The following is a 72,089-nucleotide window of genomic DNA, read 5'->3' as shown; positions in this document are numbered from 1 at the left end:
TTCCCCCAAGGCCCAGAGTAATACTAATGGTTCTTGTATGCCTTTTTTGTGATTGTAATGTCATTTCAGTCTTTTCTGACTCTTCATAATTGCTTCGTTTTGGGGTTTTCTTGGCAGAGATCCTGGAGTGGTTTGTTGTTTCCTTCTGCAGGGAATTTTACAGATGAGGAAACTGAGGCAAGCAGGATTAAGTGACCTACCCAAGTCTCCCATCTAGAAAGTGTCTGAGACTAGATTAGAACCCAGGAAGACGAGGCTTCCTGACTCCAGGTGCTTGCTCTGAGCACCATGCCACCACCTAGCTGCCTCCCTCTAAGACTCTCAGTTATGATGGAGGGCAGACTCTTTTTAGTGGTCTTTACTGGTACTTCCTTATTAAATTAAGATATGGGCTATCCCAAGACTTTTATGTGGAATTATGTCAGGAAGGGATTCTTTCATTTTCATCTTTATATCTCCAGTATCTGGCATAGTACTGGTGATATATTAGTTGCTTAATAAATATTCAATGCTTAATTTTTTCATTTTAAAACCCTTACTTGTAATGGTTCCAAGGCAGTAAGGGCTAGGCAATGGGAGTTCACTAACTTGCCCAGGGTCACACAGCTAGGAAGTGTCTGAGGTCAAATTTGAACCCAGGACCTCCTGTCATCAGACCTGGCTCTTTAGCTCGTTGCCCCCTAAAGCTTAAACTTATCTTTGTATAATTTTTGCCCTTTGCTCTTGCTTTGGCTATTTAGGTCCCAAAAGGAAAAAAAACCTATTTCATTTCCCACATCTTGGTCCTTGTCCCTGTTAAGTATCTCTGGTTTGGACAATGGAGTCCTGCTTTCCAGGCCACTCTCTTTTGCATACATTTCACTTTATCAATTCAACCAGCATCTACTGAGCCCTGCGCCCTGTGCCAGGCACTAGTGAGATAAAGGCAAAAATGAAGGGTCCTTGCCCTCTGGGAGCCTCTGCACTATTGGAGAAAATGACAGAGATCCAGATAATGCTGCCAGCCTTGCACATCCAGGAGGCAAGGAGGTGCACAATGGATAGGAAGGACACACAGATTTATTAAGCAGCTGCTCTTTGCAAGGTACTGTGCTAAGTGCTTTACAAAAAACTCTGGGATAGGTAGGGGCTATTATCATCCCTAATTTATAGATGAGGAAACTGAGATAGATGGTGGTTGAATGATTTGCCTTCTATCACACAGTAAATGTCTGAGGCTGGATTTGAACTTGTCTTTCTTAAAAAAAAGAATGTTTTTTAAAAATGTTTTAAAAAATTTAAGAAATTTAAAAAAATGTTTTTTTTTTCTAAAACCCCTCACCTTCCATCTTAGAATCAATACTGTGTATTGAACTCAAGTCTTTCTGACAGTGCTCTTATCTGCTGTGCCACCTAGCTGCCTCAGATAGAACAATGGACTTGGAGTTAGGAAGACCCGAGTTCAAATCCTGCTTCAGACACTTGAATGTGAAAGGAAGAATGCAATGCAGAAAGTAATTTAAGTCTGAGTCTCCTTTCCCCCAGGATTGAGATGGCATAGTAAAACGTGTGCCCCTTAGGAGCTGGGTGGGGAATGCATTGCTATTCTTACTGGGTCTTAGAAATAAATATCATCTCATATGAGCTAATTGATGTTTGTTAAGTGCAACTGGGATGCTAATTGCTGGTGGCTGAAAAATGGGGGAAACTTCCTGGAATGGAAGGCTTGAGCTGAGAACATTAGAGAAAGAACCCCTCACTCCCCTTAGGAATACCCTAAGGACTCTCTAACATGGAGATGGAGCCAGCTTACTCTGTTCTAGATACTAGAGATACAAAGACAGAAAGAAAATGGTTCCTGTCCCCAAGGCGCTAATATTTAATTAAATATCTATGAAATAAATTCAAGGCAAAAATTTCAGGGGTCGGAAGGCAGCAGCCATTGGTAGAGTCTGGGGCCAAGGGTTTGAGGAGGGGACAGGAAAGGCTTCATATAGATGTGTGTGTGGTGAGCAGAGTTTGGCGTCAACATGGAATTCTAGGATGCCAAGGTGACATTGGGGACATTGAATGTAAAGATCCTATGTGGGAGGACCAGTGAAAATTCCTTAAAATGTGGAAAGGGAAGGTGGTTTGGGGCCATGTTGTGAGGGCTCAAGAGAGAAGTTTATACTTGATTCTAGAGCCAATTGGGGGATTTTGGAATTCATTGAGTAGAGGAGTGATAAGGTTAGACTTCGACTTTAGGGAAATCCCTTTGGCAGCTGTGTGGAGAGTGGATAAGAGAGGGAAGCGTTCAAGGCAGGAGAGCTTCCAAATAGGAGGCTATCTTACATTGTGATTCACCTCATAAAATTTTCTATCTAGTTTTCCTATTTTAATGATAAGGTAGTTAAAGCATCAATAAAGTTGCAATAATAAAATAGTTACTGAATTGCAGTAATAAAACAATATACAATAAAACAGTGATAACACTGATAGCAAAATGATAAAATTCAGGAGTAGAGTGTTTGATTATAACTCATCTGCCTATAAAACAAAATATAAAGAGCAGAATCAGTTGTAACATTAAAAAATGCACAGAAAAGAACAGAAATTTCAGAAGGAAGTACAGATCAACAAGCCAGTTTTGAAGGCAATATGCATAATTTATTATATACATATAGAAAGTGCTGCAAATAGCCCCAAATCAGCCAGACATCAAATACGTGTAGTGATGGCAGAGTGTCCCTTTCTGGGTATGAAAGACAAGAACCAACAACAAAGAAGGGAATTTTAGTTTGGGAAATGGTGCATTTGCTGGGGATAAGAAGATAAAGGATATGACCAACTCTGTGTGTAGAGGAGGAAGGGTAGAGGAGGAGATCACAGGTAATAAGTTAGCTGATGTGGGACTTTAGGGTGTTTGTCATTGTTCAGTCATTTCAGTTGTGTCTGCCTCTTTGGGGTTTTCTTGGCAAAGATACTGACATAATTTGCCATTTCCTTCTTCAGCTCATTTTGCAGATGGGGAAACTGAGGCAAATGGGGTTAAGTGACTTGCTCAGGTTCACACAGGATAGCCCCCTATCCACTATGCCACTTAGATGCCCCTAGGGTATTTGATGGAGTATTAATAAGCATAATGGATAACATGTCAGCCACTGAATTCACTGTGGAAAGTAGGAGAGACATCCTGGAAGTCAGTAGACACCAGATATCAGAAGTTTGATTTGGTAATAGATATGGGCTGAGTGGATCTCAAAGGAAAAAAGGTTACTGAGTGATGGTGATTGAAGGAGAGTCTGGAAGTGGTAATGGGGAGCAAGGACTATTCTAACTCCCCTCACCTCAACGAATGAGTCAGTAGGAATGAGTGAGAGTGTAGCCACTTCTGGAAAGGGAGGTTGAGTAGGTTATGTCATCAGGAGGGAGCCAGGTCTCAGGGAGAGCTGGAAGAATTGGGAAGGAAAGAACAGAAGATGATCACAGATTTATTGCTTATGAAATTGGTATTCTACAAAGGACAGTGAAAGTGGTGGATAGTATGGAGATTTGGTATGGAACACGGTGTGTGTGTGTGTGTGTGTGTGCAGAGGAATTTGAAGCTATTAATGCTATACTAAATTGCTAAAGGAGCTAGACAAAAAAAATAAAAAAATGCTTTTGGAGGAATGAAAAATCTAGGATCTCGAGGGACATTGGGAAAACACTTTAGGAAGGAATGAAGGAGAATAATAGCATTATCAGGTTCCCAACTAAATTTTGAAGCAATAATCACTAAATTAATTTGGATTTACTTTGCAAATTATTTTGTCCTTTCTTTTCTCTCTCTCTTTCTATATCTTTCTTAGTAGAACATACTCCTTAAAGGAAGGAGTTGTTTTGTTTATGCCTCTGCTTTCACAGGTACTTCATTTAATGTCTTGCTCATATTATGTGCTTAATAAATACTCTTTGAATTGAGTTGTGAATTGATTCAAACTTTCTGGAAAGCAATTTGGAGTCATGTGAGAAAAGTCATTAAAATGTTTATACCCTTGGACTGAGGGAGCACATTGCTGGGTATGTGCCTCCAAGAAAGCCAGAGGGCAAGTTCCCACATACACCAAGATATTTATAGCAGTACTTGGTGATGGCAGAAAAGATAACTGGCAATATTGTGGGTGCCCACACATTAAAGAATGCATTTCTGGACAATTTGCTTTATGTGAATATTATGAATATTATTGTACTGTAAGAGATAAAGAATTTAGAGAATTGGAAGATATAGTTAGCGAAATAGCACGAAGTAGGACAATGATTAAAAATGCAAACAAAAGCAAAGAACTGATATGATAGATCTTGGTCATAGAGAGCTGATGAAACACCTTTCCCTGGTCTCTGTAGAAAGATGGTAGCCTACATGGGGTATGGAATGTAGTATGTACTGTCAAATGGAGTCGCTGTCTTGGTTCTTTGAAGGTTCAATGGGCAGTGAGGTGGGGTCGGGGAGGAAGTTAGAGGGGAAGATTGTCCCCTCCTGGCTACAGCTTTCTTCACTTTAATATCATGCCTCATATTGAAATTCCTTCAGTGCCTTGGGTCTCCTGGCCTATTTATTAATAGCCTTCTCATCTTGGAATGTCCATTTTCTCTAGTTACCTTCTTAACTGGGAATATCCCTTCACCTTGTCCTTTCCCATTGGTGAGTTCCTCCTACACCCCTCATTTTGGGGAGGGGGCCAGGACAGCCAAACTTCATTCCTTTCTAGCTATGCTTCTGATTCTCTGGACTTCAATGGTATGCCCCCATGTAGTTATCTTCATTTCCCTTCCACCTTCTATTTCAGCTCCCTTTTCCCCCATTAGAATATATGCTCCTTGAGGGCAGAAATTATTACTTCCTTTTGCTCATATTTCTATCACCAGGCTTAGCAAGATGTCTGCATTAGTAAGTACTGCCTCCTCTTGGGGAAAAAAGTGATAATAAAACTTAAAAAAAAAATTGTGTGACTCCTTATTTATTTCCATTGAACTTGTGTGATTACTCTTGCTATATTCCACTCATGAAGCTTTATCCACAAAGTCTTGTACCCATAAGATTTTATGTCTCTCATTCATACTTAATCCACAAAGTCTTGTACCCATAAGATTTTTATCTTTCATTCATACTCTAAATACTGGGGCATAGACACAAGGAAAAAAAATTAACTTCTGCTTCCTTTCCATGTTTCTGAGTGTCTATTCTCTCTATTAGAGTGTATTTTCTCTCTTGTCCCGTTCTCTGTAATATCTGCTCAGTTCCACCAATTCAGTTCGAAGCCATCTTCTATTCTGATCTGAAAAATCTCAATTTTACCATTTTAATTTTAATAATTTGCTTATTGCTCTTGTATTCTTAGTCAGCTGGGACAAAAAGTATGATAGTTATTAAAAGCAATATTACTATTTCCAGACATATTCAAATATGAGATGGACTCTGTCATTTTTAATCACTTGATGACTTGGAAGTGCTGGACACACTTCCATTTTGGACAATTTTGAGGAGGTGAAAGCCATGCCTGTGTCCTTGGGTAGGAAAGCAGGGGCTGGCTAGGTAATTCACCCCCTACCTTGAAATGGATTCTGGAAAGACAGTTTCTAGGCATGGCTGCAGGTGGCACAGTGACAGTGGTTGCAGCTCCCAATACATCCCTGGGAGGAAATGATTTTGCTGTGGAAGGCTATAAGTCTTTCACAGATTTATAGATGCATTCTTTTGGAGAATCGGAAATGTGGCAAATCTATCTGCTGCTAAGTTCTATTTAACAGCACTACCTAATACTTGGGCCAATGAAATGTCAATTCTCCTCTAATGAAAACAACTCTGTTATGCTGTTGGCACTCTGATGAAATACTCAAAGCACTTAGCTTACTTTTCCTGAAAAACTTGCTTATTGCTCTTGCTTATCTAATACCAAGAGTTACAAATGTTTTCTTTTCCCTTGTATTGTAGTCTTAAATGGTAGCAATCACCCAAGAAGATGAAAAAGGGTTTATTTTTTAAATTTATTTAAAGAATCACAAGTACAATGTGTAAGGGAAATCATTCGATATTACATATTGAATGTTGCATTTGGAGTTATGACAACAAATGATGGTTGATGACAGGTTTATTTAGGCATTTGCTTGCCAATGTAAGAGCAAACTGTTGTGTTTTATGGGAAAGTTTTTGTGAATACAGAATTGTAGTTAGGTAAACTTCACCTCTCCCCATTCACTAGAATAGTTTTATGTAGCATGTTACTTTGAGACACCCCATTCCAAAGGAATAAAATATTTTATTGAAATGAAAATTAATTAATGTAATTTTAAAGCCAAAACATGTTTAGTTTTGAAATCTTCTTAAAAAAAAAACAACACACCACTGAGAAAAATAGCAAAGAGAGGAGAAAAGACAAGTGGGAATGGCAGAATTAGCAAGGGAACATTAGTATAGTTTACATGTAAATTGCTCAGAACTGGGATATGAAATAAAAGGACACATTCCTAGTGCTTACTAATCACAGCATGATATACTAGCAAATTACATATTTATGATTAAAATAGTATATTAGCATAATTAAAAAATTGAATTAAATTAGCTTTTAAAAAACAATGTCCTCATACTCTCTAAGTACAGCTTTTTGGCATTCACATGACACTTAAGGCAATTTTGTATACAGACTCTAGAGCCAAGTCTAGTTTAGTGAATTTGGCAGGGATATGAAGACAAGGATCTAGGTTCAAATCCCAGTTCTACCTCCTTTCTCTGTCACCTTGTGCAAGTTGTGAAATCTCTCTAGACCTCAGATTCCTTTTCTATACAATTAGGGGTTGCAAAAGATAACCCCTGAGGTTGCTTCCAACTGGAAATCTATGTTCTTTTGAAGTTTACCTAGAAAAGATATGAGAGCTTCATCAAATGGCCTTTATTATAATTTTCTTTACATTATATGGCATATGTTACTTAGCAATGCAATTGTCTTTGGATTTCTCCTGATTAAAAATGTTATTGAGTGGGTAGCTGGGTAGCTCAGTGGAGTGAGAGTCAGGCCTAGAGACGGGAGGTCCTAGGTTCAAATCTGGCCTCAGGCCCTTCCTAGCTGTGTTACCCTGGGTAAGTCACTTGACTCCCATTGCCTACCCTTACCACTCTTCTGCCTTGGAACCAATACACAGTATTGACTCCAAGATGGAAGGTAAGGGTTTAAAAAAATGTTATTGAAGGGAAAAGCTTTTATTATTCCAGGATCTAATGAATTAAGTGCTTATGCTAACCCTTCCCTTTTCATTTTAATTAAAATCATGGATACAATTAAACTTTCTATACAATCGATTTTGATAAATACAGAATAATTTTTAAAAATTATCCATTTTTGGCTTTAGCAAGGACTTCTGTACCATGTGTGGGTATATGCACTCATGTGCATGTGTTGATGTTCCAGGGCTCTGCTTTTCCTAAACTCTCATAAAAAACTTCTTGTATTAGCTGGCTAATGACAATTTTAGTACAAATATCTAAGTTCTTGACTTGCAGAAAGTTAAATTCCTATTCTTCCTGCCTCACCCCATCCCATTCACTGGAATAGACTTATGTAGCTTATTATTTTAAACCATTTAACCCATCCCAAGGGAATAAAAGACTTAATTGAAATGGGAAGCAATGAATGCAACTTTAAAGCTGAAACATGGATCATTTTGAAATCTGCAACCATTAAGAAAAAAGCAACATAGAAGAGAAAGTAAAATTAAAAGAAGAAAGCACCCCTTCTTGATTTAATTAGAAAAACTAGTAAACTGGTTAAAGTTTTGAAGGTTCTACAATGTTCTACACTTTTAATTCTATAATTGTAATTTTGTTTGGCTTGTGTATGAATGTGTGGTTGAAGAAGTAGTGAAGGGAAAAATTAAATGTATTTGTACTTTAATTCAATTCTTCATGTCTCAAACTATTTAACTCCCAGATTTTCACATTTTAGTCGAACAAATGAAAAAATATGTGAATTTGAATATTAGCCTTGTGTGGGGGCCATACTGGTGTTCTCTGTATTGTTCTAGTTTTAGTGTTTTGTGCTACCCAAAACTATCTAAAAGATTCTGCCTAAATTAATCCTTTAGTTAATGAAAGCATTACATTTATACATATGTGTGTATATGTACACACATATACATCTTAACTTCATAATTTTGTCTTTTCAGGAGGAATCAAACTTATTGAATTGGTTCTTGTTAAGGTTATTCCTTTATAAAATCTTAGCAAATAATATGAAAACAAGTATGTATAAAAACATGATTAATAATTTTGTTAATTATTTTCATGTCAAAAGAAATTAACTCCAAATTTTTGATCATATACATAATTCAGTTTATTTGACATAAATGTTGGGCATCTTCCAGCATTTAGATTAATATTTAAAAAAAAAGACAAAAACACAGCTTTTTTATACTTTAGTGAATAAAAATTTCTTGAAACTTTTATTCTTACAATAGTAAAGATTTACTATGGTATCTTTTCCCTATTAATAGGACTAGAAGACCTCAAACACTATTAACTATTAGTTAAATTTTAACAGTCCTAAACATAAAGTAGTTGTGGTTGAGAATTTTTTTCTCAATGGGCAAACGTACCTCTTGAACTACTGCATTTGCCTTCCTCCATGATGAGGTTGCTTTCCAGATAGTGTTAACATTTTAATGTAGAAGAAAGTCATCTTGACCCCAAATATTTAAAGGCAATAATAAATCAGTGGTGTAGAGGTATAATAATTTTTCTGTAAACAAATAAGATTTGTCAAATTTGTCTTACATATGCAAAGCAGGTACAAAGACAGATATCATTTTTAAGTATCTCCCCAGATAGTATTTTAATGTTAAAAACAAATTTGTGGTTTTGTTTTTTCCCTCTTTGGATGAAAGGAAGGCATGTGAAATATTAATGTCCAAATGCATTTTCATCTTTTGGATGTCCATTCTGTAAATCTGGCAAGGTGAAAATCTGGCAAGGAAAAATGAATCTTTTCACAATTAGTAAGTTTCCACTTAGATTCTAGAAAGAGCTTTTATAGTTGGACTCAGTCTACTATGTTAAATATATGTATATACAACTTATGTGTGTGTACGTATATGTGTCTCATTTAACACCTTGCTTTCAAGATGCTCTCTTAAATGACTCACACTCTCCTAAATCTCTTAAACTACAAAGAAGGGAAGGAGGGAAGGAGGAAGGGAAAGAAGGAAGGACAGACATATTATTTCAGGCCAACAGCTTTTATACATACAATGGTTTGGCCCACATGGTCATCTGAACTGAGTAACATCAATTCAAATAGCCAATATCAATGCTTTTTCAGAATCCTATTGACTGATTATTTTGGTACCATGTAAAACAGACTGTACGCTGTGTAGACATGACAAATTTCCACGCAAGCCTTAATACTCAATGCCTCGTGTTGTTAAACATTGTGACATATAAAATGTCCACTCTATCAACTTCAGTTTGAGCATTCTGCTTAGGGGAAAGAAAAGAACCAGATTGTCAGTTCAGAAAATAAAGCATCAGACATTTCAACAGCTGCTTTTAAAATGAGATTTTTCCCTGAGCTTTTTGAGGAAGATTAGATGAAGAGCACCCCAAATTGATTACAAACCAAAATTTAGTCATCCAAATCGTACTGCTTTAGCATGAGACTGCCCAAAACAAAATATAGGAATTTCTATCTCTCGACTTAAAAATTATGCCTCCTAAACAATAAAAAAAAAAATCCCCTAAACCCTCTAAGGGTTCTGTCAGAAAGAGCTGAATTATTAAGAAAACCCCAATTACAATCCTCTACACATACCACCCAGAACGACACCCTCTTGTACCTAGTAGAGATACTCTATTATTTATTTAAAAAAAAAGTTTTGGCTGAGATTTAAAAAAAAAAGTACGCCTCCCAACTTGATAGTTATGTTTAAATGTAAAAAATGTTTAACTTAAACAAAATCAATTATTAGGATGAGAAACTATTTTTAAAAGTTTTCATACCTTTCTACTAAAATCTAGCTATTCATAAGAAAGGTCTCATTCTCACAGGTGGCACTTCTTTTTGGGGGATGGAAAAAAATGGGATAGAAGACAGACAGGAGGGTTGGGCAGAAAGGGGTAGAGTAAGAAATTATACTTTGTGTAACTAAAGCAAGTGGTAGAGAAAAACTTGGTATTTAAAAATTAAAAAAAAATTGGTAGTCTCTCATGATGCAATTTTGGGCTGGAGTAAGGAAACTGGTTTGATATAGCGAATAACAAAATATGTGGCTAACTCTCTTATTTTGTAAGCATTATCCTAATGGTGAGAAGGAACAAAAGTAATCAGAAAACTCTGGTCGGCTTGCTTTTTATTAAAGAGTAGTGGTGATGGTTTCAGAGGTGCAAATGTCCTGTCTGGATATAACAAAGCTACTGAGAATAAATGTTAGGCCATTGATCTGTAATGGTTAAGCCAGTTTTGTTCTAGTCCCCTGGCAAATACTCTATTTGTTTCTACCTGCATTCCTCCTCTGTGGCATGCCATGTGCTGCCAGCTTCCCTCAAGGGAAATCCTGTGCTTCTGTGAATGATGCCTCATGAAAACTGCTCCATCGTCTTTATCACAGTTGCCTGTTTCTTTACATACTGAAAAAATTTTTCTTGTGTTTTCTATGATGGTTCAATTGGAATATAGTCTACCCAGTGCGGAGTCCAGTGCTGAATGTATTTTAGGCACTCGACGGTCGTCAAGAAGTATTTATTCAGGGGGCAGCTGGGTGACTCAGTGGATTGAGAGCCAGGTCTAGAGACAGGAGGTCCTGGGTTCAAATCTGGCCTCAGACACTTCCTAGCTATGTGACCCTGGGCAAGTCACTTAATCCCCATTGCCTAGCCCTTACCACTCTTCTGCCTTGGAGCCAATACAAAGTATTGACTCCAAGACGGAAGGTAAGGGTTTAAAAAAAAAAAGGAAGTATTTTTTCATTCTAAGATTGTTTGGTTTTAAAAGTTAGATTCTTTGCATATATTTAGGACATAAAGTAAACTTTGATTAGTCCATTTGTATATCAGATCACTATACAAGGAAGGTTATATTTAGAAAGTTATTATTGTACGTTTCTCTGTCAACTTGATTAGAAGAAACATAGCTTATGATTTTTAAATAAAATATAATTTTATAGGTTTTACCTGTTAGCTTAAGAGAAATTTTGCCAAAAGGTTAAGTTTTAAACAGAGATGACAGAGTAGAAATGAGATGAAATCTGAAAGGAAATAATCAAGATCTATTCTTTTACCTGGGATTAAGAAACCAAACCAGAACACTAAAAAATGTTCTTTCTCCAAATTGTTTGTTTTACCAAACTGCAATTGTTGACTGAAACTCCATTCATGATGAATCTGATAGTCAGTATGATTTGAAAAGAAAGGAATGTGAGGGTTAAAAGTAAAACATTGCCTCATTAGGCACCTACTTTGTTAAAAGGTGCTGCGTTACATGCAAGGACCTACAGAACAGCAGCCGTTCCTGCCTTTCCTCAAGCATCTTAGAATCCAGCGTAGGGAACGTGGCGCATTCTCTGACATATACAAAAGGTAGAATGTGATGAGGGCCAGTTGTGAAAACAGTGGTGTCATACTCACGTAGAGACTGGGGACACTAACCTGTATCTAAGGATCTCTGTGAGCTTTATGTTGAGTTTTATAATGCAATTTTATGTATCTTTATTGGAGTTTTCTCTGTCAAATATTTCTCAATAACATTAATTTGGTTCAGGCCACAGTGGGAGTTGTGAGACCCTTCTGCTATAAAAGAAAATATAATCTGGCCAGATAGATAATTTTCAAAATTTGATACTTTGTAGGGTCTATCTTTACGTTCTACTTTATAAGGCATTTAATGGGGGCAGCTAGGTGGTTCAGTGGATAGAGCCAGGCCTAGAGACAGGCAGCCCAGAGTTCAAATTAAAAAAAAAAAAAAAAAAAAAGGGAAGTTATGCCACTGAATTTTTTAACCTGAGACAAGTCACTGTTATTGAGTTTCAAGTTTTATTGAATCACAGCATTTCTGAGACCTAGCTCTAAACCTGTACCAGAAAAAAAATAATATTGTTTAATTTCCAAAATGATGAGCTTGGTTAGATCTGGGGTTGCTGACCTGAAATCTGTGAACTTGTTTCTAAATATATATATGAATAACTATTTCAATATAATTGGCTTTCCTTGTAATTCTATATATTTTACTTTGTGCATTTAAACACACTATTCTGAGAAGGGATCCATAGGTTTCATAGACAACCCAAAGGGGCCATGACAACAAAATGGTGAAGAACCAGTGGCCTAGCTATTCATAGGAAATGAAATCTTTTCTAGGGCTACAGTTCCATGACTCTAATATTCTTCTGTCAAGGGAAGGAAAACTGGATGTCTTAACACATGAAAACCTAGGATTATCTAATAAATAAGATCATAAATGTGAAAACATTTCTAAAAGGCACTTTGAAAAGAAATGAGCCTGTGATTTCATCACTGTGGTGAGGAAAATCCACAAGGCAGCCCAGCAGCACTTTTCCTAAAACTTTGAGGGTTACCCGAGCACTGAGAGGTTAAGTGGGCCTCAGGTCCCCCAGATGTGGGATGTGTCAGAGGGGATTCTTAGGTCTTCTTGAATCTGAGGCCAGTTCTACATTCACAAGGCCATGTGGCCTTTTTGATAAGTATAAAGCATTAAAATGCAAGGATAACACATTCACGAAAGCAAAGAGGGAAGTACATTGTGAACAATTAAGATGTTGAAAGTAGAATTTTATTTCATCCTAAAATTAAACACCAGTTCGCTTTAGCTTTCTTGTCATAATATAAGGCCTAGTAACCTAGTCATAGTAAGTCACTAGTAAGCCAAGCCATAACTAAAAGTCTGTTGGATTTCTGGAACTCAAATTTGATTTAAAAACAAAAACAACTGCCTATCCCTTCCTTAGGTAGTAGGAACCTGTTTTGCTGCTGGCATGCTTTTTCTCATTTCAAGGTCTAACAAGTATTTAGCCAATTTGTTTGGTCTACTTCTATCTTGTTAAGATATGGCTGGCATAGCAGGGAAGTTTTACAAATGAGTAAGTGAACTCTAAGGTCACACCAGCAGTATGAAGGGGTAGCTTCCAGGTCCCTAAAAGATGAGATGGCTTATTCAAAAGGCTCTGAAGGCTCCTGAACAATAAGGTGGAATTAGTGAGGATGGGTATGCTGATTTTCCATTTTTCCTCTGGATTAGGTATGCGATATCTTATTAAAAAATTCTTGTTAGTAAATAAGTATATATAATTCTTATGACAACAATGATTATAATGCTAGGAAATAGTGAGGCAAGTGCTAAAAAAGACATTTTTCAATGCTGGCCTACTTAGCTAAAAATAAAGAAAAACACAAAATATATTAAATGACAAAAATTTTAAACTCAAAAGTTCAGATAAAGTGCTTCTCTAACCACGTTTTCTAAAGCCTAATAAGTCTATAATTTCAATATATACCAATAGAGAAATGTTACAAAATTTAAATCTCTGCAAACTACAAGTGGCTTATAAAAAAAATGCCCAGTTTGCAGCATTTGTTCTATCCACTGCACACCTGACATGAATGAATTTGCTTAAATGAGGTTTATGACAGTAGTAATGAAGTGATTTCTTTCCTCTTCCCCATTCTTTCTCCTGCCCACCCGATTTTTGTGAAGTGAAGATTTTGTTGTGTGTATAATATGACAAATAAACATTGAAACTTTTTAATCTGCTAAGATTGAGGCCCCACAATTTAAGGATTGTGCTAATAATCAATGGTATCATCACAATTGAAAAGAAGTCAACTGTGGCCTCATTTATAAATGGTTGCACCATATAATAAGGAGATCAACCACTTTTGTGGCATGTAGAAATCAGTCTTTGTTACTTATAGTATACTAATTCATTAAGTACTTTAGAAACCCAAACATGATAACCAAGCATGTGGTTCTTCGCTTAAAAAAAAAATCTTTCTATGCTCAAAGATCACACTTTTACCATTCTTAGAGTGACTGACCATCTTAATGAGGCCAGTAAATTTCTAAGTCAGTATGACCATGCCAACTTCTTAAATGCCCTCTGTCTTCTTATCAACACAACAGAAATGAAAGGTTTCATTTAAAGAATTCTAGACAAGTTTTTCTTTTTAAAATGCAAACATCCTGAAGCAGCACAAATTCAACTATTCAGACAGGATGCAAAAGTGTTCATGTAGTGCTTGATGTAGAATCTCAGTTATTCCAGAAGAGAAATAGCCCATTAAGTAAAGTATGCTTTAGTCCAGGAGGTCAAATAACTACCTTCAACAAGTGATGTTTTTATCTGAAGTCACAGATAAAAGTATACTTAGCTTTACTTTGCAGGAAAACAGTCACCAATTAAGTCTTAAAGGAAATTAGTATTCCTCACTGAGGCACGTAGCCACCTCGTCTTACAGTCTGTGGTAAATAGCTTTTAGGCATGCTTTCATCGGCTGCTGCCTCCAGCCCAGTTGTTTCAGATCTCTGAATATGTCCCTCGGTATCTGGACCAAAATGATCTGCTACATTAATTTCTTCAAAATCTTTGATTTGTCCAAACCGAGAGGACTGTGATCTCTGATCTGAAATCTGTTGCTGGTTAAGTCTACCAAAATCCTCCTCATTCACTGAAGAAACTTGCTTTGATCTTTCAAAATGTGATAGATCTGGTCCAACATCATCTTGATTACAGTTTTGTTTGAAATATTGCTGCCTGGGTGATGCGCCATCACCACTACCTCCGTTCTCTACTATCTGTAAGTCTTCTTGTCGTTCTTCTGAGTCTAATAAAGGCTGGGTGGACTCGGACCTGGAGAAGACCTGGACTGATGGAACCTGGTGCCTATAGCCACTGTGGACTACAGTGGAATACTGTACAGTGCTTGAAGTGTTTTGTCCAGATTCACTTTCATCATTACTAGAAATGCTTGGCCTAGAAGATGACATGCATGAAGAACCTCCAATACCACTGCTGTGCCCTTCAGTAATTATTTTTTCCTTCTTGAAGAGATCTAATGACTTTAGATCTTCTGGAGAAGGCTTTTTGACATTTGCTTCTATTTCTACAACACTGACATCAGTGTCAGTGAAATTGCCTTCTGGATACATCTGATCTTTGGGATGCAAATTGTGCTGAAAAAGAGAGAGAACAGTCTATCATTTATGATGTACATTCATGCTATTTTATCCAAAGAAAATAATAAAACATGTATCCTATGAAGGGTCATGAAAGTAGGTTCAATTCACAAATGTAAGAGTTCATTTGAAAATTTTCCAGCTTTCATAGGGTAGGTAGAAAATTCACTAAATGCAAAGCAATCTAGATGAGTCTATAGACAGTGAATTCACTCTGGTTCAAGAGTATGAATCATTTTAAACTCTCTTATGTCAGGGATTATTCTGTTAATGTCTCTGAACTCCCTAGAACTTATCATAGTGTCTTAAAAATGAGTACTTAATAAATGTAGATGCAGTTGAACAGGTCCTCAAAACATTGCCTGAACCATTTCTACTAATGTTCTTTGCAGTTATATTTCATAAACCAGAAGACTTGGGAATCAGATTCTACAAATATTAGAAAATGACTGTGAGATTCTATCTTGATAGAAACCAAGGAATCTGTAGATAGCAAAACCAAACTTTTACTTGGATAGAAACCTTTGGGTACATAGTATAGATTATGTATGTACCCAAGACCCAAGACACATATGCATATGCCCATATGTTTGTACATACATTTTAATCTGTTAAATGTTAACAAGATTAGGTATGACTAGAATATTTATTCAAGAAAGGTTTACTGCAAAACTAGCTAGTCATCAATAAAATGGGAATTTATCATTAAAAAACAACCCCAAAACTTACATGTATCAAATTGTTCTAACTGTTGGAAAAGTCCTTTTCTTGCTTAGCAACAAGATAAAAATATGCTATGATGGTAGCATCAATTTGAAGCCTGTGGGAATTTTTTTAGTTTTTAAAATCAAACTTTTTGCTTTTATTCAACCAAATTTCTCTTAAGCTCAATTCAACTTTTTTTAGGTTTAGGCTTTATGAATATGTGTACTCCTTTAAAACTCATGACAATTTGTATCTTACCCTAGGTGGTGTGTGAGGTGACCACTGAGCAATATGACTCTTTGAAGGATCTGGAACATTAGGCCAAATATGTTTCTTGATTCTAGAAAAGGAAAGAAAATGGTACACTTAAAGAAAAGTGTATTAATTTAAAAAAAAGTTTAACATTTCCAAAGCAGGACTCTAATAACAAGTTGAAAACAAACCCCCACAATTCTTCCCACTGCAACAATTAGGGAAATATTACTAAATAAATATTAAGAGACTTAGTTCATCCACAAGGTGACAACTAAGGGCAAAGGTAGGCATAAAAACCAATATGTCACTTCTAAATGCACTAAAATTAATTTGTTAGGTAATTAGCAATTTAAAAAATCTTTGCAGGCCACTAGGTAGTAGTGAATTTTAAAAACAGTTTATTTATCTTTTCACAAAACATACTATAAAGTAAATTATAATTCACTTCTAGGATTTTCAGACTTGGATATTTTAAATAACTTTTTTTGGAACCAAAAACATAAAGAACTGTGCTTTAAAAAGCAAGTATTATTATACTACTAGATATATCTAGTTCAGAAAGAAAACTTTCACAGCTTAAGAACCTATTTCTGTGTTTATCTTTGTGAATTAATTTTAAACAAGTTAACTTCTAAATATATGAACAAAATGAACAATGAAGGTACTTACAGGTCTAGTTTGTTAAAACAGAGCAATACGCCCAGAAGAGTAATCAATAAGAATGCTAAGCAAACAGGAACAACTATAGCTTCAATTTCTCCTTGAGCTAAGAAAAAAAAAAAGTTACAAGAAATGTAATACTAGAAAGGATAAAAATATCTGTGGTTATGGTTAGGTATATATGTGTCTGTATGTATACCTACGTATGTGTCTCTTCCACAAAAATCCTAGCATGATGCTGTATTGCTAGTCAATGATCATTTAAGTGTTCAGATGCTGTGCTAAGTGCTGGGGAGTCAAAGAAAGATAGAAGACAGCTGATGACCTCAAGAAGCTCCCAATCTAATGGGATAATATTATGAAGTAGAGGCAAGTTTTTTTGGAAGTTTTGGAAGGCTGTACTAGCAGAGTACAAATTTTGGCAAGGGTTTAAGTGTACTTTTGGCAACAGAATCAGGCCCACTATGGACCTGCCTAGTCACATAGAGAACAATACTTTGCTAGAACATTAGCCAGTAGGCAATGACTATTTTGGCCCTGGTGATATCCATAATGAAACAACAAAAAAATAAGAGAAAATGGTCCTTAGTCCCTTGTAGGCCCTTCTTATAGTGCAGTGGTAGAGTGACAGAAAAGGAAAAGAGGAAATTAAGATCCCCAGTTTTTAAAACATCTATAAACTTTAATTTGGCCAAGGTGAGAATCACAGAAAGAACAGAATCCCACTCATGTGGGCATCACCATAAAAATCAGAAGGCATGAAAAAAGCTGTAGCTAAATGGGAGGACAGCTCCAAGACTTTCCTCAGAGAAGCAAATAAAGGAGATGGTGGAATGTGTTCAATTATACACTTAAATGTCATTTTATAGAACATTTATTTCCCTTGAAGTGTTCCTAAGTGTCAACAAACCAAAAACCCATGAAACAATTTGAATGGTAGTTTGTGAGCCAGTACTTGTAAAAGATGAGGAAGGAGAAAAAAATCCCAGAAAGAACCTGATGATGAAAAATGTCAGCAAGTGCAGTGCAGCATTAGGAAATGAAAGAGGCTAAAGACTTATCAAAGGAGCTGTGAAGTCAGAAGGAAAGTGAGTTTAGATCTTGCTTTCCAACATTTACTGTTTGTCAAGTCACATTGCCTAGATTTTAATTTTCTCTGAAAAAAATGGAGACAATGCCTATAGCTTACTTCATAGAGCTGACTTATGATCAAATGTATCTATGATATTTTGTAAACCTTGGAACACATAAATGTCAGCTATTGTAACGATGATACATCAGTATGTCAATGACCCATGATTTCTCAGTATAACTCCCTCTGCCAATAATACACCATCACCTGCTTGTAACTTACAGGAATAACCATAGGAACTCTAGGAATAACTAACAGGAAATAACCTTAGGCTCAAATTCTGGTATGCACAGTGTATAATTAGCTTCATGGTGTGTTTTCTGCAAATATTTATAAGCACAACAAGAGAACTAAATGTCTTGTAAAATGATATTTTCTGGGTCCTTTGGATCTATCAAATAACCAATTCTGCATATTCCTTTATCTAACTCTTTTGATAAGAGTCTATTAGCTATTGTTCTATCTGGATATAACTTTTATCTTCTGATTGCACTTAAAAGTTAGACTGTCAAGATTGATATAATTTAGTTCCTTCAACAGTATGGTAACTTGCTGGAACTCTGGAAAAGACCTCACATTTAGAATAGCAACATTTAAGTTAAAGTTTAAAGAGAGTCCAAAAACTTAGCCCTCTAAGTTCATTTTTTCTCTACTCTGACACCATCATTTATACTATCAGGGGCTGTACAGTAAGGTCCTTCATAACCTGGGCCCTTCCTACATTAATTTAGTCCTCCCTCCCAACCCCCCTCCCCAACTCCCCAGCCTTGTACTTTGTGGTCCAGTGGCACTTGCCTTCCTGCTGTTCTTCTATAAGAAACTATTGACCAACTCTGTGCATTTTCACCAGTTGTTCCCAAGCCTAGAATTCCTTCCCTCCTCATTTCTGCCTCTTGGCTTCCTTTAAGTCCAAGCTAGAATTCCCCCCTCTTTAAGAAGCATTACTCAATTCTTCTTTATGCTAATGCCTTTGTTCTGTTTATTATCTCTAATTTATGCTGTATATATCTTATTTGTACATAGTTGCTTGTAAGTTGTCTTCTTCATTAGGTTGAGCTTCTGGAGAACAGGGACTGTCTTTGCCCTTCTTTAAATCCCCAGTGCTTAAGTGAGGTGCCAGGTACAGAACAGGCACTTAATGCCTGTTGACAGATTGGCTAATTGCTTCGATTGGTCCCTTTCAAATGACCTTTAACTACTTTGTAATTATTTTATTAATATACATAATGTCCTTGTCTCATTTGCTAGAACATGAATTCCTTATGAGTATTGTTTCATTTATTGATTTGTCATCCTAGTGCTAGTGTTGACGCACAGTATATATTTAATACTCAATTGATTTTTTTACTAAGTAAAGCTGAAGGGTATGCTGTAGAGAGAATTCTTTTTAAGGTATGCTCTAAACTAGATGACTTTTGAAATTCTTTTAAACACAGAAATTCTGGGACTCATGTTTAAAAGCAGAAAAATATACTTTGGCCCAAATAGAGAATGGCAAAGCAAAATATTGTTTTCTGGCAAGAGTTAACTTTAACTGAATAGAGCCTTCTGAATAATCCTTTGCGTAAGGAAAAGTTATAAGCACCTATGAGTTATGCAACTCTCTTCTGCTATATATCCTACATGCAATATCAACACATGTTTCTATAATTTCTACAAAGTTATAAAGTGCTTTATATCTTATTTGATGCTCCCAATAAAACTGTGATACCCTATTTTATTGATAGGGAAACTGAAACTCAGAGATTTTAAGTGAACTGCTCACAGCTAGTAAGAACTAGAATTAGAACCTTTTCATTCTGCCTTTCTATAGATACCTCGTAGATACAGTCATATTCTAATAACTAATTTTCATGTCTGATAATGAATGTCAATCTTCTCTTATCAAAAATTTTAAATGTAAAATATACTTATCATATAGATGTCTATTTTATGTCACTAGTGTTAATGATTTTATATGTACTTAATAAAGTAACAAATATTTAGGTATCCATTATACATACTGTATTGTACCATACATGTTTAGAAAAATCTTGTCCAAAATATCACTGCAATAAATAAGGCTTCAACATGTTGTTACAGGCTCCAAGGTCATAACCCTGATCTCTCCACTGACACAATTCAAAATTCTTTTATACCTAAGCAAACAAATTGTCATGGAAAAAAAATCACCTAGAAGCTAATCTGCTAGTGATGTAACTTTCTAAACATAGCTAAGTTGGCCTTTGGGCCATATGCAATGTTTTGCTGGGGATACTACTAGAATTTGTGCACTACTGGCATAGCCCTCAGGAACCTAAGATCCTCCATGACTGAGCATCAAAGAAGGACTTGAGTGGAGGCCAAACATAGTAGATTACATGTGCTAGATATGATTTTGCTTGTGAAAAGGAACAAATTTAAAAGGATATTTATAAATTCTATTATAGGGGTAAAGGATGATACAGTCAATTATCTCTTCCAGTGTTACACTACATTTAATTCCTTCCTATAGTTAAATCTATATACAGCTATGAACATCGAATTTCCATCTATCCAGAGATATGCTTTCAGCAATCAGCAGGGAATCCATTTTTATCTTAAAAAAAAAAAAATTCAATTAATTATCTCTCACCAAACTTTGAAGTAGTAAAAGTGAATTCTGGCCCATCCTTGCCTCCTTCATCTGTATATGCTGCCATCCGCACCATGTATAAGGTGTCACTATTCAAGGGAGAAAGTGTATATTCTCTGTGGGATGAGTTCACATGTACAGCTGGAAAAAATAAATACAAATACTTAGCCACTAAAACTATTTTTCCCACCCAATCCAATGCCAAATCAAGATTTTTATTACAAGAGAATAATTAATTTTCATAATCTTATTCTATTATTGAAAAATGTTAATTTTCCTTGTTATGACCATGAAAATGATCAAAAAGCACATTTTACATTTGAAGACTATGCTTCCACACTAAATGTCACTATGAATAAATGAGACTTAGATGAACATTTTAAAAAGCTAGACAATCCTATATCTTAAGAGCAGATGTTTTTAGTTTCTTTACCTGTTTCATTTCCACTGCTAGTTCTGTAAAATATAGTATAGTTTCTGATGAATCCATTCTGATCATCGACAGAAAGGTGGTCCCACACTAAGACTGCTTCATTTTTTCCCACTTTCTTTGTTCGAACAGAAGGTCCTTTGGAAGGTGCTATCATAGAAAATACTCAATAGCTTAATTACAAAAGTCATCAGGATTCTTGGCACAAGAAATTGGCAAAAATATCATTATTTAAACGTGACAAAACATTCCAAAATCATTCTCTAAAATATTCAGATAAAGTGGTTTTGAACTTACGAGCTTGTTTGAGATATGCCTGTACAGACTGGGGACTTCCTGGACCATCATCATACACTGGGATAACGGTTATCAAATAACATTTGCTCTCCATTAATTTTCCTGAAATAAAAAGTGACAAATTAAACTTGGCTTTCTACAATTAGAGAATTCAATTAATTATGATGCCTGGTTGTGAATCATGCATTTTATGTTCATTTGACAGCAATTTTCTAAGTATCGCTTTTCTTCATAATTCACACTGAATTGAAAGCCTATCAAAATTGCCTCTAAATTTGAAAGTTGACTTTTGCTCACCAGTTCAGAAACTTACTCAAACCAATTTAATGAATTACTTTTGAATAATAACAGACTTTAACTAAAAGTCTGAATTTACCAGACTATACTGAAAAATACTTAAAAACTGACCTAAAACCGTGCTGAGTCTTTAAGTTTGACAATTAATTTCACACATTGGTGACTTAAAGCAGATGCTTAAATGGCAAGGTTTTCTGCCACCTTGGGTTGTAACCAAATGAGATTTTTCCTGAAAAGGTGGCAGAGAAAAGGCTTTGCTAACCTCTGGCATTACCCTGGGGAATAGATTAAGCCACTCTGTTCTCTCACATAAGTGGCTCTCTGGGGAAAAAGAGAGAATCACTGTAATTTTTCTGGGAACATATGACCCTGAATAAAAATATAAACAAAACATTTAATTTGAAAATCTTAAGTTTAACAAGATTATTGGTTTGTGCAGAAGAAAAATAATGGCAATAGCAAATTGTTTTTCAGCAATTTAATGGCCATTTCAGCAATAAAATAAATTGTCTCTATTTCATAATAATATATAATGTTGCTTCTCATGTGCTGTAGATTACCCATCTGTAAAATGAGGGGAAGTTTGGCAACATGACCTCTCTGGTCTTTCCTAGCTATAAATCGATTCCCTTTATGTATTTGATAAGAAAACATGAGGCTTTTGATGTAAATCTAAAAGGCCACATCAATCATTTTTCTATCAAGAGATAATTTTTTGATTTTTTTTTCTGGGTTCATGGATGTATTCTGGGAGGTGTTATTATACTCAACTAGAAAAGTCAATATAAGATGAATATTTTTTGTTTTACTTTTATAAGTTATATTATTCTTAAAAGTTACTAAGAATCGCCAAGTACACACACATTTGAAATTCTCTCTGATCTTATTTTTATACAGTGCTTTTAATCTTTTCAAAATGCTTCTTCCCACTTATAAGGGGTTTTAAGTTACACTGACATCTAATCCTGGCTCTGCCATTAATTAGCCACACTGACCCTGGGCAAATCACTTCTCTGATTCCTTGTCTATAAAAGAAGACTGGCTCTATTAGTTCTTTCCAATCTGTGAGTTGTATGGCAAAGGGGACAATGAATACAGAATTAAGCAAACATCTTATGGGTTACTCTTCTTTAAAAATGTATGTAGATCTGTTGTGATGAGTAGAATTCAAACTCATTTAAAAATACTGAAGACTGTTATGTTTTTTCTTAATAAATAAATAATAGTGTAATTACTACCATAATATAAATGTTTATGACATTTTTGACATTTAAAAGGGATCTAAGAACTAGATAAGTTATATAAAATCTTTCCTAGCTTCAAGAAATTATTCATTTTCAAGGAGGAGTGGCAGGTACTACCACGCTTTTACAAGAGAGAATACTCAGAAGAGTGATTTGCTTGAAGTAAGTGGTAAGTGAGGACTAAAATCAAAGTCTCCCAACTCCTTACCCTGGGCTAACTTCTAACTTGGTATCCTAACTGGGTACCCAAGTTTTTCTGATAATGGGACATTCACCTTACCCTAGCCACAGACATTCATGCACACACACACCCCCTTCCCCCTCCCCTGTGGCTGAATGAATCTAAGTAATTATATGAGTTTCAATTCAGAATTAATCAATCCAACCCTACTAGCATGACATCTGGTAGCAATCAGTAATGGTAATGACAAGTACTATCTAACCTCTTAGATTTGTTCCTTTGTGTTTGCTGATTAGTAAACTCAACCCCCACCATATGGAGAATGCCATTTCCTAGAAATCTGAGCACTAGAATATCTTGATGCTACTTTGCCTATTAAACACACAGGGTTATGTAATAAAATGACCTGACCATAGTATATAAAACGAAGTTAAACAAAAACGATACTTCTTCCTAGCCTGAGTTACCTTTCAAGTAAGTCTGTTGCACGGCACTGGTTTCTTGCTGCCAATCAGGAATACATGGCAAATTATCAGAAAATATACACCACTCCAATATGTATTTATTTACAGGTTCTTTTGGGGGTGTCCACTCTACCCAAAGTGCATTATCTTTAGGAAATGCTTTAAGATTTGTTACAGGGTGAGCTGCTAAAGAAAGAAACAAGTATTTGAAGAAAACATTAATTGTTGGCTTTAAAGAACACAATAGTCATTTGAGTTTTCAAAAACTTCATATCAACTAAAGCCATTCATTGTTTTTGCAACCTTCATTTTTATATCAGCATAGTAACTTTTTTTTTGTAAAATGGAAGTTTACTTTATTCATATGGAAAACTTTATTTCTTGTTATGACCAAAATCTTTGGTTTACCGTATTTATACTAACAACAAATTGACCTTATTTGTAATGGTACAAAATTACTAATTTCTGACATATTTACATTTCTAAAAATCTCTAAAGAATCTGAAGTAATGGTTAAAAAGATGTTGCAAGAGTATAAAGCAGTAAAGTGAAGGATTTATATGACCCATTTCATTGTTTAAAGCAGTCATTATAAATATTTTTTAAAATGTGGTCAGAAAACTGAGGGATCACTTATGTGATTAGGTACAGAATGTTTTAGGACAATAGGGTTGCTATCCCATATCATGAAAAGGATGGATTAGTGATCCTTGACACCATGAAGATGGCCTTTAAGGCCATTCTCTTATTCCTGGAACCTGAGAAAAAGGTACATTTCTGGTTCTGAAGCTCAATTTTTTTCTTAATTCCTGACCAGTCTATGGATTAGGCATGGAAGAATCTCTGAGTACACAGAATTGACTGAGGGGCTATCTGAACTAAAATTTATTTGGATGAAAAAATACAATCCCATAATTGAATTTGGGTATGTAGCATATGTTTGAAGAAACAGTGTGACAAAACATTTTAACTACTATTATGAATAGAGTCAAAAAATGCATGGGCAAAATTTGTGGGAGTTCTAAAATGCCTTTTATATGTATTAACATACATCTTAGAAAGAAAAAAGATACTTTGGCATTAGAATGATTTTGAGATGTGTTTGAACCATTAAGATACCTTAATCAGGTAGCTGAAAAGAGAAGCTTAAGCTTAATTTCAATTAACTTTGTGCCAACTAATTAATTTCATCATCAATGAGATCTACATCTGGGCATCTAAAAAAAGTAATACAGTCTTTAAAAGCAAATGACATACTTCCTAGCTGTGTGATCCTGAGCAATCACTTAACTCCATCTACCTAACCCTTACCATTCTTCTGCTTTAGAACCAATACTTAGTATTAATTCTAAGACAGAAGGTAAGGTTTTTTTTTTTAAAAAAAAGGGAGATTATACACTTATCAACATAGTGCCTAGGCTCTTTCAGATATACGAACCTTTAAAGTCATGGCCAGGAATAGTTAAAGTGGATGGATCAGAGCTTCCAACTATATTACGAGCTCTCAGACTTACAACATAAGGGTCATTTGTGACATTCACAGTCAATTTTGTATCATTGGTGTATATTGGCAAATGTGATCTTTTGCCTCCCTTTAGAGTTACTTCATAATCCAAGATTCTTCCATTGGCTTGAGATCGAGTCAAAGGCTGTAAAGAAAGCAGTTTCAATTTATTTCATTAAACTTAGACAAAATGAATATTTTTTCTTTGCTTCCATTTATTCTATAATCATATCAAGTCTCTGATTGCTTTGTTGTGATATCTTACCTTAACACAAAGAATTGGATGCATTGAGTGATATCACACACATTAATTAGCTCATTTGACCTTAAAGACTAACTTGTAAGATAAGTAAAAGCAGGCCTAATAAATCCCATTCTGAAGATAAGGAAACCAAGGCTCAGAATGGGCAAGTAATTTCCCTAAGGTCACACAATTTGCAAATGGAAGATGTAGAACCTATATCTATCTGGGTCTTCTGATAACTAATCCGGGACTTGCTTCTTTATGTCATACTACACAGAACAAGATACTCAAGCAGAACTCTGAAGACCTAAAAGAACAGAAGCAGAACCCAAGCTAGAATGGTGGGCACAATGGCTGGGAAAGAAGTTATTTAAAACATATTTACCATTGGTTATATAAGTGTGTTCCACCACCACCACAATAATATTAATAATAATAATAGACTATTCCAAGGTGCTTTAAAGTTTGCAAAGCACGTCCCTTATATTCTATCATTTGATCCTTACAGCAATCTTGTGAAGTAAGTGCTCTTATTATTCCCCTTTTTACAGTTGAAGAAATTGAGGCTAAGAGGTAACATCCCTTGCCTGAAGTTGCACAGCTAATAAGTATTTCAGGCAGAGCTTGAACTTAGGTTTGCCTGACTTCAAATTTAGTGTGCTGTCTACTATACCAATTAGTTGCCTGCCTCAGACATTGAATCTGAGTTTAATAAATTTATAAAATTATATGTGTAATACAAATCATAGGATCACAGAAATAGTGCTGTTAAGGGCTCCAGGATATTGTCTAGTTTTGTACCTTCATCTCATATGAATAAATCAAGGCTCAGAATGATGAAGGGACTCACTTTAGCTCACACTGATACAACAGCTAGGAATTAAATCCCCAAAAAGGCAATTGTTTTTTCCCTTCCTCTCTTGTATAAACATATGTATATATTACACAATACATAGATACACATGCTTTCTCCACCCCTAACCCTGATATGGCCAAGTGGAGGACAGGTTCTATTTGTCTGTAACCTAATGATACTATGAACTGGGAGTGTTTAACCTAGAGAGGAAAAAACTTAGGAAAACCTTTTACTGTCCTCATGTCTTTGAATGGATGTCACATGAAAGAGGGATCAGTCTTGGTTCAGTTGGCCTGATAGTGTAGAAGCTGTGGATCTAAGTTGAAGAGGCAAGTTTTGGCTGGCAGAAAATTCCTTTAGAAAAAAGCTGTCCAAAAATGGAAAGGATTGCTTTGGTAGATGAAATCTTGAAGAAGAAGCTGGATGATTATCTGTTAGGGATGTAGAGAGGCAGCATGCCATAGTAGATAGAATGTTGAACTTGGGGACCTGGTTTCAAATTCTTTCTCAGATACTTGGGAGTGATTCTTGTTCAATCAGAAAAATTTTGGCTAAGAAAGGTAAAAAAATTTCTAACAGAAACATTACACATCAAACAAAATAATCTAAATAGAATTATTTACCTTCCATTTCAGAAGAATAAGTCTGTATCCATGACTTTGAGAAGGATTGATCTCATACCAGAAACTTGATGCATTTGTTGGTTCTAAAAAAAAGTGGGGGGAAAATTTTCTTGAAGAAAAAGATGCAAGAATAACCTCCTAGAATCTTTTTTGATTTGTTCGCCCTCTATGATTGTATCCATTTCAATCTCATATAATGCTTGGTCTTTCCAATCCCAGTATCTTTTCCCTGACTGTTCTGCAGACAGATATTTCAATGCTTTGAGATGATCAGAGATCTTGAATCCTGGGTAAAAATGTGGGGTCGGGAACAAATTCTAGCCTAGGTATATTCTTCGCAACATCTGTGCATTTTAATACCCTTACTTATCAGTAGATCAAAATTTCTACACATTTTCATAGATTGTCTTTAGGACTGCAAAACTACTGAAGCCAAAAAAATTTGGCAACAAATTCTTTGTTAACTTCACCCTTCCTTTCTATTTATTCTTATATCACCTTTAAATGTAATGATAAAAGTAAAAATGGAACAAATAAAAATTGAGTACTGAAATATTACTAAATAATATTTTTGGAAGAATGTAAAAAGAAAAAGAATTGTTTCCTCTTTTGAAAATTGACATGATTAAACATAATAACCTTTGAATCCCATAGGATTGAGATTTAAAAAACAAGAAGCTTCTAAAATACTAATCCACAGTTGCTATTGCAACTTTACAAGTCATTCAGCTCTTAATTCCTTGCTATTTGACTTCTAATGCTACTAAATGTAGTGCTAGGAGGGAACATATAAAAAAAACAAGCCAATATCTCTGCTAGGGAGACTGCAAGGCACTAAATATACAAAGATACATATAACAAATCTTGTTCTTAGGGTGCTTACAATTGAAAGAGAGTGAAGGGGGTGACATGCAAATAAATACATTTTGAATGGGAAGATGCAATGAGAAAGTTGAGGAAGAAGTTATAAATTTCATCTGGGAGTCTTGAGGAAGGCTTAATGGAGACACCTGAGTTGGTTCTTATCGGATAGAACAGAATGAGATAGACTTCCAAGATTTTGGATATGGGTGTGGAGAGTGAATTCACTATACTCAGGGCAGAGGTGAGACATGTTTACAAATGACTATAATGGAAGTGAGAATACAAAAGAGGAGAGCTACTATTTCAGGTCATGAAGTTAGGGGAACAGACAAATTAAAAAGGACATAGAATAGCATTATCAAACAGTAGCAGTAGAAGATGGATGTTGTGAGAGAAAGAGTGCTTGTTCTGAAGAAGCAGATAAAGTTTTCATATTACATAAATGTGAGAGAATATCAAGTTAGAGAATTTAGAAAATGCTACACAGAGGGGGGGATATCAGTAGCTAAAGGAATAATGTACTAAATGGAACTGGGGGGTTAGCATAACTGAATAGAGAACCAACATAGTAAAACTATAAATGAAACAATATTTGCATGGGGCCATGTTAGGGGAACAAAAAAAGCATATTCCTTGAAATGAAGAATGGTCTGAGGAACATAGGTGAGGACCAGATAACAATCATACCAAAGTTACTAACCTGGTTGCTGAGATATAATAATGAAACTAGAAACAAATATGTGGGAAAGAGTAAAGAACCAATATTCAATTACATTCATGTTTAGCCATCCCTAACATTTAAGGGATGCCTACTTTATTTCTAGTTCCTTAAATACCAAAAAGAACAGCTATAAATAATTTGGTGTTTATTGGAGCTTTTTTTTCATCACTGCTCTCCTTTTGGGTATATGCCTAGCAGAGTAATCACTGGGTCAGAGGAATGGTTTTCATCACTATTTTTACTTTCTGTAATGACTGGTCCAATTCATAGCTCCACCAACAGTATATTAGTGTAATTATTTTTTCATAACTCTTCTACAGGGCAGCTAGATGGCACAGTGGATAGACATCCAGGCCTGGAAACAGAAGGTCCTGAGTTCAATCTGGCGTCAGACACTTCCTAACTGTGTGATTCTGGGCTAGTCACTTAACCCCATTTGCCTAGCCCTTGTGCCCTTCTGGCTTAGAGTTGTTAACTAAGACAGAAGGGCTTAAAAATAAATAATTCCTCCAACATTGCCTACCTTCCCAAATTTTGTCAACTTTGACAATTTGATGATTGTGAGACAGAACCTTCTGGCTATGTTAAGTTTCCCTCATTTTTAGTGACTTGGAATATTCTTTCATATGTTTGTTGATAAATTACAATTCAAATTTTGGGAATTGCTTGTTCATATATTTTTACCTATTATCTCCTGAAGAATGGCTTTTGCTCCTATTTACTTATTATTGTCTATATTTTTGATTTCAGGCTATTGTTAGATATATGTGGTACAAAGATCCCCGCCCCCCCATCTTTTCTTATATTAATTATATTAATTTTATTAATGCTAAATTTTTTCAATTTCATGCCATCAAAACTACTTATATTTTATAATTACCTTTACCTATTGTTTGGTAAAGAATCTACTCCTTAGCCATTGCCTATTAAAGTTACTTGATCTGGTTCTCTTCTAAGAAATTTTTCTAATGTATGATCTTGAGCAATACATCCATTTTGAATTTATTTTGGTATATAGCAAACCTAAATTTGGCCAGTCTTCTTTTCAGTTTTCCTCAGCAATTTTTGTTAAATACGTAGTTTTTTCCTAGGTGATTTTTGTTTTTTAGTTTGTTGTACACCAATGGCTACATTAACCTCAGGTGCTCTTTTTGCTTTAATTCCTAACCCTCCCCCCCCAAATTATTCTTCTTGATAGTTTAGAGCTGTGTTGGCGAAGGCCTAGCATGTCTATGCCGGTGAGCCCAAGGGGGTTGCTCTGTTATCCCTCTCCACCACACTTGAGGACATTTTTTTCATGGCCTGCCCCTTTGTCCAGCAGACCAATGCAAGTACTTCCTCCCTCCACTCTGGGGTAATGCAGGAGGGTTCACAGGCGGCTTGAAGGCACAGTTTGGGCACGTGATCTCTAAAAGGTTTTCCAACACTGGTCTAGATTCTTTGTTCCTCTAAATGAATTTTGTTATTATTTTATATAGCTATATAAAGTAATCCATCAATAGTTTGGCACTCTATCCTGGTTAAGTTGTCCTTTCTTTAAGGAGCAATTTGCAACTGTATTTATACAGGTACCCAATGTACTATGGTGGACTGACTCTTGGATATTTTATATATTTGATAATAATTTTGAATGGGGCTTCTTTTCTATTATTCTCTTCTGAATTGTCATTATTAAACAGAAATTCTATTGATTTGTAAACTACTGTCCCTACAAGCTACTGTGTGAGAATTCTCCTTTTCTTCTCTCTTAAAACTCCCTGAAAAAATTGTGCACACTTTGATACTTTTACTTTCTCTCTTCTCAGTCTTTTCTGAGCCTGCTGCTATCTGACTTCTAACATCAGCACTCAACTAAAACTTCTCTATTCCCAGTGAACTGTTATTTCTTAATTGCAAATCTGATGGCTCTTTCTCAATCCTAATCCTTCTTGACTCTTTTGTAGTGGCTGATACCACTGATAGACTTATTTTCCTAGATATTTTCTCCTCTCTAGGTTTTTGTGATACTGTCCTCTGGTGATTTTCCTCCTAGCTGTCTAACTCCTCATTCTCAAGTTCCCTTCCTTTTCTTTTCTGAGTTGAGCTGAATCAGCATCTGTTGCTTTCTATAAAGGTGAGGGGGTGGGAGACAAGGAGAGGACAGGAACTGTGTTTCAAGGTGAGTTTTTGTCACCTTAAAAGTTCCTAACCTAGGGCTGGGCAGTACTTCTTTAGCCAGCATTCCCCTCGGGTTGGATAGGCACACAGTGTTTACCCCATGTAGCAGGGAGAGAGGCAGGCCCAGGGCAGGCTATGCTAGCAGAGGATCTTATAATGGACCCCAGGCCTACAAGCCACCTAGTGTTTCTTCTTTGGGAGTGTGGAGTATGCAAAATGAAGGCTATGAGGATCTCAGTTCTCTGATATTAATACATGAGGATTTTACCCTGCCAATGTTTTGTCTTGTAGATACAACTGTAACTGTTTTACATCTAGTGTATAATATCTTTTTGGGAGACCTCTGGAAATTACTGACTTGCTTTCTTTCTTGATCACATGATCAGAAGTCCAAAGTGGGCCTCTTATGAGGATCCTAAATTCAACATTTAAAAAATGAAGCTAATAATTTATATCAAGAATTCAAGATGCCAAGTTTGTGTAAATGACTTTTACTCACTAGCTTCATAAGTGACTCCACTTGCTTCTGCACTCCAATTACTCCAGAATCCTTTACCCTCTTTGTTCATACAACGAATTGAAAATACATATTCTGTAAAAGGTTTAAGGTCCTGAACAGTAAATGAATTCCGGGTGGTAGCTGTGTCTTCAGGAGGAATCTAAAAAGAACAGAACCACAAATATTTTAATAATAGATTTTTAAAATTTATATTACACAAATCAGAGTATTGCAGCAAGACTAATAGAAAATAAATCACCTCAAAATTATGGAAAATTCATAATAAATAAAGCAGAAAATTAGGAAAAAAATTTATAGACAATTTCTCTGATAGAAGTAATATCTAAAATATATAGAGGACTTTGTCAAATTTATAAGAATATGAACTATTTCCCAACTGATAGTCAAAAGATATGAACAAATAGTTTTTGAAGAAATCAAAGCCATAGTCATATAAAAGAGTGCTTTAAATCATCACTGATTAGAAAAATGCAAATCAAAACAACTGTGATATCATCTCACATCTATGAGATTGGTTAAAATGAGAAAATGGCAAAATTACAAATATTGGAAAGGATGTAAGGACATTTCCTTACATCCTGTTGGTGGAACTGTGAACTGAACTAACCATTTTGAGAGCAATCTGGAATTATGCCCAAAGACTTACAAATCTGTATACACTAAAGCTCAGATTAGGTGATATGTCCAAGATAGCACAATGGTGGAGCCAAGAAATGAACCTTGGTGTTCTAATCCTAGTGCTCTCATCCCCCTCCCCCCCCCAATATTCCCATATCATACAACCTTCAAACAACCTCTTAACCAAAAGGTAAATATTCTTGTACTATTTTGAAACTCTAATCTAATAAAATGTTGTGGCTTTTACATTTTCTAGTCACTTAGTTCAGAGATGGAGTGCAACCGAACTAATGAGGCCAAAGCCATATGTTTGAGTCTTTTTGGACCAATTCATTATGTACATGGAGTAAAAAAACCCATAAAACCCCAAATCCTCTAAAAATTCTATTTCACAATCAAGTGACAACCTGCTGATCATGGCAGTAATTTCGGAAATCTATGATGTTTTCCAACTTTGGTGCCATTTGCTGCCACTATAGCTACATTAATCTGTTACTACTGATGGACAGTCTGTTACTTTTTTTGACCTCAAAAGTTAAATCATCTTACCTAAAACTTTCCTTCCTCTATAGTTCTCTATTAATCTCTTCATCTGTATATACTCTGAAAATAATACTTTGATTGTACTGTTTGCCTTTGTTCTTCTACCCTTCTGGCTTATCTCCTTTCCAAAAGGCCCCCCACCTCCCATATTATTTTTACTTCATAGCTGTTTTATGTTTGTTTGCTTTTCTTCATGTGCCTTCTGAATTTAGGATCCATGAACAACACAAAGGGGACTACTGTTTTTAGTTTTCAGCACTGTCCATGCCACTTGAAACAAAGTATTTTTTAGAATATATGAATTTTTAGGGTAATGGACATTTAGGACAGACCATTTTAACAAATACTTTCCACAATACCTACCAGTGTCCAATTTGAAGTCTCTTTTGCCCGGTACCGAATATTATATTTTAGTCCATCAAAAGGTTTATTATCAGGGTTGGTCCACGACACTTTTAAGATACTGGATAGTTCCTTAGAATTGCTGACTGATATATTATGTGGAGGGAGGAGTTTCACTAAAAGAACAAAATAAAAACCTAATAATCATTATTTTTTTTACTTTTATAACTTAAAATAAATGTATTTTTATAGAGAGCTTACTTTCTTTTATATCATTCATTTATTCTTCCTAAATGTTCAAAATTCTCTGAAAACAATATTTTGCCATTTACTTACTTAATAATTTACTTAATTACTTAATTATAATTAGTTAATAATAATGTTTATTATTACTTAACAAGTTACATAATAATAATAACTATTATTATTATAGCTAGCATTTACATAGGGTTTTTAAGTTTACAAAAAGCTTTATGAATATGGTCTCATTTTATCCTCACAACTGCTCAAGGAGATAATAAGTACTATCAGTATACTCAACTGACCAGAGTCACAAGTGGTATCTGAAGTCAGATTTTAAACTTGGGTCTTCCTGATGCCAGATCTGGTGCTTTAAACACTGTACTTCTTAGCTATTTCTAACTAACTGCAATGTCCCAAAGAGAAAAGCTTCCAAAATCATATACTATATCAGTTGGCTTCCTTAGTAAGTTATGATTTTTATACGAGAAATTAAAATCAGGAAATTATGTCCTATATTTAAGTTTATAATTACCCAAATCGATGGGATCAAAATTGATAGGATCAGATGAAACATTTCCAAGGGCATTTGAAGCTACTACCCAGACATCCGTGTTGACATAAAACACAACCATATCAACTGTGCATGAGTCATTTACCCCAGGTGGTGGAATGCAATCTGGCAGCTGATTTATTGCCCTAAACATAAAAATGTATAAACATTAAATTACTTAAAATCATAGCTAACAAAAAAATTAATCAGAAAGCCTCTCCAAAATTAACTTGCCTTCCTTACATTTGGAAATAAGCAATACAGGCATATTATTTTCACTTTCTTAACAGTTTTGCTCTTGTAAACCTTAATGTAATAGTCACACTATGCTAGTCTTTTCTTTATTTTTATAAAAATTAAAAAAGGTATTCCTTTAAAGTCATACTTTTTCCCCCCTACCATTTTCTATTTTAAAACATAAATCATACTAGTACTCTAAGCAAAATCAAAGTACATTAGGAATAAAAGAATCATCGAGTTCATTTTGGTAATTTTCTGAATCATGTTTTGTCCTTGGCTAAGTGAGACAAAAGGTTAAATGAAAGGAGGATCTCAAAGCCTTCTACTGGCAAGGATGGATGAAGGGAAGAAGTGAAGAGAATGAGCTTTCTTTTCTTTATGCCTTCCATATTACCTTTTACTTCATTCCTATCTCCTTCCTACATCCCCTTGGTTCTATGGTTCTCCAATATCCCTCACATAAATTCCCTGAGTCTTTCCCCCTCTGGAATCACAAGTATTATTAATATCTTAAATCAGAAATCTGGGTGCATATGGAATTCTAAATGAAAATGCCACTGCCTACCTATAATCAGAAGTTTTTAAACTGGAATCTGGAACTTTAAAAAATATGTATTTTTGATAACTATTAAATATATTTTCAGTTTGGCTTTTTTTGTAATTCTATGTATTATATCTTATGCATTTAAAACCATTACTTTGAAATAAATATTATTATTTTTAGCAGACTTAATGGAGGAAAAGACATACTTAAAGAAAAGTTGTGGCAAAAGGTATCAGCAAAGAAAGGATCAATGATTATAAAGTTAATTTTAAAAATATGTTTAAAGGTTCAGACTCTTTCCTAGTTAGTGAGTCATGTTTCCTATAAGTAAATAGCTGTACTATACCATATACCTAAAATCTTCACTAACTAAAGTGTATTTCAACATAATAACTTTCATTTCTAATGAAGGGCTGAAGAGCAGGAATAACATGGATGAATGAAATAAACTGTTAATCTCCTGCCTGCATAGGAATAATTTAATGTAATTTTTTAAAACTCTTACCTTTCAACTTAGAATTGATAGTAAGTATTGGTTCTAAGGCAGAAGAATGGTAAGAGCTAGACAACAGGGGTTGAGTGACTTGCCCAGGGTCACACAACTTATAAGAGCCTAAGGCCAAATTTGAATCCAGTACCTTGAATGTCTAGACCCGAGTTTTTATCCACTGAGTCACCTAGCTGCCTCTAATAATGCCATTTAAACTCAGTTTCCTATCTAAAAAGGGAAAGTTAAAATAATCAACTCCAAGATCCCTTTCTAATGCTAACATTATATGATTTTTCTTACAATCACCTTCAAAACATGCTTTCTCTACCCTCTTTTTTCTAGAAAGTCATTTTGCATCTTCTGTTGAACTGAAGAAATTTCAAGAGATCTAGAGTTCAATTAACTTCACTACTGAAAGTGTCACTGGTTCTTTAGTAATAATAGGAAGTTATGACTTTCAAGTAGGACCCACATTTTTTATAATTCTTCCCCTTCAAAATCTCTCAGTTATATTGCTTCAATGGTCCCTTCCAATTTGGAATCTATGATCCATTTTACAAATCTATTTAAAATGTAAAAGAAACATTAGGAAGAAATAAAGTGAGTAAAAATAACATGAGCTAAGCTTTTGACTAATTGTATTTAAAAAAACAACAACTAACAAATGGATTCTAAACAAGGGATCTACAAACATGTCTTCTCACCTTTTCTTCCTAAAATGGGGAATGGAAAAAAAAGAAATAAGTTATTCCCAACCACAAAATACCAAAAAAGCTTAAAAGTTCAAGGGAGAAGGTATATTAAAATTTTTATTGATACCACCACTGCCTAACAGGCAAAAAAAAGAAACTTTTTATACAAGATTGATTATTTTACAAAGCTAACATTCAAATTATTTCACAAAGCAACTTACCATTTTGACTTTAAAACATATGTTGTATCCAAATGTGTTTCCTTTCCAGGGTCCCACTGACACTTCATGTCAGTTTGACCATTTACAACACAATGCAAATTTTTTGGTTTCTCTGGAAGCCCTACCATAAAAAATAGAATTTATTAAGGCAAATACTTCCCAGGACATTGAATTAAATATTGTCATTTTCAGTATACTTGGTCTAAATTAGGAAAAGATAAACACAAAGAAAAGTTGATGCAAAAGGTACCAACAAAGAAAAGCTCAATGATTATAAAGTTAAATTTTTCTAAATTTAAGGGCTCAGATTTCTTCCCAGCTAGTGAATCATATTTCTTGTGAGCAAATATCTGTGTTATAGTCATATTCCTCAATCTTCACTAACTATAATTTCTTTCTAAGTGTATTTCAACATAACTTTCATTTCTAATTAAGGGCTGAAGACCTGGAATAACATGGGCAAGAATGATAGCGATGAATGAAATGAATTGTTACTTTCCTGCTTAAATTTTAGCCATTAATATTAGCCTGCTTCCCCATTTTGTATAAGTTAAATTGTTAATATTTAGCAATTCAGTTGCAATGTTGACTTGTATTTCCAGTGGGCGGTACAAAGAGTAGAATGGGTAAGACCAAAACAGCAAGAAGAAGAAATAACATAGGAGGGATATAATGATTAACATTTTCTGTAGACCATAACTTAATCTTATATTTATTATTTAATATTTATTAAATAAGAGAGAAAGTGAGAGAGAGAGAGAGAGAGAGAGAGAGAGAGAGATATGGATGGACAGACAAACTGAACCACTTGGTTGGCTACAAAAGCCAGTACTTCTAACCACAAGCCAGTTCATGGTCTCTTGTGTTCACAATTTTCAGAAAAAACACCTACTTCCTGTCACCTCAATTTATGCTTTTTCATGATGTTCCTTTCCAGGGTCTCTCTGATTTGAGGACTCAAGTCTCAATCAGGACAAGATATGGATCTTGTGGACAACCTGTGATCTGTGCAGGGATTTCATTACCTTGTCCCTCAAGAGAATTAAATGGCTACTCAGCTTGCCCTTAAACCCATCATCTTTAACAAGGACCTCAACAAAGGGAAAGAGCACCACACCATTTTCATAGACTGAGGAAAGTACAGTCTGTGTTCTAGGTTAAAATTAGGCTGTTTTTAGGGGGTGGGGGTCTGATGATTTCACAGAAAACATCCCAATTCAATATTAATTTTTTACAGGGAAAATGTTAAAGAGGTTTCAGTAACCCACAGAAATTAGATTGAGGGAGAATGAGCTTGGTTATATTTATTTCAATGGATCTGAAGTATCTCAACTTTTCTGATTTCCAATATGCATTTCACAGCAATTAATATGCATTAGAATTTTACTAAAGTTTCAGCAGGAAGGATGTTAATTTGTGGGTATCTAACATCTAGACTTAGTTTCTCAAAACGTGGCCATCTTTACTACACAATGCTTTGGGTTATCTGATTCAGAGTGAAGTTGTTGCTGATGCCTTTTCATTTCCTCTGAGTCTTTGGGGATTTAAGATTTTCCTCCATGCTTTTTAATATTTCTATCTTCATTCCAAGACTAATATAAGTAGGGTCAGTCTTTCTAATGGGAAGAGAGGCAACTGAGAGACACTTTAAAAAGATTTCTCCTGTTTAAAAACATTTCATTCTTTGACCTTGAGAGAAAGGAATAAGAGATAAAGTAAAATGCAATGAGTTACAGGGTGAAATTATAAGATCGTGGCTAGATTGCAAGGGAAAGAGTTCTAAAAAGAATGCAAAAAGAGGAGAAAAGAGGAGTTTAAGCAGAAACTGAAAGAATGTTCCTGGGCTCTCTCTCTCAGAATTCTGAGAGAGGGATGGCTGAGGTGGTGGTGGTGGTGGTGGTGGAAGGAAGGTTAACTGCCAGCTAGGAGGAGGAGTTTGGGAGCAGGGAGAGAGCTCTGGACTTTGGTCTCCCTTTGATCCTGCTTGTGCTTCTTTGTGTGATCCTACGTTTGGTTCCTGTCTTTTCTTGAGATGCTCCTGCCAGCCAATTCTTGATCTAAAGTACCTGTGAAACTTTGAGAGGGGAAGGCAGCTTGCCTTGACTTGAACTGTTATTCTACCTCCACAGGCACTACTAGCCTGTATCTTGGTGATCAGGCCATTTTTGTCACCAACCTTGATCTAGTCAACTTGCTCTGTTACCTTTACTGAAACTCGTTGGAGAGGTTACAGACTAGGAAGCTAGGATAGGGATATTTTGGGTGGGAATATAGAATAGTCAGGAAGGGGGTGAGATAGCTTGGTCTAGAGACCTCCTTGGCCCTGCACCCTCACCTGATTTTTGTTCTTTTAATTCATTAAATCTGCTGTTAATAAGAATACAGGAAGTCTGATTGCATTTTTGGGAGCTCTAGGCCCAAGGGTAGCCATCTTGCTGTGCCTGGGAGAAAACAGCACCAATGGACTTTTGATTTTACCAACCTTGTTTAGTGGTTAAACTTACATCTATCGATAAATTCTATATGTTCAGTTTTCTAGGTCTTGAAGTCTTAGAAAGTCACAAGATCAGATATAAGGGGCTTTTAGAAGTCATCTAGTCCAATCACTTCATTTTACTACTGAGAAAACTGAGGCCTAGAGAGGATAAGTAACTTGCCTGAGGTCATACATAGTTGTAAATGAAAGAATTGGGATTTGCAGTAAAATCCTCTGTCTAAATCTATATTAAGGCTTTCTCCCTTCAATTTTGATATTTCTGTCTTCTAAATCTACCTGGGATCATAGTACCACACAGGTTTGGCTAATATCTTGTAAGTACTTGACAAAATAGGTAAAAGGAAGAGAGTAAGGGGGGAGGAGAGAGGATGGAGGGGAGAGGAAGAGAGAAAGAGAGAATGAAAAATTTAAGCAAGAGGCTAGATAGTACTTCAGGATGGAAACTAGTGAAGGATTTGCTGGTCCAGAAATAGCACTGTGATCGAAGTCTTTATGAAAGTGTGAAGGCAAAACATGAGACCAAATAAGGGTGAAGTTGCAAAGGGAAGAAAGAAACTGAAATGCTCATCTGGAATATTTTGTGATGACAAAAACATGGCTGGCCTGTGGAGCAGACCAATGCATCAACATAGGCCCCTTCTCAAGCAAACCAGTGCACATCATAGGGGTCAGCTGAATCAGTGGCAAAAGCTTCTGGAGCTCTCAGTCACAGATGGTAAGGGAATTGGACAACTAGTCAGATTATAGGGGGTTCCCTTTGTTGGCTCAGGGTATAGGACTCTTGCATTGCCCATATGCAGATCAGGGTCCCAGTCCCAGGGTGAGGAGGAGCATTAGGACGCCAGTGCTTGTAGTAGGAGGGAAATAGGGGACTTCTTAGTTCACAGTTCCAGAGTGGAAAAGAGTGCTTATAGTTGCTGACAGGCTGGAGTACTGGCTTGGAAAGTATTAAATGTACCTTTCCTTAGATCATACCACCTTGGAAAAACTGAAGCTTAGGATGGTGTCCCCTTCACCATAGAATGGAGCCTACTTGTGATAGTTTTTTAAATTAAAAGAAAGGAAAAAGGCTGAAAAATGATCAAACAACAACAAAAAAAGAAACTCATCATAGAAAATTATTTTGGTGACACAGAAGACCAAAACACAAATTCAGAAGATGACAACAAAGTCAATACTGCTACACCCAAAGCCTCCAAGAAAAATGTGAATTGGTTTCAAGGTCAAAAAGGATTTTAAAAATCAAATAAGATAGGTAGAAGAAAAATTGGGAAAAATTAAGAGTGATACAGGAAAATCATGAAAAAAGAGTCAACAGTTTGGTAAAAGAGGTACAAAAAATACTGAAGAAAAAATATCTTAAAAACCAGAATAGGCCAAGAGACACAAAAATCCACTGAAGAAAAAAAAACTTCTTAAAAAAAATAGAATTGGCCAAATGGAAAAGGTACAAAAATTCACTGAGGAAAATTATTTCTTAAAAATTAGAATCAGGCAAGAGGAAACTAATGACTTCACGAATATCAAGAAACAAAGTCAAAGGAAAAAAATGTGAAGAAAATGAGAAATATCTCATTGGAAAAACAACTGACCTGGAAAATAGATCCCAAGGAGATAATCTAAGAATTATTAGACTATTTGAAAGCCATGATCAAAAAAGGAACTTAGATATCTTTCAATACTTGCAGGTATTACCAAGCAGGAAGACTTTTGATATGACCCCAACTATAAGCTACAAGTCCATCCTCTGAAGACAGGGTACGCCCCTTGTTCTCCTAATCCAGATGTCTGGCCTGATACTAGGCCTATATCTGCTGCTGTTTGGAAGAACCTACTAAGGACTATATTCCATTGGCACAGATTGAAAAACTCAGTCATCTCTATGTCTCAAGGAGGAAGAGGATTTTAGTGGGGAGAATTGAATAAATAAAAAAAGAATAAAATTTAGTATTAATAACATTAAAGTTAAATCTGAAAAGATATGCATACTTACAGCCTATTTGCATTTGGATTCCATAAATAGTCTGTTCAATCTGTCCATATAGTAAAATGTTGCATGTTAGTAGATTACCTAATGAAGATACATCTTCCAATGTAACACTGGCAGCTGTTCTATTAATGACAGTGTATTGTTCCTTAGGAATATAGGTATTTTTTATTTTCCAGAAAATGTGACTAGCATTTAAGTGCTGATCACTCAAACACTTTTCTTTTAAAATACATATCGCTGTGAAATTAGTATGAGGTGTTATAATTGGAGATTCTGGGATGATTTGACCACATGGTTTTAAAATTCCACCTTAAAAAGAAACAAAAAAGAAGATACTATGAATCAAACATGTTTTTTTGTAGAAAATAATAGTATATTTTTTCACTTTTTGGAAAACTTCTCTATTTGTTTGAAATAGGGCAGACTCAATAATGACTACTAATAAAAGGGTAACTTGTTTTGGCCATTAGATTCAAGATAATTCTATCATGACTATTCTTTGCTTTGTTATCTTTATCATTTTGTTGGGGAGAGATCTGGATGAAGAACATACTGTATTCATGTATTTCATGAAACAACTATTAACCTATGCCAAACAAATTGCTTTTATCCTTTCCCTCACAAGCTCCTATGTATCCATGCGTCTTTCCTTAGGTCTACACAGGATGTCTATTCAGCATTAATGAAAAGTGTAGTGGAACCATGGTCCTGATGGAAGGTGAATGTTACACTGATTTTAATCTAAATAGAAGGCCCCTATTCTGAGGACTAAGGCAGGGGGTGATCTAATATAAACAATATGATCTCCACTCTTCCTTCCCATCACCAATTTGTAACAGTTCTCCAACTGAGAATTAAAGGAATGTTCGACAGCCCTTTGGGAGTTCTGTGGTGCTGTTTCTAAGATAAGCTGCCTCCTCAAATTTCTCTTGGCTTCTTGAAGAGAAGGGGCCACATCAATCAATCTACAAGTAACAACTTATGACATATCAGGTCTATGCTAGGCAATTTCCAATATTATTTGGGAGCACATTGCTACTAGACTTTGCTCCTAACCATTACTGCCACTTAATACATTCTTTAAAGTTGGCTTTTATTCCTTAAAATCTCTTATAGATTTTCTTAAGCTAAGGTAAATTAAAATTGAAAATTTTGTCTTCCTTAGGAGCCTTAGCATGAGGTGCTTTTACTGAAAAAGAAACTTCCTGCTGTAGTACTATCAGGCCATCAACGCTATCTTTAATTAACCATTTGGGCTATCAAGAAGCATTAAAACAATTTTTTTTTTATGAAGACAAACATGACTGAAAAAGATGATGGATCAGTCACATAAAAAAGGATGGGACAGCTGCACAGCCTGCGGTACAAGATTAACTTTAAGTATTAAAAGAACAAGAGGAAGGTCTTCAGTGAATGGGGTGGATCCTTTATAGAAGATTTATAGGAAAACAGACAAGGATTGTATGAGATCAAAAGTTCTTGAAGAGTTGGGGTTGCAAACTGCAAAAAAAGGTGGGAAATGGATGAAATAATGTATTTAAACATACCAAAGTGCTAAAGTATCCCTATAGGGGACTAAGATATTTGTAAAACTTATAGCATACCTGGCACAGAGTAGGAGCTACATAAATACTAGCTAATATTATAGGGGTAGCCATGTGACATAATGGATATAATAGCATAGGGCCTAGAATCAGGAAGACCTGAGTTCAAGTTCCTCTTCTGACACTAATTGTGTAACCTGGCCAAGACGCTTAGCCTCTGCCACAGTTGCATCTGAAAAATGGGGATAATAATAACACCTATCTCACAGAGTTGTTATGAGGATCAAATGAGGTAATATTTGTAAAAGCACTTACAACTGTGCCAGGAACATAGAAGGGGCTATATAAATGTTAATTATTGTTATTATGGACATCATCCGTTTTCATGTAAAAACATATTGTGGGGGGCAGCTGGGTAGCTCAGTGGAGTGAGAGTCAGGCCTAGAGACAGGAGGTCCTAGGTTCAAACCCGGCCTCAGCCACTTCCCAGCTGTGTGACCCTGGGCAAGTCAATTGACCCCCATTGCCCACCCTTACCAATCTTCCACCTATGAGACAATACACCGAAGTACAAGGGTTTAAAAAAAAAACACACAAAAAAATATTGTGGAAGATGAATGTCCTTGTGCTCCACTGGGTATCAGTCCCCTGAATATATATGGATTATTTTGTGGGAAAGCAAGAATCCACAAATGGACTGAAATCTTTTTTATGTACCAGTCATATGCTGAGTCTAGGGAAAATGTTTTTTTTCAATACCATTGGAGTTCATCTTTAATTTGATTGTCGTAATAATCTTGTCTCCAACTCTCTCAAGATATCTATCACAATAAGGCCTACTCTTTCCATGACATATTCAGGCTCTTCTCACTTGTCTTTTGTTAGTTGCAAACATAACCCCACACATCTGAAGACTCTACCTTTCCCCTTTTTCTTGAGACTTCTTTACTGTTCTTCCCCCAGTTTAAGGCAGCTACCTACCAGCAGATGTACAACTACCAGAGTTTTACCCCACTTTTTCAATGACCCAAGCTTGCCATTGTCTCCCTGAAGTTTCCCTTTTCATAGCCTAAAGAGTAAATATGTAATTCTCATTATTAGTACAAACCAGCATGCTATTATCATCATTACTGTTCTAGATATAGCGACCAATTCATACTATCAAGAACTGGAGGACTCTTTCATAGTGAATGGTTCCAGTATCAAATATAAGCTACAGATTTAGAACTTTAGAGCTGAAAGGGCCTTTAGAACTATTTTTAAAAAATGTAACACACTAGAAGCAGAATGCATTAAAAATGACAACTAACAGGAGATGACAGAAGCATAAAAAACAGAACTACAATAACACAAAAGTCTGAGGTCATTTGGTTTAATAACTAAAACTATTCAGGGAATCCTTGTATATAGTATAACTGTTGTTCATGATGACCATAAGCCAACCAAAAGATTTTAAACTTTTTAAGAGAGAGAAGTATATAATACTGAAATATTGTAATTTTGAAAAAATTTGGAATTTAAAGGAGGAGGCTTTGGTTATCTGAAAATTCATTCATATGGAATACCTTGTTATGAATAAACAGGGCCCTTCTTCCTTTAAGTCAAAAAATTTTTGAGCATCTCTTCCCCTTCTCATTCTCTTCTTCATTCTTATGAAGCTAGAGTATCTGAAACTTCATATAGCTTTGAGCTCTACCATCAGCAACCACTTTCATCAGCGCGGTTAATCCATCGGCTCCCATTCCTCAGACATATTAATTACAGGTGTCTCTAGGGGAGTTATACTACTTCTACTACAATGGTATTAATCAGAAGCTCCTAAACCACAGATAAAGCTGTAAATGTTTTTATTTTCTAACTCCTCCCTTTCTTTTGCTCCTAACAATTGCTCCTTTATACTTCTTCCTTTTCTCCCCATTATTTCATCTTTCTTTAGGGTCACCAAAAACTTATTGTTTTTAGACCTATGGAGATAGTTGATCCCTACTCTTCAGGGTCAATATTTCTGTTAGAAAAACATCCTTTCATCTAAAAAAATGTGTTCAGCAAAACTTTTAGCTCCCCCTATATAGAACAGAGACATAAGAAAAGGTGAGATCTCTTCTACTGAAACTCAATAAAATAATCATTATATTTTAGACAACTGACTGTAAAGCATCTGGACAATGGACAATGATTGTCTTTTTTTAATGATAAGTTTTTATGATGTGAAACCACCAAGCAAATATACTATAATATGTAATAATCAAAGAATCATGACCACTAATAACTATTTTATTAATGCCTAAATTTGGCAAAGCTCAAGTACTACCTACTATGTGAACTGTTTCCTTATTCCTCTGACAGCCCTTTCCCTCCTGAAATTCTATTTTAAATTTACTTTTTAATAGTTATTGTAGCTGGGTAATGTGAACTTCTTGTGGACAGGGACTATTTCATTTGTCAATGTAATTCCAGTGCCTGATAGATTCTTTTAATAGTTGATAGATAACTTTTAATAGTTATTGTAGCTGGGTAATGTGAACTTCTTGTGGACAGGGACTATTTCATTTGTCAATGTAATTCCAGTGCCTGATAGATTCTTTGCCCATAATATCAGTGTAATTCCAGTGCCTGATAGATTCTTTGCACATAATATCTCCTTAATTTTGTAATATTCGAGTGACATCACTATGGCCACAACAACCTGAAGAATAACTACTACCAATTAATTGTATACTGTTCTTATATTACGACTCTTACCTTGTACTGAATCAAAGGTGAAGAAAATAAGCAAAGCTTGTACTATCCAAATCCACAGAGTCAACATCATGCATAAAGATTCCTGTAAGAGATATAGGCAAATACTGGATTAAAATTTTGCTCCTATAACTTTAAATGCAAATTTTAGAATTCTAATTTTTTTTGGTTGCTACTGTCTAGAAGTAAAACAAAAAACCTCAACAAATGAAAAATGTAAAGCATAGCCTTAAGTCTTGCAGAATCCTCCCCCCTACCCCAACTAATTAAAAAAAAAATCCTTACCTTCTGTCTTAAAATCAATATGAAATATTGTTCCAAGGCAGAAGAGTAGTAAGGTCTAGACAATAGACGTTAAATAACTTGCCCAGGGTCACACAACTAAAAGGTGTCTGAGGCCACATTTAAATCCAGTCTCTAGGCCTGGTTCTCTATCCACTAAGCCACCTAACTTTACTCCCCTGCTCCAGTTATGATTTTATCAAATATTCAGGCAACTAGGTGGCTCAAGGAACAGGACACTGAGTCTAGAGGACTTAAATTCAAATGTTACTTTAGACACGGACTAGCTATGTGATCTTGGGCATGTTACAATGTCTGTTTGCCTCTGTTTCCTCAACTGTAACATGAGGATAATAATATGTTAAGAGAATCAAATGAGATAATATTTGTAAAGCACTTAGCAAAGTCACTGGTACCTAATGAGTAGTATATAAATTCTAGATTGTTGTTGTTGTTCTAGGTTTGCAGAACGAAAACCGAGGTTAAGGGAACACTGAGAAAATCAAGATATACACACATATTTATACATAGTACACAAACTTAAAATGGAAAAACCTAGGTAAGAAACTAGAAGCATATCCTAACCCCAGAAAGGTGTGTGTATCCTACAATGAAACATCCTGTGGGCTGGCTACTAAATACACGGCTTACTTAGATTAGGTATAATCACTAGATTGATTTACTCAACATTATTACTTATTAGTCCTAACAATGAAAACTCCTATCATGGAAGGCATATTTGACTTGTGGCCAGCCTATTGACTGCTTTCTCTCTTTGTTGCCTAACCTAGGAGTATAGCTCATTCTATTCTATTGCTTTAAGATAAGTCTTGGGGAGAAGAGTTGGAAAAAATTCAACATTTAAAAAAAAAAAAAAGCAAGGGTTTGCCAGGTTACCATAAATTAATTACTATATTCCTTGACAACTACATGAACACACACACACACATTAACTTAATAGTTTGTTTTTAATCAATACCTATTTAAGGAGACTATAAAACAAATTTAATTGTGTATTAACCTTAGAAAGGAAAAATGAAGAATGTAGTTTAAATTTTGCTAAAGATCATAGAGACTCTACACTGTCTCTGATGCAATATTCATGTGAAGGAAGATTTGCAAGTCTTTTATGTTACAAAATTATTTTTTAATGAAAAATAAATAACAATTAAAATTGCATTATAATGAAGCATCTTATGTCATAAGGCCATTTCTACATCTTAGTGCATATATAACTAGCTTTTGTGGGTAATAACTTTATTTAGCAAAAAATAATTTTATTGCAAAAAAGACAATTTTCAGTCTTCCACCTTTCTTTTTTCTACACTTGCTCCCTCTGTGAATTTATTCACTGTATTTCAACTTCAATCGTTTCTACATCTAGCTGCTCTTAGGGGTGCTCTTGATCCGTGGCCAAGAACTTAGAGGTTGTTCCCTACTGCTTTAATTCTAGGGCACTAGCTATGAATCCTGCCCCGTGGGTGGGGTGGGGAGGTTTTGATCAGCTTGCATTTTGGTGGGAGCTAATACCTCCTTATACTCCCTTATTTGGGAATATAAATTCCCAAATCCCACATACCTTTGATGCTGCACCCTATTGTGGAATCCCTTTACTCATCTGAACTGACCTTTTTGTTCTTTTGAGGTATTGTACAGGTTGGTGGTGGGGAGGTTGTAAAAATTCTGCAACTACTCTGCAGTCATCTTAACCCGGAAGTACCTAAGCTAGGTCTTTAAAAGAATCCAGGGAGTCTGTGAGGTGGAAATAAGCAGGGAGAGAGCATTCTAGCCAGCTTTAAGGCATGGAGATGGGGGATGAAGCATCATATGGAAAGATCTGAAAGTAATCCATTGTGGCTAGACCACAGACTGAATAGAAGAAAATAATGTGCAAGACAACTGAAGAGTTTCAAATGCCAAAGGAAAAAAAAAAGATTTATATTTGACCCAAGAAGTAACCAAAGGATAACAGAATCTGAGTAAGGGGTGATATAATCAGATTGGTGCTTTAGGATAGTGGTTTCAAACAAGTAAAAATGGATCCTTGTAGGCCACATATTTACTTACTAGAAAAACACAAATTAACATTGTCTGTGTTGTATTATTAGCTGTGTGGCCTTAGGCAAATCACTTAACTTCTTGTTATCTCACATATAAAATGGGGATAATAACAGCACCTATTTCCTAAGATGGTTGTGAGAATCAAATGAGATTATATAAAAATGTTAGCTATCATCATCATCATCATTACTATTGTATTTTTATTCATTTTGTTAAACATTTCCCAATTACATTTTAATCTGGGCTGGGCAGCACTCCAGACCACTTGCCATCGACGGGCCACAAGTTTGACAACTATGGGTCTACAATATATTTTATTTGTCAGAACAGTTATCCTTCAGGGCTTGGTGCCCTACTGGCTGGCAGAAGGACACCAAGTCCTTGACTTGGGCACAGACTGCTCATCTGTCAGCAAGAGTTAGCAGGTGAGAGTGGCTGACCAGAGAATACATTTAGTGATATATCAAATTTGAAGTTGGCTAGAAATTTTTAATCAAAGTATATGAGAAGGCTTGCTTTACTCTGTGTTTTTAATCCCACATACCAATATGCCCTTTTGACACTTCAAGGATCTACAATACTGTTGGTGTGGATACTTCTTCCATCTACACAAATTCCAAAAATATGTCTTTAGTTAATGGTGTTCAAGAATTTCAATAAACAAACATTGAATTCAACATCCAGTGGGAAGCCTGGTAGCCTTTGGAATTTAGCTAGGATGATCTTCAGACAAGAGAAATAACAGCTAAAAACTGAGCCTTTGACTTCAAATCTAGGCAAGTTGGAGTAATAATAATGGTAAACTTGAAAAAAAAGAAATATTTTCACATTGAACTTGTTATGTAGAACACATTGGAATTTGACCAAAAACCAAAATGGTCAACTATATAAAGAGGTGAACAAGCTTTTAATCAACACACTTCTGGTTCATTGTTATAAAATGGACCATTTCTCCCATGCTCTTCCAACTCTAACCAGTCCTATATATTATGAGATGTTATAGGAATTGAAGAAACAAGTTCAAACAATATCAAGACTTAGAAAAGGTCCTCAAATACTGCTTTGATCTTAAAAAATACATATAGCATTGTGGTTGCTAAAACACATTCAATACAAGTTTATTAAAAATACTATTTTACCATTTACAATTTTATCTACAATTTATCATTTAATCAATAACTATTTTTATAGGTTTCTAAAGAATTCAAATTCAAGTTGTTAATACTAATTCTCCATCAGAAATTTAAAACTTCTACAATTGGCTGAAATAAAAGAAGTAAAATGATACAATATTAAATTGCATTTAAATGATACTTGAATTACTTCAGCATTTTATAAAACTCAGTTAAGAAAATTTTTAAAAAGGAAATCTAGGCAGGGCAGCTGAGTGGATTGGGAGCCAAGCCTAGAGACGGGAGGTCCTAGGTTCAAATCCGGCCTCAGACACTTCCCAGCTGTGTGACCCTGGGCAAGTCACTTGACCCCCATTGCCTACCCTTACCACTCTTCCACCTATAAGTCAATACACAGAAGTTAAGGGTTTAAAATTAAAAAAAAAAGTAAAAAAAAAAAAAGGAAATCTAGGCCTAAATATAAATTTGTTGTGTTAAATCTGTGTTCAGAATTATGTGAAATTATATAATATAACAAAAATTAAGACACTACAAAACAATCCAATGTACAACATATTAAAATGATTTTTTAAAACTGAGGTGAATGACCAAATTGAAGCAAATCGTTTCTCAAAATAATACTAGTAATAATAATTATAATAGCTATCATTTATATGGTGCTTTTAGATTTGCAGAGTTTTACATATATTATTTCATTTGAACCAGTTTTATAGACGAGGAAATTAAGGCCATTAAAGGATTGGTGATTCGAACAAGGTCATGAAATTAAGTGACTGAGGCAGAATTTGAAGTCAGGTCTTCCAGTCACTCTATTCACTGCCATCTTTTCTCTCTGTCACTCTCTCTCTCTCCCATCTTCTGTCTTAGTATCAATTCTAAGACAGAAGAGCAGCAGGGACTAAACAACTGGAGTTAAGTGACTTATCCAGGCTCACACAGCTAGTGTCTGAGGCCAGATTTGAATATAGGTCCTCTTGACTCCAGGCCTGGTACTCTATCCACTGTCCTACCTAGATGTTCCTCATCAACTGCCTCTTTTTATAAAAAGAGAGTGAGAGGGAGGAAGGGAGAGGGGAAAAAGAAAGATGGGGAGAGAGAAAGGAAGAGGAAAAAAGAAGAGGAAAAAGAAAAGGAGAAGTAGCGATAGCCAGGGTATGAAGTTAGGAGAGGTCTGGGGCATGGCAGTCTTGCTCAACATATTGTACAGCCACCTAATTTAGACCTGTCACAACCAACATATAAAGTTTCATAAACCTCATTTACACCCTCAACATCATACAGCAAATTAGAACAGCCAGAAACAAAATACTGGAACACAGCTGCTTCATTAATCGCTTCACTATTTGCAATACAGATCTAATGAGCTGAACATGTGTGGAAGTATATGATAAATGGATATTCAAACTAACGTTAAATAAGCTACAGGAGATTGGGTAGAAGAAAGCTGTGTAGATTGTCAGTGAAAAATAGTTTGATAATGCCTTTTGGGAGGTAATAAAAATAAAGATTCAAGTTACCACATATAAGATGACAAGTTTATTGTGAACAAAGAGAAAACAGTAGTCTAAGAAACCGCTGTAAAAGATCATGCAGATTTCACTTATTTTTAGGGTTGAAAGAAGTACATTATTATCACATGCTGGATTTGTATACAAACTATTCAGAGGTATCTTTTTCAAAAATAAAATACAAATAATCTATGTTTACATTTCATGTCTGAGCACCCCACAGAGCAAATATTCTAAAACTTCAAAATGATGTGGAAATGACCATGGACTCTTAGAGGCTATGTCAGAAAATCACAAGCTTTATCAGTTTTTCTATGAAGTTAGAAAAGCTTTGATCATGACCCACTACCAGTCTATGTGCTGTCTGAAAATCAACCTAGATAAGCACAAATAAGTTAATCAGTAGCCATTTAGGACTGATAGGTCATGCTGTATTTTTCATTGTTTCATGAGGAATTCTTTGGCCATAGCAACTGATGAAACAAAAATACAAAATTACTTTCAGTCCTGTGCAGCTCCATTCTGTTTCCATAACAACATAGTCTGATTACATTTAACTTCTATCAGAAAGGCAATAAATTAAATCGTCACAAAGAAGAGTCCCCTCCCCCACCGAAAAATAGCTTCAGTAACCTGATTTCCTTAATAAGGAAAGCTTTGGTTCTGAGAATGAACTCATCTGTAAAACAATTCAAGAACTAATATTTTGGATTGGTATTAGATTGATTTGAATAATCAATGTGAACTAGGTGATTTAGATACCTAGTTAATTTTTTTCCCCTTTATACTCTGTTCCCTTATTTAGAAGAAAAAATAAAGTTGGGCAAGAGTAAGAAGTGCACTCAGCACTAGGTGCCTATAATTTATATTGTTCAGAACAATTTAATGCCAATCCAAATCACTAGCTCTTGAACCGTTCTCTCTTATCTTCTTAGCTAGCATATATTTTCCTTTTTACCCCTCTATTTGTCCCATTTTCATCTATAAGTGCTTTTAGGATGATCTTGCTTGGTCTTAAGTCAAACTTTCTGTAAACTCATCTTCTCCTACTACTTTTCACTCTTTTGTAAGATGGTACTACTTATAAGGACTTAAAGGGACATGAAGAACAAAACAAATTTAAATGAATATAACTATGAATGAAACAAACTCACCTACAAATAGAAGGTTAGAGGGTCATAATTTTTGAGTTGGAAGGTATCTTTACAGATGAGTGTCTTGTCCAAAATCATGCAATAAGTGGGGGAGCTAGAATTCAAACCAATTTCTTTGACTCCAAATCCAGCACCCTTTCAACTGGACCACAATGTCTAGCAAAAAGGATCAGAAGGCAAATTCAATAATTTGTTTATGTAAAGTATACTTAAAAATTAGATTCATACTGAGCTAAAATGAAAAGTTGGAGTAGAACTTAACATACCTCAAACAAATTAAAAAAATAAAAAGTTGAAAGTAATAAGTATAGTCAAAAATGATAACCAAGGGATTTACACAATGTCTAAAGGCATTGTAGATAACAAAACATCAATATTAAATATATACATGCATACACTGAGTGGCATAGCATCTAAGTACTTAAAAGAAAAGCTAGTCAAACTACAGAAAGATCAAGACAATGCAACAATTTTGGGGCCTTCAACATGTCTCTATCAATTATTGAAAAATATAATGAAGATAAACAAGAAGTTACAATTTTGACAGAATATCAGAAAAATTAAATGATAGAACTTAATTGAGAATCTTCAATAATATATATTTTTCAGTATTGAATCATACTTTACAAAACCTGACCATGTACTCTAGCATAAAGCACTCATAAACAAATACAGAAATGTAGAAATAGTAAATATTCTCTATAAACCAATAATAATAATGTATAATAATGCATATATAAAGGACTCAGAATTAAATGAAGACTAAATAATATGCTCCTAAAGTTGTAAGAACAAATCATAGAAACATGCATTATTGTATTAAAGAAATAATATAAGCAAATCAACACAACAAAGAATAAGATCAATGAATTAAACGTGTAATAAAAAGACTAAAAAACTAACAAATCAGTAACTCCCAAACTAGCACAAAAAGTAAAATATTGAAAATCAAAGGTAAACAAAATAGAAAACAATTATTGTTAGGTTGTTTTTAAATTATCAAAATAAAAAAAATGATAATGGGGAGTTCACCATGTAAACAAAGGAAATAAACTGTCACAAGCTATTATAGCCAATTCATGCTTTAAAACAAACACCAACACCTAGTTATGTGATTAGGAAATTGCTTAAGGCAGTGATAGGCAAACTACAGCCTGGATCTGGCCCTCAGGGAATAGTTTGCCCATCACTGGCCTAGTGAACAAATTCATTTCCATATACCAGTTTCCAAGTCAACATATTTAAAACTGAAGTTGCTATAGAATATGAGATTTGGAAAAGCTCTCAGGGATCATTTAGCCTAAACCCAAAATGTAGTAAAGATCCTACACCTATATCCCCACTTCCACCCACAGATTACCATAATGATTACTTTTAGACTGTCAATGAGAAGTTCCATCAGGGGACAGCTTTGTTAAATTTTCCCCTCTTTTGAGACAATATCTGCCTTTCTATAATTTCCAGGTATAATCCTACTGGGCTGCCCTCTGGGCCAAATAAAACGAGCCTAATCTCTCTTCTAGTACAAGACAATCCATTAAATATGTGAAAACTATGGTCATTTTTAACATTCCTTCAAGACTCTTATTGAAGCTAAAAAAACCTCTAATTTCTTTAGCCATCTTTCAATATACCATCTTTCAAAATATCATACTTTCAAGTTCCTTTAACCAAGATTGCCCTCCTCTGAGCCTGCTGACTTGTCAATGCTCTTCCTTAAAATGTAATGCATCAGGAGCAGCTGGGTAGCTCAGTGGATTGAGAGTCAGGCCTAGAGATGGGAGGTCCTAGGTTCACATCTGGCCTCAGACACTTCCCAGCTGTGTGACCCTGGGCAAGTTACTTGACTCTTATTGCCCACCCTTACCACTCTTCCACCAAGGAGCCAAAACAGAAGTTAAGGGTTAAAAAAAAAAAATGTAATGCATCAATGGAGTGTTAGAACTAATACTCTAATTATGGTCTAATCAGAACAGGATACTATGTAGCTGTTATTATCCTCAATTTGAGTGCTATATTTCTATTAAAGCACTTACTTTAAGGGCATGATTATGAGGATAGATCCTGATTATAAGAATGGATCATCTTTGTCAAGAGTAGAGAGGATTTGAGTGACATTTAGCTTTCCACTCCACACTTTGGCTTTGTTAGCTAGTGAGACCAATATTCAAGCATGTTTTTCAGGCATAAGCACAGACTGGAGATATCTGTAAGCAGAATGAGGGACTTGTCTAGTCCCTGATGACAGTTTTCAGATAGCTGGGTATATTAATTATTCCTACTGTCATAAATTTTTCAGTTAAAGCACATTACTTGGGAATAAAATGGTAGTGACTATTTCCTTGACATGAACTCCTCTGGAAAAGGCAGTAAACAATTTTCCAAGCAATGTTTTTAAAAAAAGATGCTATATTTATAATTTAGGTAAAATGTTCAATGTGTCATTTTTGACAAGTGGATTATTAAACTACAGAGATCTCTAAACGGTTAAGTGGTAAGCTCCTCAATAGTTGGGTCTGGTTCTGTCTTATTTACAGCACCTATCAGAGTGCCTTGTATACAAAACTCATGTGAAAATTTTTTGTGGGTCACAGTTATAAGAATTTAAGTCATTCTCCAACTGATACGTGCTCAAAAGGATATGAACAGGTAGTTCTCAGATGAAGAAATTTAAAGTGTCTATAGTCATATAAAAAAGCTTCAAATCATTATTAATTAGATAAATGCAAATTAAAACAACTCTGGGATACTACCTCACACTAAATCAGATTGACTAATATGACAAAAAAAAAGGAAAATGATAAATGTTGGAGGAGATGTGAGAAAATTGGGACACTAACATTGGTGAAACTGTGAACTGATATAACCATTCTGGAGAGTAATCTGGAATCAGGTCTAAAAGGCCATAAAACAATGTTTTAGACTCAGCAATACTACTACTGGGTCTGTATACCAAAGAGAACAATTATGGGTGAAAAGGACCTACTTGTAAAAAAAATCTTAGCAGCTCTTTTTGTAGTGGCAAAGAATTGGAAACCAAGGGGGTGTCTATTAATTGGGGAATGGATATCAAATAAGCCATAATAAAATTCACTTCTACAAAGGAATGCTGTAGCTTTTTAATAGTAGTTCTCAGAATCATAGATTTGGAGTGAGAAGGGACTTAACAAATCTTTGAAGCTAAACTCATAGTACACGGAAATGAAGACTCAGGAAGGTTCAATGTCCAGCACTCTATCTTCTGTCACCTCACACCTTAATACTTAACTCTGTCACCTCTTAAGAAAAATGAATCGGGCAAGAGACATGAATAGGCAATTTTCAGATAAAGAAATCAAAACTATCAATAAGCACATGAGAAAGTGTTCTAAATTTCTAATAATTAGAGAAATGCAAATCAAAACAACTCTGAGGTACCACCTCACACCTAGCAGATTGGCTAAAATGACAGCAGGGGAGAGTAATGAATGTTGGAGGGGAAGTGGCAAAATTGGGACATTAATGCATTGCTGGTAGAGTTGTGAATTGATCCAACCATTCTGGATGGCAATTGGGAATTACGATCAAAGGGCTATAAAAGAATATCTCCCCTTGATCCAGCCATACCACTACTGGGTTTACACCCCAAAGAGATCATAGATAAAAAGACTTGTATAAAAATATGTATAGCTGTGCTTTTTGTGGTAGCAAAAAACTGGAAAACGAGGGTATGCCCTTCAACTGGGGAATGGCTGAACAAATTGTGGTATATGCTGGTGATGGAATACTGTGCTCAAAGGAATAAAGAACTGGAGGAATTCCATGTGAACTGGAAAGACCTCCAGGAATTGATGCAGAGTGAAAGGAGCAGAGCCAAAAGAACATTATACACAGAGACTAATACACTGTGGTAAAATCGAATGTAATAGACTTCTGTACTAGCAGCAATGCAATGACCCAGGACAATTCTGAGGGATTTATGGAAAAGAATGCTACCCACACTCAGAGGAAGAACTACAGGAGTGGAAACACAGAGGAAAAACAAAACACATGGGCTGACGAAGACATGATTGGGGATGTAGACTCAAAACGACCACACCATTACAACTATCAATAATATGGAAATAGGTCTTGATAGATGACACATGTTAAAACCAGTGGAAATACATGTCGGCTATGGGGAGTGGGGGTTTGGGGAGGTGAAAGGGAAAGTAAGAACATGAATCTTGCAACCATGGAAAATTTTTCTAAAACATAAAAAAATATAAAAAGAAAAAGAAAAATGAATCAATATAACAGTACTAACAATAAACACGTAATTTAATTGTGTTTAGGGGGGAAAAAAACTACCCCAGAAATTGATTTGTTCTTCCTCTCCCATTAACACAGCCAGTCAACAAGTATCTATTAAGTGCCTACAATACATCAGGTATTGTGCTAATTACTAGGCATACAAAGAAAGGCTTTGACAATCCCTGCTGTCAAGGAGTTCATAGTCTAATGAGAAGACATGCAGAGACCTATAAACAAACAAAATATACCAGATAAACTGGAGATGAAGAGCAGAGGGAAGGCACTAATATTAAGAGGGCCTGGGAAAAGAAGAAGGCAAGAATTTAGCTGGGTTTTGAAGGAAGATAAGGATACCAAGAGGCAGAAAAGAGGAAGGAGTTTTCCAGGCACTGGAAAAAGCCCATAAAAAAGCCCAGAGTTGGGAAATGGAGTGTGTTTTGTAAGGAAGAGCAGAAGGCCAGTGTCAGTAGATCACCAAGTACAAGGAGGAAGTAAGTTTTAGGAAGACTGGAAAAGTAGGAAGGAGGCAAGGCTTTATAAACCTTTTTATTTGACTCTAGGGCAATATAGAGCCACTAGAGTTTACTGAAAGGGAGAGGGTGTGTATGACATGGTTAGACCTAGGTTTCAGGAAGATTAATTTGACACCAGAATGGAGAATGGACCAGAGTAGGAGCCAGGAGACCAATTGGTAAATCAAAATAGTCCAGGTGGGAGGTGATAAGGATCTGCATCAAGGTGGTGTTAGCATCATAGAAAAGAAGGGTCATACACACTTATAATTAATACACATATATAGATGTCAATCTTCAGCAAATTTTTAAGGATCCACAAAACTTTTAGCACCAAAGGTTCCTTTTGCAAAAGTGGTCATACTAGATAGTTACAAAGGATGCTTCTAATTCTCAAATTTTAGAATTCTTTAGTTGTTTTACATTAAAACCTATACATTTAAAAAAAAAAAAAAAGACCTCTTTTCCCGAGTCATTTTTGTCACCATAGGCTTCTCATCTCCCTTCTTCCACTGGGAACTCTATCACAGATGTTTCAGTTGGGAGGATTGGGTGGTCAAGAATTAAGATACATCAACAGATCTGAAAGATATTTAAGATTAGGAAATACTGCTATATTGTTCATTCTCTTTTGTCACTTCTAATAATTCATTTGGGATAAAAACATATTCAGAAAAACTTAAAGGAACTGAAAGACTAAAAGCAAAAATGGGCTTTAATTCAACAATCAAGTTTTTCAGTTTGCAATTAAAGTAAGTAGAAGGTATAAGATTTACAAAATTAAAATAATTGTGACCATCTCAAATTCTGATCTGAGTTGATAAGCTTCTCAAAGGTGTTGCTTCAGCTTCAAGTTGTCAAGTTACAGCAGACTATATTAAAAAATCCTGAATCTGCTCTATAAGATGTAGCTTGATTCAATAATTAGCAATTATAAAATAGGATAACTGCTACTTTTAAAATATCTACATAATTAATATTATGCTACTAAATGTGATTCTGTGACCAAATTCCATTTTTACCAGGTAAAGGACAGAGCCCAAGAGAAAGAGTACTGCAAAATTGCAATATTTATTTTCAAACCTTAGTATTTCTCAGATGAAAAAGCTCTGCAAGAAGAAGAATAAAATAGTTTTCAAAGCCTTAAGTAGAGGCTGATACAGAAAACCCTTTCCCCTCTTAATAGTAGTACCTTGCTGCTTATAATAACCTTTACATTTTAGTTTTCAATCATTAAGTGGGGAATAAGTCATATTTAATGCTGAACAGCAGAGTCTGCTGCTTTTTTGGAATGGTATATGAGGTTAATTGGCAAAGTATGTAAATTAACTTTGAAGTAGGAGAGGGGAATGAACAGTTATTGAATATGAGAAGTGTGAACTTCGATAAATCTAGCTGTTGTGGAGATAAAAAAAAACAACAACAACACAAAACTAAGCACAACTATTTCCAGAGAATTGGTGGATAAGAGAAATAGAACACCTAAAAGAAGAAGTAATAATCCTTTAGGACAAGGTGAAAGAAGGTGGTGGTTGAGAGAACAGCAGAGAGTAAAAAGACGGACAAACGTGTAAAGCTGGGGTAGGGAGAGAACCGGGGGTTTAGTTTAAGGGAGACGCTGTTCAAGACTTATTTTGGGGAGGAAACAAAATTGGGGAAGTAGAAATAAAGAGGTAGAGACTTGGAAGCAAAGGGATGAAGGGGATTTCCAAGCAGGGAAGTCAAAGATTTTTTTTTTTTTTAATGAAAAAGCACGGTCACCCACAAGTCACAGATTCCTGTCTCTTTTATACAGAACCTTGGTCCTATGCCCTCACACAGTCCCCTCTGGGGACCCCCTTACAACTTCGGCCTCCCACATCCTTTATCTAACTAAGCCCAAAATTCCCGGGCCCTTATACAACCAAATCTGAATCGCCGCCTCCTCCTCCAAGTCTCTTCTCCGGGTCCGTCACGCGGTCAAGCTTGGGTTCCCCTTATTTCCTCGAGCTCTCCTTTCCCCATCAGTCTCCTCTCCCCCAGGATCTCCCAGACCTCAGCCCCTCCAGCACCCTCTGTCGCCGGATTCCCCCTCCTCCGCCTCTCGAGTGCTTCCTTCCCTAGAGCTTCAATCCTCAGCACCTCGAGTTCTCTCCTCTCCAGGGCTCCCTTCCTCATCCCCTCGAGTCCTCTCCCCCACTGGGGACTTCGCTCTTCAGTCCCTGGGGTCCTTCTCCCCAGGGCTTCCTTTCTTAGCCCTTCCCCGATTCCCGTCCTCACCAGCAGCCAGCGCTTCGCCTTGGCTCCGAGGGCAGGCGACGCCTCCTCCAACCACCTACTCCAACTCTGAGGCAGGCCCAGGGCCTGTCCTAGCTCTGTCGGGCAGCAGCAGTAACCCTGCCGAACTCGGACTTCACTGGCCCCCGCCGCGGGTCTCTCAGCTCAGGCCTCCCCACCGTCCTCTGGGCGGGTTGGCAGGCAGGCAGGTAGGTAGGCAGCCGCCCTATCTTTTCTACCCCAGGCCCAGTTAGCGGCCCCTCCCCAGCGCACTCTAAGCCTCAAGTCTAGGCCCGGAGCTGGGAGGCCTCTGATTGGCTTCGGCGCGACCGGACGGGCGCGAGCATTGGCCCGAAGAACGAGGAGGCGGGGCGCCGAAGGAAGCCTATTCCCGTAACGTAGCTCCAGTTGTCCCGGATTCCAGCGGCGCGCCTCGGAGTGACAGCAGCTTCCACACTGCCAGGGGGCCCGCCCCGCCCCCGGTAGCTGAGAGATCCGAGAGCTGAGAGATCGGAATGTTCCATTTTTTATGGAATAGTGGGGTCGCGAGCGTAAACGGAATCTTGGGAATTCCCTGCTCCAGCCCCCCCCCCTTCCTTCATGGCCTTGCCCTTAATATCTCCCTACAGGGACACGTGTCTGTGGGCTAAGGGAAAAGCCTGTTCAGAATGTCAGGGAAAGTAAAGGCTGCGGAGGGGGGGGGGGGGGGGGGGGGTGGCGCCCCAAATAGGCCAACGCCGCCCAGATAAGAGACTTATTGTCTAACAATGGCTTTTTATTTTATTTCTTTTTTGACTAACAAACCTCAAACCAACTTTAAGAAGTGAAGTTTAGAAAAAAATGATTCACCAAACCCTCTGATGACTAGTTGATGAAACTAGTGTTAGTTTGAGGCAAGAGGGTCCCAACCCCTGAACAAAATGCCAGATGAAGGTTAATTTCCTAACAATATCCCTTTCCTTTCCTTTCCTTTCCTTTCCTTTCCTTTCCTTTCCTTTCCTTCCTTCCTCCACTCCCCGCCCATTCAATAGATAATATATTCAATAGATTGCTATCATCCCATCGAACTCAAGTTAAAAAGAATAGTCCTTTGCCTGATTTAAAATTTTGCTTCGTTGAAATGTTAGTATAACAAAGAAATAAAGCCCATAAAATATTTCCTGAACAATATAGCTACAAATTTTAGGTAAGTGTCCTGTTCCAGGAAGCAATATGGTCTCTTCAACAAAATCTACCCAAAGACTGAAAGATTAGCACACCCTAATTCTGTATTCATTACATGATGGTGGAGACAGGTTCAGGAGGCAAATTGCTTCATTTTGAAGAGGCAGGGAAGTGAGAAAAGGTGTAAAATGGACATAGTGTCTGATTGTAGTTTGAAAATAGGTTCAGTGCTAATGCCCTCATGGACTTGTGGACTGAATACTGTATACTGCTAATGTACTACCAATGAAGCAGTCCATAGCTGGACTTTGGAACTTTGTGGGAGTTTCAACATTTGGCAGAGTTGGAAAGCTGAAAAGGAAGGCAGTCCTGGCTATTAGGTAGCACCAACAGCAAAGATTTAGTGTTTAGTCTTTAAAAATGTCTTGCAATTAAAGGGTCAAAGATGGTATTTGAACCCAGGTCATCCTGGCTCCATCTCTGGTATTTTAAAATGAATATGGATTTCACTTAAGGAAAGCATAAACTTCTAATATGGTTAGAGCGTATGCTAGGTTACCAATTGGGATGTGGAGACAGTGAGGAACAAGAAAGAAGCTATGTAGACAAGGTCTGACAGAGTTCATTGAAAAATTGAAGAATGCTTTTGTTCGTTGATAGTATTAAGCTTTTAGCAGTCTTCTAATTGAAGCCCACACTTTTGGGTCTCTACTGCTTATCGAATGAAATGAAAACTCCTACCTAATTCAGGCATTCAAGAACCTCAACACTTTGCTCCTAACTTACTTTTCCTGCCCTATCTCATAATACTCTTTGTCATATTTCATACATTCTTGCCAAACTGAATAATTTTCAGCCTCATATTCTCTCATCTCTCTCCTTCTAAAGCCCAATTTAGCTTATTTCCACCAAGACTTCCCTGTGTATCTAGGTGAAAGTGATCTCTGCCTTCACAAATTTCTCATAGCACTTTGCCTGAATTCTTCTTTTAGATTTAATCCAGTCTGCTCTCTTATGATCATTATTTGTGTACTTCTTGTCTATATTAGCCTGAGTTCTGTTGAGAGAACTCTCAACATCTTTGGGGCCCTAGCACAAGGCTTTGACTTCCATATTCCAATGTTTTACAAAGTAAGGTGAATTGAGGCTCAAAGTTCTGAGCATGGTGAATTTATTTATAAAGCACAGATTTACTAGGATTTCAGCTTCTACAGCAAAGCTAAACCTCAAGTGACCAGGACAGCTCTTTTATAGTTTTGGGGAGTACAGAAGATAGAACAAGGCTTCATTAATGAGGAGCAAGTTATGATTAGCTAAAGGAGCTTGACATCATGAACAGTGAAATCAATATGAGCTGGGGGTGAGGGGAATAATAGGATTGGTTGGAAATTGGGAATGAGGGGCTAGCAATAACCTTCTTCTCTCCTATGACCAAGAAATGCTCATTGAGTCTATCTGCAAGGTTAAAGATAATGGACCAGACTTTTGTATAGCAAATCAGACATGTTGAAGTTATTATAAATTTATCATATAACTATATGAATTCATTATGTAACAATATAACTATATTTTGCTTTTTCTTCTCATCTTTATCCTTTCTTGTAAATTGTGTGTTGATTTTGATCTATGCTTTAAACAAATCAACAGTCTGACTTTTCATAGACAACTGATTCAGGGATGGTAACTGGTAGCCAGTTTTTCTTATCTGTTAAGATATAATCAAAATTTTTTAAAAGTTGTTCATTCTTTCCATGTCTGGTACCTTCTGATCCTATATTTTAGAGAACATTTGGAAAAAAATCTGAATTTAATATAGACCAGAAGAAATGAATTGTTTCCACATATAAAATAGAACAGAAAAGAATATATGAAACTGAATCTCTCATATACAGTTTTAAAATTTAAAAATACATATAATAAATTCAACATGTTATTTTCAAAACTGTCTTGCTTTTATGTGTTTCCTAATGAGCTTTCTTCTGTTCTTTTCTGTCCATTTGAAAACTGCTTCAATGACCCTCTTTTCATTCTTTTTCTTTTTCACAACACTACCACTAGCTCTTTTCTCCTCAGATCCTCTGACCTCCAGTTAAAAAAAGGAACAAAAACCACAATCCTTATAATGAAACAAATCCACATATAGACTATATCTAAAAATGTATGTTTCTTTTTGCATCTTAATATTGTCACTTTTCTTTTAGGAGATAAAGAGCATGCTTTATCACTAGTCATTTAGAAATGACCTTCTAATCACTCTTCATGAAGAAAGTATTCATGATAAATGGGTATGAGACTCCTGAATGGTTTACACGTCTTTGGTCTCCTGTTTCTTAGTACCAAATGATATTTGTTTCCTTTCCCCGCCTCTATCCTTCCCAAGAGCATCTTATTTTAAAGTCACCAAATGTCAATGTATATTTTCTCAGAATTTTCTCAGAGGATCTTTTTGAATTCTTCATATAATTTCTTTACCTCTTCATCCTCTGGAAAAGATATTAACAAAAAAGCTATGATTCATTCATGGTGGCCTTATTGCCTGTGGTCTCATGAGCACTCAACAGAGAGATATCAAAGTATATTCTGGAGTGATGTTTATTGTCATTCTATAGTACACAATGAAAATAACTACTTCTTTATTTATCTTTCCAAAGAGAATTTGTCTTTTATTTAGCCACATCTTTTTGTTTTCAGCCTTCATTTTTAGCAAGAATATCAATAGTTATATAGTTGGTTCCATCCAGCAGTTTATTTACTAATTGCTTGTTGGTCAATAATCTCACAGGTACATTAGTGTATTAATATTCTGTGACTGGAATTCTTTGGCCCTTCAGTCCCCCTTTTCTGTGACTCTGACATCACTGCAGAAGAGGAAGGATGCTGAATGAGACTAATGGACATCTTGTAATTTTCTTTGTTTCATGGGTTGCTATAATCAAATAATTCATCACCTATAGTCAACTAATTGCTGATGAGAACCTCTGTACTTAGTTGGATTAGACTTTGGATAGTAAATACAATCTATCTTTGTTATTATATTTGAAGCTTGTCTAGTTTGGTAGAACTGGGTGGAAGTCATTGTTCATTGCCTTTGAGAACTCTGAGTCACCTCTGTGTCACAAGGAGGCACTGGAATAAGATTTTTGTGTAGTTGTTGAATTTTACTTTTTCCCTTAATTCTTTAGTAATGCTTTTAATAGCAATTGTATTTCAGTTCAATTCAAGGGAGTTAGGCTTGTTAATTGATGCCTAATCCAGAGAGCAAGGAAAGATTCAAATTTCCTTGATGGTCTTGGTGAAGTCTAGTAAGAGAACTGAGGTTACCCTAATGACCTCCAGGAAAGCATAGAGGATTGAAAAGTATCCTTAAAGCAATAGTAAGGTAAAAGGGGAAAATACATGCTTTAGGGATCATCCAGTCAAGGACAAAGAATTGGTAGGTGAAGAACTTTTTGGTTTGACAGAGAGACTTCATCCAGAATAATATGGGACTAGAGAAAAGGAATTCAATTCAATTCACAAGAAATTTCTTCAAAAATGAACTGCTTTTAGACAGCCACAACTCAAAACTGGAGAAGCTCAGCAAAGGGCTGGGAGAGTTAAGAGGTCCCAGAAATCAACCTTGCTTTGTTCTTGTTTATCATCCTGGCTTTGTATTTGTGGTTTTTTTTTTTTTTAGAGAACTCTTTCTGGGAGCATCCTAATCAAGAGTTTCTAGCCTTACAAAAATGAACAATATGGAAACATGTTTTACATGATAATACATGTATATCCCAGATCAAATTGCTTATCTTCTCTGGGAGGGAGGATAAAGGAGGAGAGGGTGACGATTTGGATCATATAACTTCAGAAATTTTACATGGGAAAATGTTATTATATTTAATTGGTAAAATAAAATATCTTTTAAAAATATTTATTTATTTTAAAACTCTTACCTTCCATCTTAGAATCAATACTGTGTATTGGTTCCAAGGCCAAAGATCAGTAAAGGCTAGGCAATGGTTAAGTGGCTTGCCCAGGGTCACACAGCTGGTAAGTATCTGAGGTCAAATTTGAACCCAGGACCTTCCTTCAGTCTCTAGGCCTGGCTCTCATTCCCCGGTAAAATGAAATATCTTAAAAAAAAAATTTCTAACCTTTTCCCAAGCCTCCTAGAGCCTCCTTTGATTTGTTCCACGCACAGAGAAACATGTTGCGGCAATGAATGAAACAAATAGTTACAAGAGGACGAAGTTATATTTTCCCTCTAATGAACTTGGAAGAAAAAATTGTGATGGGGGGGTGGTGGTGGTGGTGGTGGTGTGTGTGTGTGTGTGTGTGTGTGTGTGTGTGTGTGTGTGTGTGTGTGTGTGTGTGTGTGAAAAACCTCTTGTTTTACTCTGGTTAGAAATTGTGGTCTTATCAATGTTTCAGATATGTACAACATTTTAATACTGGGCTTTAGCTGACAAGGAAAAAAAGTAGGAAAATGAGTGGAATTTACTCATTATCAGTTACGTTAATTCTCATAATAGACTAAAAAGGAATTAATGCATGTGGGGGTTTGAAACTTAGGGAAGGGTGCATTCCAGATAGATCTGAAGCTTTAACCTGGGAAAGAAAGGTCCTGAGCAAATAGAATAAAATAAAACTATACCTCACCTTCCTCTATGCTGTACTTCCCCAACAACCCTGTATTTAACTATATAGTTGTATCAACTTTATATTTATGCTGTATATATTTTATATGTACTTCTTATCTCTCCCATTAGAATGTAAATTCTAATTGTGAATAGGGATTGTTTAATTTCCTACTACTTAGCATAGTGCCTATTATACATAGTAGATGATGAATAAATTGCTGTTGATTGATTGATTGTCAGACAGATCAGCTAAATGCACAAACAAAACCAATGCAACCAAGATTAGAAGGAAAACAAAAAATTGGGAAATAATTTTTTGTAGCAAATGTCTCTGACAAAGGCCTCATTTCTCAAATAATAAAGAACTGAGTCAAATTTATAAAAATACAGGTCATTCTCCAATGACAAATGGCAAAGGATTTGACTAGGCAGTTCTCAGACAAAGAAATTAAAACTATCTAGAGGCATATAAAAATGCTCCAAATCATGCAAATTAAACCAATTCTGAGGAACTACTTTACATCTATCAGATGGACTAATATAACAAAAAAGGAAAATGATAAATGTGGGAAGAGGTGGATGCTGATACACTGTTGGTGGAGCTGTGAACTGTTGAAACCATTTTGGACAGCAATTTGGAAACATGTCCAGTGGGTCATAAAACTGTGCATGCTCTTTGACCCCACAATATCTCTACTATATCTGTATCTCATAGAGATTAAAGAGAGTGGAAAAGGACTTACTTGTACAAAAATATTTATAGCAGCTCTTTTTTGTGGTGGTAAAGAACTGGAAATTGAAGGGATGGCCATCATCTTGAGAATGATTAAATGACTTGTGATATGTGATTGTCATGGAATATTATCATGCCATAAGGAATGAGGAACAGGATGATTTCAGAAAAATCTGGGAAGACATATAAACTGATGCAAAATAAAGTGAGCAAAACCAGGAGGACATTATACACAGTAATATCAATATTGTACTATAATCAACTGTGAATGACAACTACCAGTGCAAGGATCCAAGACAGCTCCAAGTGATTCATGATGAAAAATGCTATCCATAGTCATAAAAAGAACTGATTGAGTTTGAATGCAGATCAAAGGATAACATTTTTCACTTTATTTTCTTCATGGATATTTTCTTATATGTCTGATATATGTCTTCTTGCACAACATGACAAATATGAGAATATGTATTGTTTGATAGCACATGTATAATCTCTATATATGCATATATCATATTACCTATCGGGAGTTGTTATAAAAGAAAGGAGTAATCTGAAACTACCACTATTAAGCTGGTTATTATTAGTAGTAATCTGAGATATTAATCTGAGGAAGCTTTGGTTTGGTTCCCTAATGGCTGGTGCAGGGACACCCAAGTCCTGCCACCCAGCTGGATGTTACAATAACTGCCCTTCTTTATAACAGTGCCCAGGCAGGATCCCTACAGGTCAATGGATGGGTAACCCTTTCAGGTCCCACCTGGCATTGATTGATAATTGGTATTGGGCTCTATCAGCCTTGGATAATGTTCATCTGACTGTGTTGCTCCCTCCCCAGAGTGGTGATGGAATAACTACTCCAGGAAGGTACTTAATAACTTTATCTATATTGTTTAACAAGGGAAAGGAATGATCAGGAAAGGGTTGGGGAATAGGTGACCCTATCACTAAATCTATGATAATAATCCCTCAGGACTGTTCAATAATGCTGGGCTTGTTCTTCACCTCCTCTGGCTCAGCCTGGCCACAGCCAAACCAGAGTAAGCAAACTGTTTGGATGATGCAAATAGTGATGATGGTTTCTCTCAGCTTCTTACTGCTACTTGTTTGCCAGTTCTATAGCCTTCAGGAAATGCCACCCTTTACCACCCTCTTCTTCTTCTCTGATCCACTTCCTGGATCCCACCCCCCCAGGCCCTGGGATACCTAAATATCTAGAGATGGTTTAGGTGCCTAAATATCTAGGGATTCAGAGAGAATCAGAAGATCCACAGGCAATCAATGTTCAAAATCAAATGTCCAAGGCAAGAGTTTAAGCAAAGCTCAGCCAAGGCAAAAGCCAAGGTCTCAAAATACAAGGGGTTCAAGGGGGTCCCTGTCAAGGATTCCCAGGGTATTTATACCCTCTATCCCCAACTGCCTTTCCTCTTGTCCTCATGGCCTCTGGGAACTTTCCAATGTCCAACCGTCTTCACCTGTCAATCAAGGTGTAACTCTCAACTCCCAGAGTTTGAACATGACAGAGTTGAGAGGAAAGAATTTGGTGCTCAGAATATCAGAAAATATATTTTAAAATTTGTTTCTGTAGGCAATTGGAAAAAACCAATAAAGTTTTTGGGAATAAAAGATAAATTGGCTAGAGAAGGGGGTGGGGAGTCTGTCTTATAAAAACTTTGTCCAATATTCTGCATATACTAGACATTATAAAAACATTTACCAAATTGAATTGAATTGACCCTCTCATTATCTTTAAGGAAAATTTACACATTTGAAGATATTGTAGAGTTATAATCTACAAAACTATTTATCTCTAAGCCTAATAAGGAGTTAACTGTAGTGATTTTGTCCTAAGAGAAAATTTTGATTCTTGTTAATAGCCTATGGAACTAGTTTTCCTTCTATATGGCCACATCATATGTGTGTGTACTGAGGAAGATGACAGCAATAGCTTCATCAGCTGCATCAAATTGCTGAATTAAGTATGCTTCCCATTCAGCAGGAAGTGAGTCTGATTACCTTGTAGCTCTCTGTGTCAAACTAGTTTCCGTTGAGTATCACCCATGATCACATTATAACTGAATTTGCATATATGAGAGCAGGAAATAATTTTCTCACCTGCTATAAACCAGAATAGAGTTATGATTGTTCTATTAAGGCTAAGGATTTCTTAGAGACTAGTTAATAATGATTATTTCATTATAAGCTTATAGATATGTCTATGTTATATACACATGAGAGCTGGGGGAAAATGTCCTTTTTTTGGCTGAGGAAATTTCAATATGATTTAAATGTAGGTGGACGAATGAGTACCAGTTATTTGCTCCTGGTTTCAAAGAATGTCTGGATGCTCCTAATATAGAATATAGGACATAGGATAACATTTCCTTACCCTCAAACATAGCAGTATTTAACTCCAGGTAGAGGGACTACTGCAGAGCATTTGGGAAACCATGAGGAGTAGGCTAATACCTGACTCACACACATAGGAAGGGGAGGTAAGTTACTTGGAACCAGATCTTTAGAATGACATAATAGATTGATGTCAACGTTTTTGCTTACCTAGTCTTGACTGAAATAGTCTTGTTTTGGTGAGTCTGGCATTTGTTTATTCTTTGATATAACCAATAAAGGGACCAGTCCTAGGACTTGCTCTCCCAAGTTTATCAAAGCTACAAAATGCTTGATAAGTCATCATATGTGGGAAGCCAATAAGAGAATAGATAAAAATCTGAGACCCCTCTTTTGACACCTCTTATGAGGCCATATAGAAGGAAAACTAGTTCCATAGGCTATTAACAAGAATCAAAATTTTCTCTTAGGACAAAATCACTACAGTTAACTCCTTATTAGGCTTAGAGATAAATAGTTTTGTAGATTATAACTCTACAATATCTTCAAATGTGTAAATTTTTCTTAAAGATGATGAGAGGGTCAATTCAATTCAATTTGGTAAATGCTTTTATAATGTCTAGTATATGCAGAATATTGGACAAAGTTTTTATAAGACAGACTCCCCACCCCCTTCTCTAGCCAATTTATCTTTTATTCCCCAAAACTAAGAAAAGGTCCACACCTTTTCTTATTGGAAAAACATTATAGAGTTATTGGAAAGCTTTGAGTCCATAACCAGACCAGAAGCTACTGAGTTAACAATTTCTCTCCTTGACAATTTCTCTCCTTGATAATTAAGAAGCCTGAACCCTAAAAATATATTACTTAGATAAGGACTGGAGCCAGACAATTTAGTCCAGACTATCTGACCAGGTGCAGATCTGAAAAATCAAGGCAGAATGCAATTAGTAAACATCTCCATGAAATTTATTTCTGCTCTCAGAATTAAACCCCTACTAATTGGTGGTTGGAATTTGGCCCTTGTCCTTGCACCCATATCTCTACTTTTTAGACTTTAATGGATTGTGTATGATTTGTAACCCCTTCACAGCTGTGACTCTTTCTTTGTGTTCTTTGTTTGAAACCAGTATAAAATAAAGTCCAAATCCCATTGCGTTAGAGCAACATGGGCTAACCACTAGTCTGGTTGTTCTCATTTTTCCTTTTCCTGTCTTAACAATCCTAAGCCACCAACGCCACTCAGGACCCCAAAACCATATAGGGGGCTGGCTCCCTATAATCATAGAGTGAGTATTTTTTAGTCATGATATAGGTCCTGAGATCATTCAAGATTGTGGCATCTAAGTGAAGAAAACTCATTGTCAGAAAAAGCTGTTAGATAAATATTTCTTGATTTTATCTTACAAGGATAGTAGGTTAAAATCATGGTGTTCTCCCTTGTGTGTACTTCTTTAGGCAAGCAGTGATTTAGCTAGTACCCATTCTGGGCAGACATCAGAACTTGCTGAAAAGGTTAAAATAGAATAAATATACTTCTAGTGAGAATGGCCAGAATGCCTTGGAAATCCTTCTTCCAAATTTTGGATAGAAAACTGTATTCTGAACAACAATTTATGAAGACTGAGCTCAGGCTCAAGAAGTCATGCTGTAGGTTTCTTGAGGACAGGCACTTTCTTATCTATGCAAAAGGGGAGATTTGGTTCCTGTTCTCTCACTCTCAAGTTCAGTTGGTTTAATCATAGGATGTAATTATATATGGATAGGGTATAGGGAATAGAGTGTGCCTTTGGCTTCATTGATAGAAGGGACTTCTCAGGGAGGAAACTTGTTCTAATGATGCAATTAGGCACCTATTCTGAAACATAGTTTTAGAGAGTTGGCATTGAGAGTTTAGGTACCTTACTCAGGGTCATCACACAGACAGTATGTGTCAAAGAGGGAGTAGAATAAAGATCTTCCTGGCTTTGAGATCAGCTCTTTATCCACTATCCAGGCTGTGTCTCATTATCACAGAAGACAAGATATTAATTTGTTAAAAAGGCATTAACCTTTTGAGATCTCTACAAATTATGAATACCTCTCTTTGAGTCAGAAAGAAGAAATACTAGTAGATGAACCATGACGGAATGACTCTCGAAATACACAAAATTATAGAATTTAAGAAATGGAAGGGACTTTAGCACCTTCTAGTCCATTCCATAAACAAAGGAATCCTTACTGTAATATACCTGATAAATGATCATCCAGCCTTTGCTTGAAGATTTCCAAATTTGGGGGTAGGGAAGGAAACTCATTCCTCTTTAAATGCCCATTCCATTTGGGGACAGCTCTAATTGCCAGGAAGTTTTTTCTGATACCAAACCTATGTTAGCGTCTTTTGAAACTTTCACCTCTGCTTCTTGTTTTTCCCTGTAGGACCAAATAGAAAAATCTAATCCTTCCTCTATGTGACAGATCTTCATATACTTGAGGGTAGTTATGATGTGTCCCCTGAGTCTTCTTTTCTACAAACTAAAAAATCTAGTTCCTTTATCCGACCACCACACAATATGTACTCGAGCTCTTTCACTGTCCTGGTTGCTTTCTTTAAGACACTTTTTAGTTATCAGTATCCTTCTTCAATTGTTCAGAACTGAACACAATATTTAGAACTTAAGAGGGCAAACTGGAATGGTTCTATCACCTTCCTATTCCTGGAAGCCATGAACCTCTTCATGCAGCCCAAGATCAAATTAACTATTCTTGGCTTCCACATTGCACTGAGGATTCATATTTAGCTTGTAGTCTATTCAAAAACCCTTAGAACCCTTACAGAACAGATGTTGTTTGACCATGTCTCTCCCACATTATATTTGAGAAATTTTTGTACCCACATACAAGACTATATTTATCTTTATTTAATCTCAGATTATTAGATTTAGCTCAATGTTCTTGCATTTTGAGATACTTTTGAATCCTCCCTGTCATCCAGGATATTAGGTGTCCTATTTAGCTTTGTGCTGTCTGCAAATCTGATGAATTTATCATCTATGTCTTTATTCAATCCATTGATAAAAATCTTTAATAACACATAGCCAAGCACAGTTATTCAGGCTATTCCATTGGGAGATTTTCTACCTGTTTTTTTTTAAACTCTTACCTTCCATTTTAGAATCAATACAGTGTATTGGTTCCAATGCAGAAGTGTTGTAAGAGCTAGGCAACGGGGGGGGGGGGGTGTAAGTGACTTCCCCAGGGTCACACAGCTAAGTGTCTGATGTCAAATTTGAACCCAGGACCTCATTCCTCTAGGGCTGGCTCTTAATCCACTGAGCAACCTAGCTGCATCCAATACAGAATGATTAAAAATTACTTTTTGAGTTTGATTATTTAACCTGGTCTGAATCCATCTGAGTCCAGTTGGTTTGAGTAAGTGGAAAAGAGAGCCAGAAGTTGAGGAAGAACCTAGCTCTTCACTACTGGGAAAGGAAGGACTTTTCTTTCCTTTCTATCCTCCATCCTAATCAGCCATTGTATTTAGCAGCAGAGATAGCCACCTAGGAGGAGAGATCCCCATCCAGCAACTGGAGAACCAGTTTAAGAAAGTTTGAAGCACTTTTGAACTTGAGAAGCACAAGGCAGATATTTTATAAAGGAGCATGAATACAGTGAGGCAGTCAGTTAAAAAGCAAAAGCAGCCTCAAGCAGCAAAGAGTTGGCTTAAAACTCCTAAGAGTCGATGGGCCCTGTAATGAACAGACCCTTGGAACTAAACTAAGCAATTTGTTCAGGAGAGATGGTGCACCTTGGAAAAATGTATAAGGACTCCATAGGAAAGAAAGGACTTCAAGGCCAGTCATTACTGGAATAGCCTTGACCACATGTTTTCCTTGCTTTCATTGTACTCTAGCCCACTGATACTACATTTGTGGGAAAGTATATCTTAGGCTTTTGGAGAGAAGGTTTTGTAACAATTGTTTTTTATTACAGTATCTTAGTAAATACCTTTGTTAAGAGCCAACTGGATCTATTGGTAATTGCATTGGTTGGGGCTTTTTGAGTCCTGAAATAAATCAGACACACACACACACACACACACACACACACACATACATATATATATATATATATATGAAAAGGAGTCTTTAACTTAGATTAAGAAAGTCACAAGAACTGGGGTAATACATTGTACAAATGAGTATCCACAGAGAAAATTTACTGAAAGGTTTTTTGCATTCAGAAGGTAGATGGTGATAGATTGATGGAACAGTATGTCATGAGTTTGTCACTTTAACAGTGGAATCATTTGAAATGCTGAGGATGGGAGGGGAGGTAGTCTATAGGAAAGAAGAGCAAGAACAAAGGGGGTCTCTGGAAGCTGGCTTAACCTAATTTTGTTAAATTTGGATGCATTCTGATAGTACTGTTCAGGACTAAGCTATGGGAGGTCACCTTAGCCTTGGAGTATCTATCTCAACATTGTTTTAATTTCTGATAGGGCAGAAGTTTAAGACTGCCCCAGTTCAGCTTCATATTCCACACAGGTAACCAAAATAGCTGTCTAGGAATTATCTTATCCAAGAACAGGGGCAACCAGAAATTGATCTCAGCATAGGTTCCCCAAGAGTATACCTTGGGGGGAAGCGATTAGAAATAGGGTAAGAGTACAGTTTTCCAGGGTTTCTTAACAGGCTTGTGAGTTAAAATTTTGTTAGTGGGTATACACAGGACACTCCTAGAATTTGAGAGAGCAGTCATGTCTCTGGGCACTTAGTCTATACATCTGCAAGTGCTTTGTTTGGGGAGTTGTATTTGCTTTTGTGTGTTAATATTATAATCAAATAAAACTTAAGATAAAACTAGTCTAACTTGTTTGATGTTTTACATAATAGTTGTGCTGATTAGTAATGTAGTATATAAGGTAAGCAATTCACATTAGTGATCATAATTAATGTTGGAAAGCAAGGCAGGTCTTGGAAAGGGATTGGGAATCAAAAGACTCAAGTACTCAATTCTGTTATCAAATTGTGTGACTTTGGAAAAGTAACATTGCTACTGTGAGACTCAATTTTCTCAATTGTATGAAGCACTTGGCGCTTCCATTTTACACAAAAACCTCAGAAAAGATATGTTACTTTTCTAAGAGGAAAGGCTGGGAGATGAAAACCATAAACTTTTTAAACTTTTCCTCTACCATACCAGTCAGTCCAAGCAATGTGATTTTAATTATTGTGACCATCCATTTGAGCTTTCTCATCTCCCTTACTACTCTTCACAGAACTCTCTTATATTATCATTCATCTCCTTTTTTACTCTAGTCTCTGAGGAAGAAATAGCTTTTATTTCCAAAGTTAACCCATCTACTCTGACTCCAATATCATCTCCTATCAATCATTTTCTTTGCTTTATTTTCGTTCTTTCCCTGGCTACTGAAATATCTCTACTGCCTACAAATAAGATCAGGTCTACCTCATGCTTAAAAAATCCTTCTCTTGATTCTGTCATGCCCTTAAGCTAATGTCATATTTTTCTTCCCTTTAATTGTGAAAGTCTTGGAAATATTTTTTTACAATTGCTGTATCTGCTTTGTCATCACTCACTCATGTCTTCACTCCTTGCCATCTGGCTTCTGAGCTGTTACCAAAGATCTCTTAATTGCCAATTCCAGTTGCCTTCTCTCCATCTTCATCATCTTTGATCTCTGTAACTTTTGATACTATAGACCAGGGGTCGGTAACCTTTTTGGCTGAGAGAGCCATAAACGCAACATTTTTTAAAATGTAATTTTGTGAGAGCCATACAGTGCTCACAGTGCGTGCTCCTGTAACAGTGAGAGGTCCTGTATCAGCACCTGAAAAAAAAATTGACTTTAT

The 72,089-nt window shown here is 36.0% G+C and overlaps 1 protein-coding gene across 5 annotated transcripts; it reads right to left on the bottom strand.

The window, feature by feature from the left end:
* Positions 1-12,614: 12,614 nt before the first annotated feature.
* IL6ST (interleukin 6 cytokine family signal transducer) lies at positions 12,615-50,368 on the bottom strand. Of its 5 annotated transcripts, XM_044663888.1 has the most exons (16): positions 50,333-50,368; positions 44,198-44,279; positions 39,915-40,220; positions 35,425-35,545; positions 33,220-33,383; positions 32,466-32,620; positions 30,921-31,080; positions 26,680-26,762; positions 24,891-25,101; positions 23,456-23,638; positions 21,267-21,368; positions 20,973-21,119; positions 20,540-20,680; positions 16,803-16,899; positions 16,137-16,218; positions 12,615-15,170 (listed from the first exon to the last, which is right to left on the bottom strand). In XM_044663888.1, the coding sequence occupies exons 2-16, from the start codon at positions 44,265-44,267 to the stop codon at positions 14,424-14,426; spliced, it is 2,769 nt and encodes a 922-aa protein (XP_044519823.1). In that variant the 5' UTR covers positions 44,268-44,279; positions 50,333-50,368; the 3' UTR covers positions 12,615-14,423. The 5 variants fall into 5 exon arrangements, with proteins under 5 accessions (XP_044519823.1, XP_044519814.1, XP_044519849.1 ...); XM_044663879.1 differs by lacking the exon at positions 50,333-50,368 and having other exon boundaries at positions 44,198-44,437; XM_044663914.1 differs by lacking the exon at positions 50,333-50,368 and having other exon boundaries at positions 40,125-40,220; positions 44,198-44,437.
* Positions 50,369-72,089: the final 21,721 nt, after the last annotated feature.

The sequence above is a fragment of the Gracilinanus agilis genome, chromosome 1, assembly GCF_016433145.1.
Source record: "Gracilinanus agilis isolate LMUSP501 chromosome 1, AgileGrace, whole genome shotgun sequence".
Lineage (NCBI taxonomy): Eukaryota > Metazoa > Chordata > Mammalia > Didelphimorphia > Didelphidae > Gracilinanus > Gracilinanus agilis.
The sequence above is the reverse complement of the archived record's forward strand: the minus strand, read 5'-3'. Positions and strand labels throughout refer to the sequence as shown.

What these genes read in the sequence shown, in the direction of transcription:
- IL6ST (XM_044663888.1), bottom strand. Translation starts at nt 44,267, where the DNA reads ATGATGTTGACTCTGTGGATTTGGATAGTACAAGCTTTGCTTATTTTC. An exon ending in TTATTCTTCTGAAATGGAAG is followed by an intron (nt 25,102 to 26,679) that starts GTAAATAATTCT and finishes CTTTCTTTACAG; the next exon opens with CCTTTGACTCGATCTCAAGC. An exon ending in CACCTCACACACCACCTAGG is followed by an intron (nt 15,171 to 16,136) that starts GTAAGATACAAA and finishes TCTCTTTTTCAG; the next exon opens with CACAATTTGCATCCCAAAGA.